The sequence below is a fragment of the Rutidosis leptorrhynchoides genome, chromosome 6 (assembly GCF_046630445.1).
Source record: "Rutidosis leptorrhynchoides isolate AG116_Rl617_1_P2 chromosome 6, CSIRO_AGI_Rlap_v1, whole genome shotgun sequence".
Taxonomy (NCBI): domain Eukaryota; kingdom Viridiplantae; phylum Streptophyta; class Magnoliopsida; order Asterales; family Asteraceae; genus Rutidosis; species Rutidosis leptorrhynchoides.
Window position 1 is genome coordinate 91,160,680 of NC_092338.1, and position 72,089 is coordinate 91,232,768.

At 32.9% G+C, this 72,089-nt stretch overlaps 4 protein-coding genes across 5 annotated transcripts; 3 read left to right on the forward strand and 1 right to left on the reverse strand.

The window, feature by feature from the left end:
* The first annotated feature begins 14,798 nt into the window (after window positions 1-14,798).
* LOC139853869 (uncharacterized) lies at window positions 14,799-17,139 on the forward strand. Its single transcript, XM_071843211.1, has 2 exons — window positions 14,799-15,033; window positions 16,589-17,139. Exons 1-2 carry the CDS (start codon window positions 14,799-14,801, stop codon window positions 17,137-17,139), a joined length of 786 nt encoding a protein of 261 aa, XP_071699312.1.
* Window positions 17,140-17,853: 714 nt separating this feature from the next.
* On the forward strand, window positions 17,854-19,532 carry LOC139853870 (uncharacterized). The gene is made up of 2 exons (XM_071843212.1): window positions 17,854-18,401; window positions 19,418-19,532. The coding sequence occupies exons 1-2, from the start codon at window positions 17,854-17,856 to the stop codon at window positions 19,530-19,532; spliced, it is 663 nt and encodes a 220-aa protein (XP_071699313.1).
* An 18,144-nt stretch (window positions 19,533-37,676) lies between these two features.
* Window positions 37,677-42,815, reverse strand: LOC139856013 (large ribosomal subunit protein cL37 alpha-like). Of its 2 annotated transcripts, none has more exons than XM_071845252.1 (2): window positions 42,422-42,815; window positions 37,677-38,327 (listed from the first exon to the last, which is right to left on the reverse strand). In XM_071845252.1, exons 1-2 carry the CDS (start codon window positions 42,534-42,536, stop codon window positions 37,975-37,977), a joined length of 468 nt encoding a protein of 155 aa, XP_071701353.1. In that variant the 5' UTR covers window positions 42,537-42,815; the 3' UTR covers window positions 37,677-37,974. The 2 variants fall into 2 exon arrangements, with proteins under 2 accessions (XP_071701353.1, XP_071701352.1); XM_071845251.1 differs by having other exon boundaries at window positions 37,689-38,336; window positions 42,422-42,803.
* Window positions 42,816-43,406: 591 nt separating this feature from the next.
* On the forward strand, window positions 43,407-45,779 carry LOC139856012 (small ribosomal subunit protein eS1-like). The gene is made up of 7 exons (XM_071845249.1): window positions 43,407-43,529; window positions 43,656-43,703; window positions 43,825-43,930; window positions 44,377-44,514; window positions 44,602-44,787; window positions 44,883-45,083; window positions 45,471-45,779. The coding sequence occupies exons 1-7, from the start codon at window positions 43,519-43,521 to the stop codon at window positions 45,561-45,563; spliced, it is 783 nt and encodes a 260-aa protein (XP_071701350.1). The 5' UTR covers window positions 43,407-43,518; the 3' UTR covers window positions 45,564-45,779.
* The last annotated feature ends 26,310 nt before the right edge of the window (window positions 45,780-72,089 follow it).

A 72,089-nucleotide genomic window follows, 5' to 3' on the forward strand; every position in this document is an offset into this window, starting at 1 on the left:
ATTATTGATAATAATATTATTAGTAATAATAATATAACAATTTATATATATATATTTATATATACATATATATATATATATTTACATATATTCATCTGTATATAAATCTATATCCATTTTCATATCTTATAAGTCATATATTTAAAATAATAATTTTAATAATACAAGTATTTAATATTGAAAGTACTAATAATATTAATATAATGACTAATTTATCTTATAATTAAATTTATTATCATTTATTATTAATTATATATTATATATTAACATGTACATATTTATATCTATTAACATTACTTAATTACTCTAACTGTTAATTTACATTTTAAATTCTAATGGTTTAAAGTATACTTTATCTAATCAAAAAATTATATATATACTTATATTTATAGTTATATAATATATACATATTTATTTACAAATAATTGTTCGTGAATCGTCGGGATTAGTCAAATGGGTATTCGATTACATGAACAAAGTTTCAAAGCTTTTGATACTCAATATTACAATCTTTGCTTATCGCGTCGGAAACATTAAAGATAAAATTTAAATTTGATCGGAAATTCTCGGGTCGTCACAAAACACCTGGTAACCGACATTAACAAATGCATCTAGAATATCCCCCGCATATAAGTGATTTGCACTTAATATGCTCATAGCATACAAACAGGCCATCCCTTTTAAAAATGACGGTTGTATACACCTTACAACAGGTCATAGCTTTTAAAGATGACGGTTGTATACTAAAAGTCGAAGTACTAAAGCAGTTCAAATTTTCTGACTGGAGATTGTCAAGGCTCGTAGATCTATCTTTAGGATTCGCGTCAATTAATGGCAATTATAATAAATACTAATTCTTAGGTTACCAGCAAAAAGGGGTGATATCCGGTGTACTCATATCTTGGTGGCAATTATAATAAACACCAAATCAATCGTAGAATGTTTTTAAGTACTTGTGTCTATTTCGTAAAACATTTATAAAAGCAGCGCATGTATTCTCAGTCCCAAAAATATTTATTGCAAAAGAATTTAAAAAGGGAGCAAATGAAACTCACAATACTGTATTTCGTAGCAATAATGCAAATGACGGCACTGAACAAGTGCAAGGTTGGTCTCGGATTCACGAACCTATATTAAGTATATATATATATATATATATATATATATATATATATATATATATATATATATATATATATATATATATATATATATATATATATATATATATGCATACATATATATATGCATACATATATATATATATATATATATATATATATGCATACATATATATATATATATATATATATATATATATATATATATATATATATATATGCATACATATATATATATATATATATATATATATGTATGTATGCATACATATATATATATATGTATGCATACATATATATATATATATATATATATATATATATATATATATATATATATATATATATATATATATATATGCATATATATATGTATATATATATATATATACGTTGGTCAACATCTGTCTAACAATTAAGGTCGAGTCATAGTGTACCACAATCCTAATGCTCGAGACCGATATGCAGAAGTCATTAAAAATCACTTTGACCCAAAATAACCTCCAAAATCTATACATGTTTAATATATAATTTAAATATCGTCATTTTATATATTTAAATATATTTATCAAATTTTATTAGAGTAAATAATACGAATCATTTATAAAAATTTATATTAAAATTTATATATGATAGAAATATACTTTTATATATCTCGAGTAATAAAATTTATATAGTTCTCTCAAAATCATAAAAATATAATGGTATGTATTATTAATATAATTATATTACGTGTGGTAAAAAGAGTATATTTGCAACACATATTTATAAAATAATATTGATAATAATAATAATAATGAATAAAAGTTGTATTATTTTGTATTTATAATATTAATTAATAAAAATATTTATATTTACTAATGATAATACTAATTTTGATAATAAATAATAATCTTTTGTAATAATACTAATATAATAATAATATCATTACTGATAATGATAAAAATATTATAGTCATGTTAATGATAATATTATTGATAATAATATGGTTGTTATCAATAATACTAATAAAAATGATAATGAAAATATAAGTTTTAAGATTTAAAATAATATTTCCTAACAAACATGATAATTTTAATAATAACAATTTTTAATATTAACGATAACAATAATAATAATATTTTAAAATAATACTTCTATGATAATTTTTAATAATAATAATACTAAAATGATAATAATAATGATATTTTATAATAAAAATGATATTTCTATTAAAAATTATAATTTTAATAAAAATGATAATTTTAATATTTATGATAATAATAATAATAATGATAAAAATAATAAAATGATAGTTTTTAATAAAAATGATAATTTTTAATAATAACGATAATAATAATAATCATACTAATAATAATAATAATAGTAGTAATAATAATAATAATAATAATAATAATAATAATAATAATAATAATAATAATAATAATAATAATAATAATAATAATAATAATAATAATAATAATTAGATAATAATAATGACGATAATAATGACGATAGTAATAATAATAATCATTTTTAATAATAATACGAATATTAATGATAATTCATTTGGTCATATCTTTTAATCCGTTCATCGAAACCACACGACTTCTAAATGAAAAGTTATTAATTTTTTGACAGCTTTCCAACGACATGCATATCATATACCTTATATCAGTAATATATGTACTAAATTCGTGATTCATCATACACTATTTAACGATGAAACTAAATATACAAGCATGCATAATCAAATATTCTCGAGTACTAATCAGGGATACACTATTAATATATAAAAGGTAAGATACGAGTGCTCACGTATCAATATTGAGATTCAATATTGCAGAAAAATACATAGATGCATCGGAGATGATAAACACTAGATTGGCCTCACGAGCTATATCCCCGATCCATACTCATAACCTCCATAGCTATAACCCATAATTCCAAAGTTTAAACCCATTTTGAAAACCCGTTTTAGACCACTCGAACATCACTCCGTCGTAGTATTTTATGTATAATAATAATAATAATAATATATAAATATAAATTTAGAGATATATATAAATATAAATATATACCAGCTACAACTGTCTTCCATGATTTCACAAGGCTGCCGACAGTTTTTAAATTAAATACTTATATATATATATATATATATATATATATATATATATATATATATATATATATATATATATATATATATATATATATATATATATATATATATATATATATATATATATAATAAATATTTATAATTATATATATATTATTATATTCTCGATTAAAGTTAACTTGTAAATCTAATTCTGATGACTCGTACATTGGCGCTCGACTTATGTCCCGAATTCGGTTTTTTGAACGACGTTTCGTAAGCTTTAAAATCTTGTACTTTACATTTCGTGACTCGTACCTTTGTCAAAATATATACTAAATTCATTGATAAGTTATATTACTCAAAATGTAACTTGATCATTCGTGTGTTTTGGTTCATTGCTTCTTTAAATCAACTTCTCGTTGTTTATTAAAATATATTTAATAATATATATAAAATTTTACATAAATCAAAACATTTTATAACTATATTAATATTACATTGTAAAATATATATATATATATATATATATATATATATATATATATATATATATATATATATATATATATATATCTTTATTTTAGAAATATAATTTATATATATAATTGAAATATTCACTTAATATAATATTTATTTTTTCAAAATCAATTATATTTCAAAGTCCTTTTTATATCAGTTAACTCGTTTAAATAATAAAAGTTATTATATCAAATAATGTTTTTAATAATATGAAAACTAATTAATTAATTAATCAATGGACACGAGGCAATCAATGTAAAGCACGCTTTTGAAAATTAAACAGGAATCTCCACTAACTTTTGACTAACTCTCGTTAATGACACATTTGTTCTTATTGAAATCAGCTTTATCAATTATTCCGAATATCGTTAAAAAGAACAGATTTCTTAAATCATAGTGGACCTTGCTACAGAGATCTGTAATCATAATACAATATATTTGATAATTCATTCATTTGATATTATCTTTTAATTTTCATCGATAAACATATATTGAAACAAATACGTTTCTGTAAAGTATTATTCATCAAATACTTTGTTAATGTTTTTAATTAATATAACTATATATTATATATACATATCTATATACACATAAATGTTCGTGAATCGTCAGGCACGGTTAAAGGGTAATTGATTACATGAATTGTAGTTTCAAAATTTTGAGATTTAACATTACAGACTTTGCTTATCGTGTTGAAAACATATAAAGATCAAGTTTAAATTTGGTCGAAAATTTCCGGGTTGTCACAGATTCGCTTTCATTTCGGTCTTCATCGGTTTGGGTGTTGACTTTATTGTGGTTGTTACTAGCAATGTACTTGGTATGGTACGCTAGGAGTTGGTATATCGGTACGAGATTGGTTGAGTTTTCCCGATGTAAGGGATTGAGCAAGTTCTTATGCTCGAATTTAGGGATTTTAATAAAACGCGGGACCCGATTTAGTTGTTAATGGTGACTCTTTGAGAAGAATTGCCTTGAGGAATTGGAAGAATACGTGGTGATTTCGCGTATTCTAGGTGATTGATATAGACTTCGGATATCGTGTGTATTGCACGTCTCGGAATGCTTGCAAGTGTGTATTTAGTGAATGGATAATCTTCGGGTTAATGAGAAATGGTTTGGAAGTCGGATTGGAACGTTTGTTTGAGAACCATACCGTGTAGGTTCGGATTGGTTAAATGATTAGGATCACGAGGACGTGATCGAATCTAAGTGGGGGAGAGTTGTAACACCCCGTTTTCCCCCCATATATATATATATATATATATATATATATATATATATATATATATATATATATATATATATATATGTATTGTGTATGTACGACTAGTGTATGAAGTGTACCAAGCGTGTACGTGTTGCTTGTTCGAATGTCGAAGAAAACTGGACGTTGTCTGAGTTACAAGGTGTGTACGTACCTTTTTGACCCCAAACAAAGTTTGAGTTGATGTTTCAAAACCTTACCATTAGAAATAAAATCTTATTACGTTTCCAACGATATTTGATTCATCGAAAATGAAGTTACGGTTAAAAAGTTATGGCCAAAACAAGTTGCTGAAGTTCGGATGAAACATGCAAACTCCGCGGCGCGACTAGAATGGCCACGGCGCGACAATTGCCTATTTTGAGGGTCAGAAAGCTTAAAAATATGAACTAAAATCACCCTTTAGGCCAAGGCGCGGAGGGTTTACTCTGCGGCGCGACAATAGGCACGATCTGATGCTTTTCAGCCTTTTAATGAGTTTAATGAAGGGTAAAGTTGTCTTTTTGCTTATGGACGGTTTGAGGGCCATATATCTGGCCAAAATCTTATCCTCATCTCATTTTCTTCATTTTCTTTCCCTCCCACTCACACACTAAAATCTAGAGAGAGAGTAAAGGGTTTAGAGAGAGAAAGCTTGAATCGGGTAAGAAGAAGGTTGATTCGGGTCAAGTCTCAAGTGTTAAACTTGTTCATCTTGTTCGTGGCTACGTTGTGGTTGTATTGGTAAGTTCTAACTCCGAATTTCATTGTTTGATTTGAGATTCAATGTTAGGGCTTGAACTTAAATTGTCAAAAAACCCATTTAAACTCTTGAAGTGAGTTTAGTGATGCTAGTAATCGGGTTTAAAATTATTGTTGGTGGGTTTTGGGTTGGTTGATGATTTAGCCATGATTAGGGCTTTAATTTGAGTGTAATCACTATGATTAGTGATTATATTGTTGAAAGAACCCAAATGGGTGTTGTTGGAAACTTGATTTTGAATTGGGTCAAAATAAGAATTGTAAGTTGATTTTGGTGAAGACAAGCGTTTAAAACTTGTGGTTTAGCTATGTTGGCGTTGTTGGAACCATTTTCACTAGTGTTAGTGATTATGGAGGTGTTGGAACCATTTTGAGTGTATTTGGTTGACTAATTTTGAATTGGGTCAAAATTAAGGTTTATGTGTCAATTTGGGCAAGATAGATGTTTAACGCTTATGATTGGGTTTGATTGGTGTATTAGGACCATTCTCACTTGTGTTAGTGATTATTAGTTAGTTTGGGCGCGGTTTGTGCTTGGAAGTGCATTTGGGTCGAAATTGCACTAAGTGTCAATTTGGGTTGATTGTAAATTCATCCTAATTGTGTTGTTTGTTATGTGATTAATGGAATAGGTACATTCCATTGGCGATTGCGGATTATTCGGTTGCATCCATCAAGATTTCAAGGTGAGTGTAAATTTACTATGCACATGTGTATGTGTAAAATGGATGCGTGTGTGTAGAGTGACCCTTGCTTAGGTTTACTCTATGTTGGTGTGGGTGAATGGACTCCTCTTGTGCTTCGGGTCCATGTGATACGCTTATGCGTTTTACCCTTGGTGTGGTGATTTGGCTAGCGTATTGGATAACCCTTTTGGCGATGGGTTGCTAGCATTTGTTGTTGAGGAAATGAATCTCGTTTAGTACGGATTCATGATGACTCGGGTAGTTCGGTCATCTTGGTGATGAGGTGGTGAATTTCGGGTTGTGCGAATTCACTAAGGCTCGGGTAGTTCGGCCAACCTCGGTTGTAGAAGTGGTGAAGGAAGTGAATCTCGGGTAGTGCAAATTCACTAAGGTTCGGGTAGTTCGGCCGACCTTCATGTGGTTTGGGTTAAGGGGTTAACCTTATTGTTGTTGTTGATTATTAGTTATTGTATATGTACATACTTATCGTTATGTTTTAGCTAATCTTGTGGCGTTAGCTTGGTGATTACGTAGCGTGTAGCTACTTCGCGTATTGTGCTCTTTTGTAGTTTGTTTACCATGCGGTGACGGTATGTGTTTATTTTGATGCTTGGTGATGCGTAGCCATTTTATGCATATGTATGTGTATAGTATCTTTACATTCACTAAGCATTAGCTTACCCTCTCGTTGTTGCTATTTTTATAAGTTCGCGTGATGGCGACTCGGGTAAGCGTGGGGATTAGAGATCTTGGCTAGGTTGCTTTAAAAGACGTGCTTTTGGATTGATTAGGATTGGGTAGCGTATCCCTAATCACCATGCTCGATTTTGTTGGAAATTAAAATGGTCGGGTCGTGTTTGCCCGTTCGGATAATTAAACTATGTATTAAATGTTTTTAAAAGTTTATTGAACTTATTATTCGTGTTAAAGATGTTTTCGGAAACATAATTGGGACCTAAATATTAATGTATTAACGAAAAAAATTACGGGCCGGTATAAATACGGGTTGGGTTTTTTCAGTGAATAGGCCTATTGAGAGTAACGTCTCTAACCATTTGACCGTTGGTCTTTGGTTACATAATAATGATTCAACGACATTGACTGTACAAGCTGTCACGAGGTAACTTTTGTTTAGTCGCGATATTACAAACTGCAGCAACACTTTTAGGTTGATATATTTAGTATCAATCAACTTTAAACTAAATCTTGTGGTCTATTACTATTACTGAAATCATTGTTTATGATAAACCTATGAACTCACCAACCTTTTGGTTGACACTTTTTAGCATGTTTATTCTCAGGTATTAAAAATGCTTTCGCTGTGTATTTACTAATTGAAAAAGACATTACATGGAGTCATTCATGGCGTATTTTTGAAAGATGTTGCATTCAAAATCATCTTCGTGTATCATATAGATGTCAATACCTCGCAATGGGACCAGAGATAACGTGCCGCGTCAATGGGGATTTTGGCGGGGTATTACAACCCTAATTTTTAACTCCTAATTTCTAAACCCTAATTTTTAAACTCAAAAAAAAAAAACTCAGAAGCAAAACATTCATTGCAATGAATATTATCATTTATTTTAGCGTTTTCACACCAAAATAATACTATAACATTCATCACGAAGTGTCTTTTTTAAATGTTCATATTTTCATGTGATCTTAATGCCTGAAAAAAATAATGTTAAAAAAGTTACTTCCTCCAAAAAAGTGATTCTTTCTCGATTATATATATATATATATATATATATATATATATATATATATATATATATATATATATATATATATATATATATATATATATATATATATATATATATATATATATATATATTGTCTAGAGTTTAAAAATGTATTTAAAAAAAAACTTTTTCATAGCAGGTTATCGTACATTTGATATATGATAATCAAATATGAGGGTCTTTTTTCTAAATTTAATCTGATTTAGAGTTTAAGGGTAAAACCGACTCTAAACGCTAATTCTAAACTTTAAATTGTTCGCGTTAAATGCTAGATTTAAAGCCTAAATCTAACCCTTGAACCCTAAAATCTAAACCTTAAATCCTAAACTCGAATTTTTAAACCCTACACATTATTCTTCATTAGATGTTAGTCATTTTCCAATTAATTTTGGTGATTATACATTATATGTACGATAATCTGCTTTGCAAAATATTTTTTTTTAGAAAAAATTCCCTTTTTAATATAAACAATAAATATTAACACAGTCATCGTGTTGACGTCAGTTATTCTTCGAGTATTTTCTAATCAAAATAATACGGAGTAACATTCATCACTAAGTGTCTTTTTAAAATATTTATATTTCCATCCGATTTTAACATTCATTATTAATCTTTAGAAGGAAAAAAAAAAATTATTTCCCCCTTGTATCCTAAAATTAATTTCTCTGTTGATTATCATATGTTTGGTCAATCCAACCACTCAGAATGTTATTTTAAAATGGTGGATTAAGACATTTATTTTAAGACTAATTATAAAAATATTTATATAGAAAATGATCGCACTCACTCAAACTTCAGTGTCAATCTGACCTGGTCTCTGGCTTGACAAATTTTTATTATTAACGAAGTCAATTGTAGGCGTAGGATAGTAATTTGGGGATAATTCTTTTGATTATTATAGAGTAATGATTAAAGGTCTCATTTTGCGTCATCACATTGTCATGCCACCATAAGCAATGAACTCATGGCTTGCGTCTTATTTTAACCTCTTTATATTTTTTATTCGTTTAAAAATTAATTTTAATTTATATTTAAATTTAAATAGTTGTAAAAGTATAGTACTCCGTATTTCATACTATATATATGCCTCAATTCTAATCAGCGTAATTGGTGTACCGATTGGGTAAAATCGAATGTGCATAAACACCGACACTTTTTTTTTATTATTATTATTTTTATTTTATTTTTGATTTTTGAGGAACTAAAAGTACTAAATAAACAATTTCAGTGTCCAAAATGTAAATATGTTAATTATATTAGGGTAACTTCTGTTAATTTGTTTCCGTCAAGGTTTGTCACGTGCTGAAACGACCCGTCCATATTACTATAAACGCAGTACGTTATTCATTGGTCTCATAGTGAGGTATTTGACCTCTATATGATACGTTTTAGAAATATTGCATTCCTTTCATAAAAAGTACACCATTATTATACATAATGCATGTTTTAAACAAATGTGCGATTATTTAAGGAATAATCCCCATAATACATCGGTTTCCAAATACTACACACGAGACATAATAGTCGAATATAATATATGACAAAAGTTTTATTGAATGCAACACTTCATTTAAACAAAGGCATGAGACTCCATGCACAGCTTGCTCAGATAATGCAACAGCGGAAGACTTTCTTAAGGATTTGAGAATAAACATGCTTAAACAGTCAACACAAAGGTTGGTGAGATATATAGGTTTAAAGCTAGCATCGATATAAATATAGACCACAAGATTTCATAGTTATAAACATTTCAATAAAGATATTCTATAAGTTGTTGAACGCATCGGTAACCATACTTAACAAATAATGTGACATATTCCCTTAATTATGAAATCTCCATACAATGTATCAAGTATGGTAAAAACGAAGTACTATGAAACCGTTTGATACTAGAGTGACTAGCCCGGTTGGGGTTGTCAAACCTGATAGATCTATCAATAGGATTCGCGCTTACATGTTCTTACAACATGTAAATATTAGTTACCAAGCTTTTAGGGAAGATATGCAAAGTTGTACAACTCAACGTAGAATATATTTTAAGTACTTGTGTCCATAGCGTAAAACATAAAATGCATGTATTCTCATCCCAAAATATTTTTAGAGTTTAAAAAAATAGGACTATATACTCATGGTAGTAAAAGTATATTAATAACAAGTTTTTAACTTATTAAAAATATGGTCGTCGTCCTTGAATTCACGAACCTCAAGTTTAGAATGTAAAGTTGCTGGAATGAAGTAGTAGAACAAAGCTTGAGAGAGTTCTTGCAAATGTGTGTAAAAATTGAAAGTAAAATTTGAAAAATGAATGTGTAAAAATGAGTTAAAAAATGGTGTTTATTTATAAGCTTGTAAATTTAGTTTTTAGTGAAAAATATCTAAGATAAGTTAAAATGTATTAAGTCATGCATGACATATTATTCCATTATTGAAAATTTCTATTGGTATATATCAATAGTAAGTACTTCTGGAAGCTGCGTATAATATACGTATAAATACGAGTAGAATTCTTGATGAAATCCAATGAAAATATGAGTATAAGTATGTTAATATATGTATTTAAGTCTTTAAAAAGTGTATTAATACTTCTTAATACAATACATATATATTTATTTTAACTTAGGAGTTATTATGTTGTTAAACGGTATATTTATATATCGTTTCGAAACCATTAAGTTAGTAGTCTCAATTTATATATATAACTCATTGTTAATATACTTAATGAGGTACTTAATAACCATATTATCAAGTTAGATATATATATACACCAATATATAATTATTACAAGTTATGACGTTCGTGAATAATTGGAATAAAAGGGTGACCAAAAGCTTGTGTAAAACTCTTTCCGGAGGTTCAAGACTTATTAAAATTCATTGATTATTAAGTCAGAATTATTAAATCATGTAAGTAGTATAATCAAATAGTCGGAAAAATCTAGATCGTCACACGTGCAGATAAGGTGAGGGCAATTTCGTTCCGTTTATTTAGATCTTCATTATTAAAACCCTCATTATGTATTCTACTCCAACGCTATTACATCAAAACACAACCATTCGTATTCTTTGTTCATCAGTAACAAAAACAACTAAATCATTCGATCCAAAACAACAAGCAACATGGTTCTTGAAAACTTTCATTCAATCAGAAGCGAATATGGCATGAAACAACTAATGAAATTATATGGTGTGTGTATGTATGTATGTATATATATATATATATATATATATATATATATATATATATATAGAGAGAGAGAGAGAGATTTAATCAAGAGAGAATCACTTTTTGGGAGGAAGTGGGGGGAAATAAATTTTTTTCATTTTTTTTTTTTTGAAATTTTTTTCTTCAAACATCAAAATCACATGAAAATATAAACATTTAAACGACACTTTGTGATGAATGTTATTATTTTGGCGGAAAAATGCTCGAAGAAATAATTGAATGTTATTATGTGTAATGCTTTAATTAGAGTTTTTTTAAGGGTTTAGAAATTAGGGTTTATAAATTAGGGTTTAGAAATTAGGGTTTAGATATTAGGGTTTAGAAATTAGAGTTTAGAGTTTTGAAATTAGGGTTTAGGGTTTAAAAATTAGGGTTTAGATTGAATTTTTAACACGAACGGTTTAGAGTTTTGGGTTTTGGGACTAAACCCAAAACACTAAACCCAAAACTCTAAATCGGGTTAAATTTTGAAGAAAAAAACTTCACATAAGAAGAAAAACAAAACGATGAATAAAAACTCTAATTAAAACATTACACATTATGCATGTTATCATTTATTTCTTCGAGTATTTTCTCGTCAAAATAATAACATTCATCACAAAGTGTCATTTCTAAATGTTCATATTTTCATGTGATATTTATGTATGAAAAAATAAACGAAAAAAATAAAAGTTTACTTCCCCTAAAAAAAGTATTTCCTCTTGATTATATATATATATATATATATATATATATATATATATATATATATATATATCCTGTACATACAAAATATTAAAGCTTACATATTGTTAACCACCAGGCCATAATTATAATTGTTTGTTTCCTATTTTATTTGTTAATATGCAGTTGATTTTCCTTTAATGTTTATTTTAAATTTACTTCATGAAGGTGTGTTTACTAAACCACCAGGCATCCAGTATGTGAATGGTATGGAACCGTTATACGATGTGTTGACATTTTTAGCTTCAATGTGAAAAGCCTCGAGGAAGAATTAGAGCACCTACGGTATGATATGGCTAAGAAAATGTACTATTATTTTTTGATTCCTGAAACAAATTTCGACAATGGGTTACATACTTTTGGCAATGATGAAGACATCAATGTATTAAGGAGTTATGTTGCTACTCACAATGAGATTAGAATGTATGTTGAACATAAAGTTGATGTAGTTGCATCAAGTCAGGTTAGTTGTGTGAATGAATTAGCAACACAAAATCAAAGTTTAGTTGATCTTGTAGATGAAGAACATATTATTAAAGGAATGGAAAAAACAAAACAAACACGTAGTATTGTTAATGGTGAAGGAGCTGATAGTGATGATGAGGACTACATAGTTGATGAAGATAATACATTTGAAGAAATTGAAACGGTGAAGGAGCTGATAGTGATGATGAGGACTACATAGTTGATGAAGATAATACATTTGAAGAAATTGAAATAGACATGTTTGACTTTCATTTTTCTGTAGATATGGATGTTGACTTCATGGGTAATGCAAGCAAAAAAGTTCCAGAAATTGTCACAACTGATAAACCAATTGTAGTTTATGGGTTGAACAATGATGATTTTGATAGTGATTAAGAGGCGGGGAAATGCTGATAAGAGAATAAGAAAGAAAAAAAAATACAGGAAGCAAGATTGTTACAAGAAAAAGGTGTTGAAGATGTGAGCAATTCTTATTTTTATGTTGGGCAAGAGTTTGGTACCAGAGATGAGGTTAAAGAGTTAGTGAGAAAGCATGCGGATAAAACTAGAAGAAAACTTGTCTCAAAAATGAGGGAAACAAATTACAAGTGGGATGTGCAGGAGAATGTGATGAAGATGAGGTTGTAGAAAAAGGAGAATGTCCCCAACAAGTGTTTGTAACGAACAACAAAAGCAAGGGTAAATAGGTTGTTGAAAATGATGATAAAAAAAAAGTCATGGAGAAAAAGGAATTTGAAACTTGAGTGTGAATGGAGGCTATATGTTTCAAAGTCTGTTAACAAATAGACTTGGAAGGTTAAAACCTTTAAACCACTACATAAGTGCTATACTTCAAGAATATCAAACAATGTATCTATGAATTCCTTGCAACACGGTTGGTTCACTAGATTCCAACCAACCCAAAAATTCCAACAGCTGCAATCAAAGCACGGTATGAGCAACAGTTTCGGATGGATATATCAAAAACTAAGGCTTACAGGGCTCTAAAAGCTACTAAGAAAGTTGTACAAGGTGATTATGCAAAATAGTGTGTTGAGTTAAGGGATTACTTAGAAGAACATAAAAGAAGTAATCATGGTACTACTGTGAAGGTGTTAAATGAACCATGTGATGAAGATGCACCTATAAGGATTTTCAAAAGATGTTATGTGTGTTTAGGGCCGTTAAAAGAAGTATTCAGAACATTATCTAGAGATTTACTCCGTATTAGGTTTAAATGGGGCATTGATGAAAGAACCAACAACTGGACAAATTTTAATTGATGTTGGAGTGGACTAAAACAATGGTACATACCCTTTGGCATAGTCTATGGTAGAAGGTGAAAACTATAATTCTTGGTGTTGGTTTTTAGAATGTTTGGGTGATAATTTGAATCTAACAAGAATGTCAACTTCAATTTCATAAGTGATAGACAAAAGGTATCAAATTTTATTTTTATTTTGTTATTATTTAGCTATAAGATATTTAAGTAATTAATTGTGTTTCATGTACTTTGCTAGGGACTTATACATGCTGTGAAAAGGATGTTCCCGTGTGTAAAACATAGGTTTTGTTTAAAACATCTTTATGAAAACATGAAATCTAAGTGGATGGGACTTGCATACAAGCAACACTTTTGGAAGTGTGCAACTTCTACAACAGTACCACATGTGAAAAGTATATGCTGGATCTTAAAGGTTTTGATGAAACTGCTTGGAAGTATTTAGCTGATATTCTCCCACATCAATGGTCTAGAAGTCATTTTACCGGTATAACTAACACTCATACTATTTTGTGATCAAGTAATTAAATAGTTGGAAAAACTTAAAAAAAATAAACTATGTTACAGGTAGAGCAGTTTTTGATGTACCGTTAAGCAGCATGCGTGAAGTTTTTAATAGGTGGATAGTTGATGAGAGAGATAAGAGTATTATAACATGTTTTGAGTTCATTAGGGAGTACTTAATGAACAGAATTGATACAGTTAGGAAGAAGATAATGAACTCAGAAGGACTATTAACTCCTAAAGCAACAAAAGTGTTTGAAAGGATAAAAAAATGAAGCAAGCAAGTATGATGTGATATATAATGGTAGTAGGATGTTCAGGTTAATGGACCACATAATGATCAAATGGTGGTTAACATGGGTCAACAGACATGTGCTTGTAGAAAATGAGAACTAACTGGTATGCCTTGTAAACATGCTATTGCTTGTATTTTAAATATGAGGGCAAATGATCCTAAACTTCCAAGACAAGAGGGTAAGTATAGCGTGACAATACCAATACTTCCACCTTTAAAAATAGCTACTGCTGGAAGACCTAAGAAGAATATAAGGAAGGGAATTCATGAGAATGATGACATAGTTTCTGGTGGTAAGTTGTCACAGAAATGTCAGGTGATTCAGTGTGGTATTTGTAAAGGTTTTGGACATAACAGGAGGAGTTGCAGTATGAGAGGTGTGCAATCTGATGAAGCTAGTGGATCAAAGAGGAAATTAATAGAAAAGTAATTTGAAGAATATGTTAGTACCCCATTATGGTGAATTTTTTTCGGCTTCTGTGTTTTGACTTTTGATTTAGGTGGAAAATGTAATTTGATTAGGGTCTACTATAATGAACCTATGAATTTCGGTGATTTTGTTTACTAAACTATTTGCCATTTGGTCATTACCCTAATCAAGGTAATTTGAAAGGGAGTGAGGTTTTACTTGACCGTACCCTTGGATCGGTTTCAAGGTATCCTTCCGGGCAGCGATGTGGGCGAGGTTATTATCGCTGCAACGGCATAGTCGAAACAGGAGACGATCGCAATGGATGGTTTAGTCCCCTCGGGTGATCTCAATCGCTGTCAAAAAAAATAATAATAATAGTTTATCGAACAATTTTAAGTCAATTATCAATATTTTAAAAAGTGGCTCAATTAAAATATATCAACACTTCAAACATCATATATACATAGTAAGTTTAATTAGCGATTTTAGGCATTCACAAAGAAAACTAATCAGAAAAAATACTATTATAGTAAGATTTTTTTTTTATTTATCAAAGAAGTATAGTATCAATAACACAAGTTAATTACAGCTACCAATATTCACGCTTATCTACTTGTAGAGGCGAAGGCACATGTATGGTAGGGTGGGCCTGTGGCCCCACTCAAAAATCCATAACTTCCACTTAGTATAGCTCAATTTATATGTATTGTATGAGTTTTTTATTTAAGTGACCCCATTAAAAATTTAAGTTACCCCAATGACCCAACAAGATAAATGAAAATGCCCATAATATTTTATATTTTATTAAGTTTATAAGTTAAACATTAAAAGAGGCTCATGTGCCCCAATTGTGTAGATTTTTATACTACGTATTTGATATTCTTTCAAGTTGCAGACACCCATTTTTATACTTTTAACTTCAAGAATCTAGAATCACATGAGTTACTAGTATCCAATATCTTTTTACTCAACAATTACTCACGATTTTAAGATTGTATTTTTCAGTTACCTCACTTTCTGGTAGTTTTCTTTTCTATATTCCATTTATTTATTTATTTTTAACTATTTAATTAGTTAGGGTTTATTAGTTTTTAGAGTCTATGCTTAATTTAATTCAAATGCCTAAATTTATATCATGTGTAGTTTTTATTATTTATGCTTTATAGTTAACATCGATTAATAATAATATATAGATTCAAGGAACACTTGAAGGATTTGTACTAAAAAGAAAAGTATTATTTGATGGAGAAGGAGCTTCAAATGCAAATACTTCTAATAAAGTTCCAAATTCTAGCTCTACCCCTTCAATGCCAAAGAAAATTGATATAAACAATCTTTCTTGGGATCCTGCAGATAGAAAAACATTTTAGACTACGACCCTAATCAAAGAGAAGAAATAAGGAGGATTTATTTGCAAAGAGGGCCTACTCAACCACGTGGTCATTCGTTTCCGGTGAGAAAAATAGCCTCCAAAGATAGATGTTTTGTCATTACTTGGTTTGATGAATATCGTTGGTTAGAGTATAGTGTAAAGGCGGACAAAGCATATTGTTTGTGGTGTTACTTATTTAGAGATCAAGTTGGAAAACAACGTGAGAGTCATGCATTTGTGACAGATGGATTTTGTAATTGGAACAAAAAAGAAAGATTTGTTGTTCATGGGGGTGATATTAATAGCTTCCACAATAGAGCACATAAAAAATGTGAAGCTCTCATGAAGACAACGCAATTAATAGATGTTGCTTTTCAGAGGCAGTCGGATATTGAGAATAAAGAGTATCGAATTCGATTACAAGGCTCAATTGATGCTATCAGATATATATTGCATAACGCATTACCATTTCGTGGTCATAACGAGAGTGAAGACTCTATATATAGAGGTATTTTCTTAGAAACATTGAAGTTAATTTCATGTCAAAATGAGAATGCAAGAAAGGCAATGTTAAAAGCTCCGAAGAATTGTAAACCAACTTCACCTGATATTCAGAAAGATATTGTTGATTGTTTCGCCAAAGAAATACTCAAATCTGTATTTGAAGAGATTGGTAACGACGTGTTTAGCTTGAATTAACTTCTATTATGAGGTTGAAACAGGTAAGACGTTGAAGTGATTTGATTTTTCTATTATTAAAATTTATATTTATATCATTGTCTCTCATAAATTTATAACTAAATAGGTAAGAGGTCAAGGCTACGATGGAGCAAGCAATATGCGTGGAGAGTTTAATGGTTTGAAAGCATTGATCTTACGAGATAATAGCTCGGCTTATTATACACATTGTTTTGCTCATCAACTCCAGTTAGTAGTTGTGGGGGTAGCGAAACATCATGATGGGGTTGGAGATTTCTTTGATAAATTAGCATTGGTGGTAACTGTGGTTTTTGGTTCGTGTAAAAGAAAAGATATGATTCGAGAGTTTCAGAAAGAAAGGCTAGAGGAAGAAATTGCTAATGGTGAGGTTGAAACAGGAACGTGAAAAAATCAAGAACTTTCTCTTGTAAGAGAAGGAGACACAAGATGGGGTTCTCATCACAATACAATGTAAGTTTGAAATCTTTATTTCCAGAAGTTGTCAAAGTTCTTCAATTTGTTAAAAATGAAGGTGACAATGCTTTAAGTCGGCGACAAGCGTCCGGTATTCTTACATATTTTGACACCTTTGATTTTGTCTTCTATTTGCATTTGATGTTACACATTTTGGGGCTCACAAATGTATTGTCACGAGCTCTTCAGAGAAAGGATTAAAATATCCTAGAAGCAGTTTCGTTGGTGCAAGGAACGAAAATGTCATTGCAAAGATTTAGAGAGAACGGGTTTGATGAATTATTGGAGGATGTAAATTCATTTTGTCAAAAGTACGATCTTGAAAGGTTGAACATGGATGAATTATACGTGGTTTCAAGAAATAGAAAGAAAGATTTTACCAATCAACATTATTTCAAGGTTGACATTTTTATCGCGGTTTTGGATATGATAATTCGAGAGCTTAATGATCGATTTAGTGACGTAAGTACTGAATTGCTTAATAATATGACGGCTTTAAGCCCGCGTAATTCATATTGTATGTTTGATGCATTTAAGTTAATGAAGTTGAGTGAGATGTATCCTATGGATTTTAATGAAAGGGACAGAGATCTTCTTAAGTGTGAAGTTAACATCTATTACGAGGTTGTACGTCAAGATGACAAGTTTTCTAACTTAAAAGGGATTGCCAACCTTGCTAAATTAATGGTTGAAACTGAAAAGCATTTTTCGTATCGTTATGTCTATCGGTTACTAAAACTTGCATTGGTTTTACCTGTTGCAAACGCAACGGCCAACGCTCGAGAGATGTTTTTCGACAATGAAACTTGTAAAATCATATTTGCGTAGTCGAATGAACGATGAATTTCTGAACGGTTGTCTTCTTGGTGTCATAGAAAGAGAAACTCTTGCTAGAATTACCGATGAAGCAATTTTGGATCGTTTCCAACGAATGAAATATCGTAGGGAAATTTTGTATTAGGAGGTAACTTGGTTATTCTTATGTTTACTTAAATCATAGTTTGTAAATTTATATGCTACACGCGATATATTATAGTATTTTTTTGGTGACCTCATCGATTCAAAATTCTGGCTTCGCCTCTGTCTACTTGTTTCTACTTTACGGTGAACAGCCTGCACAGTAGTTAGACACTTCTATTACACTTCCATATGTATAATCTTATAGCCTGCTTGCTGTTGGTGTGTACATTTTTATTTTAGTTACTTAATGGTAACGAACACTCTATCCTTTATAAAAAAGGATGATGTGTGCATATGATTACCGAATCTGATGTAACATTGTATTCATATTCTTTAAGTTGTTCATTTATATTAATTACCCATTAATAAGTTAATTTATAGAAGAGATTATTAGTTTCTTAATTCGTTTTACTTTAAATTTCTGTTAAATTGCATTAAACTAACATCGAACCAACATGACACAGATGACAAAGGCATCCCAACTCCATTTGGCATAACAAATTTTGTATCACATTTTGCAGGTTTAAAGCAACCGGAAGCAACTACTCACACATGATAACAACTTTCGGAATGTCATGTAATAGCTGATAACTTTAATGGTTATCAATTCCTTAGGAGGCAACATCTTAGAATATGTAAACATTATTGGTACGTAACACGGAATCATGTCAACTGCAATCCCAATATATATTAGGTTGGCCGCCGCAACGCGCGGATGGCCTCATGCTTGTTTTTCATAATCTTAGAGGCCCTGCACCGCTGCATTCAATTGCTCTGTCATAAAGAAAGGGAAGGAAATCTTTTTTTGATCAATCGCCTGAACCTGCCTTTCTTTCTTTGCCAGGAGGGGTGGGCCAATCACGGGCGGTCTGGTGTCCGAGCCGATTGGTCAGACGACGACTACTTCACTTATTAGATTAGTATTAGCCGTCTGCCCGGAATGGAATGGGATGGAATAGAAAAAACGGGAAGCGCTATCGGGTCGGTTTGTTTGGGAGGGATAAGCTTGTGAAGAAGGAAGCTTATCGGCGCATACGTGGGAAGGGGGCCTTACTACTTCATCATTCGGGGGGGGGGGGGGGGGGGGACTAGCCTCATTACTTCCCACTGGGCGAGAGGTACACCTAACCCACCTACCCACTCATCAATCACGGTGTTCAGCTGACTTGCACTGATAGACCCCTATTGTATTGGAATTAGGCGCCCATCTTTTGACTATTGTCAACTAATCTCTTCAATGTTAGATTCTACTCTATGTTAGAACATTTCTGTGATTGCTATTCTGATCTAAGTGGTCTTATTCTGTGTTCCGTGCTAGGAAGCATTACTCCTCTTTTCATTTCAAATTCAAGAATACGACCGATACGATTGATTGGTCTGTGCGCCTCTCTTATTACTTTTTTGTATTCCCCTGTTCTTCGGATGTGCGTCTTATCTGAAGGGAACACGCTTTTTTGACAGCGGGGTGGTACGATTGTCGGGCCCTCTCCTCGTTCCGCCCGCTGGCCTATTGGGATAGCAGCCTTCGGGCTTTGCCTGCCCTTTCTAATAAAGAATTATGGCTCGGCCCGGGAAAGCGCTGGCAACAACAGAAAGGAAGGGGTCCATGTAGCTGCTGTGCCCGCCCCCCTCTTAGTCAATGGGGCAGCAGGTTCGGCATCTACTACAAAATAGAGAATCCACTTCAGATAACCACGCCTCTTGTAACGACCCGTCAAAATCGCTATTGACGCGGCATGTTAATCATTGATTCCACAGTGAGGTTTTGACCTCTATATGATACGTTTTGATAAAATATTGCATTCATTAAAATAAGTGACTTTCTAAACATAGAAAGTTATAAACATGTGGGTGAGTGCTTAGGTATAAGCAAATCCCCAAAATACATAAGTTTTTATCATACAGTTTGACATCACAGTCAAATTATTTATTACACAACGCAGTTTTATTTTGAATGCAATAAATTTTATACAAAACATGAGAGACTCCATGCAGGCAACAAGCACATCACAGCGGAAGCAGTCTAAGGACCTGAGAATAAAACATGCTAAAAAAAGTCAACACGAATGTTGGTGAGTTATAGGTTTAATTGCTCGAGTCATAAATATATAAAGATAGACCACAAGATTTCATCAAAAGTTTATCAATAGATTCTACGTAACAGAGCACCCTGGTAACTAAACTTAACGCTATAAAGATAATTACCCCATTCGTTTTAATACACGCAAACCAATGTGTCATAAACTCAAATAACATACGTCCGTTAAAAGGCTAGCGCTCTAGCTCGGACGGGGATGTCAAGCCCTATGGATTCATATACAATTATTCGCACCCACCAGTCCATAAGTTACCAAAGCTAAGGGATTTTCGGTTTAACTCAGTGTAGAATTTAGTATGTACTTGTGTCTTATTGTGTTTAAAATAAATTGCATATATTCTCAGCCCAAAAATATTTAAAGTATTTAAAAAGGGATCTATAACTCAGTTCAATATTGAGACTCAATATTGTAGGCAAATTGCGTAGACGTAATGATGGTAGACGACTGTATGGTTGGCCTTGGATTCAAGAACAATACCCCGAACAATACTCAATATTTCCTTAGCTTAAAGCGGTTTGAAACCCGAATTAAAAACACTCACGTATATACCTTATTATTATTAAACTTAAATTATAAATTATAATTTATAAATATAATTGATCGATTACAGAGAAGAATGATTATGAATATGTTCGTCGAGCAAACTGGTGTATTTATAATACTTTTCCATTTACTGTAGCAAATAGTGTTTTACTGTAGCAAGGTCATTTTTACTGTAGTAAATAGTGTTTTACTATAGGAAATTCGTTTTTACTTGTACATATATATATATATATATATATATATATATATACATACATATAATTGTTCATGAATCGTCGAGACTAGTCAAAGGTAATTGAATATATGAAACAGTTCTAAAATTTTGTGACTCAATCTAACAGACTTTGTTTAACGTGTCAAAATAATAAATCGTATAGAGAATTGGTTTAAATAAGTCAAAAATTTTCGGGTCATCACAGTACCTCCCCGTTAAAGAAAATTTCGTCCCGAAATTTTGAGTAGTACCTGTTTCATGAGCGATATCAGTGAACAAATGTGGATACTTTTGCTTCATTTGATCTTCACGTTCCCAACTAAACTCGGGTCCTCGTCTTGCGTTCCAATGAACTCTAACTATCGGTATTTTGCTTTGTTTTAATTATTTGACCTCACGGTCCATGATTTCAACAGGTTCTTCGACAAAATGGAGTTTATCATTGATTCGTATTTCGTCAAGAGGAATTACGACATCCTCTTCAGCAAAACATTTCTTCAAATTTGACACGTGAAATGTGTCGTGAACACTACTAAATTCTTGCGGTAGCTTTAATCGATAAGCAACTGCTCCAATTCTTTCAGTGATTTCAAAGGGTCCTACGTACCTAGGACTTAGCTTTCCTCGTTTACCGAATCGTACAATGCCTTTCCAGGGTGACACTTTCAACATGACTTTGTCGCCCACTTGAAATTCTAGCGGTTTTCTTCTTACATCAGTATAACTCTTTTGGCGACTCATGGCCGTTTTCAATCGATGTTGTATTTGAATGATCTTTTCGGTGGTTTCATGAATAATTTCTGGTCCAGTAAGTTGTCTTTCTCCTACTTCACTCCAACAGATAGGAGATCTGCACTTTCTACCATAAAGTGCTTCAAATGGCGCTGCGTTGATGCTCGTATGATAGCTGTTATTGTATGAAAATTCTGCCAACGGTAAGTGTCGATCCCAATTGGTTCCAAAGTCAATCACGCATGCCCGTAACATGTCTTCCAATGTTTATATTGTTCTTTCACTTTGACCATCTGTCTGTGGGTGATAAGCGGTGCTCATATCTAATCGAGTTCCCAATGGTTTTTGTAATGACTGCCAAAAACGTGATGTGAATCGGGTGTCGCGATCAGATATGATAGAGATGGGGACACCATGCCTGGAAACTACTTCCTTCAAATATATGCGTGCTAATTTCTCCATACTGTCTGTCTCCTTTATTGATAGAAAGTGAGCTGATTTAGTTAGACGATCAACTATCACCCAAATAGTATCATGACTACTTGCAGTCCTTGGCAGTTTCGTAATGAAATCCATAGTTATTCTTTCCCATTTCCACTGAGGAATTTCCGGTTGCTGCAGTAACCCTGAAGGCTTTTGGTGTTCAGCTTTGACCTTGGCACATGTCAAACATTTGCTTACATAAGCAGCAATTTCTGTCTTCATATTAGGCCACCAATAGAACTTCTTAAGATCGTGGTACATTTTTCCGTTTCCTGGGTGAATTGAGTACCTCGTTTTGTGTGCTTCATCCAGTACTAGTTGCCTTAGATTACCATGTTTTGGTACCCATATCCTACCAGCAAAATACAGGGTTCCATTGGCTTTTACTTCAAGCTGTTTTTCTAATCATTTGCTCATTTCGCCTTTTTCATTTTCTTCTTTTAAAGCTTCTAACTGTGCTGCTTGAATTTGCTTTGTGAGATCGGTACGAATTGTAATGTTCAAAGCTCGGACCCTAAGAGGTTTTACTCTTTCTTTCTGACTTAGGGTATCAGCTACAACATTAGCCTTTCTGGGGTGGTAACGGATTTCACAATCGTAATCGTTTAACAACTCTACCCAATGACGTTGTCTCATATTGAGTTGTTTTTGATCAAAAATATGCTGAAGACTCTTATGGTCGGTGTACACTGTACACTTGGTGCCATATATATAGTGTCTCCATATTTTGAGTGCAAAAACTACTGCTCCAAGTTCCAAATCGTGCGTCGTATAGTTCCTTTCGTGAATTTTTAGTTGTCGTGAGGCGTATACGATAACTTTTGTGCGTTGCATTAATACACATCCTAAACCTTGGCGCGAAGCGTCACAATAGATCACGAAATCATCATTTCCTTCCGGTAATGACAAAATGGGTGCAGACGTTAACTTCTTCATTAATAACTGGAATGAGGATTCCTGTTCCGTGGACCAATCATACTTCTTTCCCTTTTGAGTCAATGCAGTTAAGGGTTTGGCGATTTTAGAAAAATCTTGAATGAATCTTCGGTAGTAACCAGCAAGACCTATGAATTGGCGGATTTGTGTTGGAGTCTTCGGTGTTTCCCATTTACTAATGGCTTCGATCTTAGCAGGGTCAACTTTAATTCCATGTTTACTGACAACATGGCCCAAAAACTGTACTTCTTGTAACCAGAAATCACACTTCAAAAATTTTGTGTACAGTTCTTCTTTCTTGAGTACCTCCAGTACCAGTCTTAAGTGTCGCTCATGTTCTTCCTTGTTCTTCGAGTAAATCAATATGTCATCGATAAAAACAATGACAAATTTGTCTAAATACGATCTGCAGATACGATTCATTAGATCCATGAATACTGCTGGAGCATTAGTCAATCCAAAAGGCATGACTAAAAACTCATAGTGACCGTAATGGGTTCTGAACGCGGTTTTAGGAACATCTTCTTCCTTCACTCTCAGCTGATGATATCCGGAGCGTAAATCAATCTTGGAATAAACACTGAATCCTTGCAATTGATCAAACAAATCATCAATCCTCGGTAATGGGTACCGATTCTTGATCGTTAATTTGTTTAATTCTCGGTAATCTATGTACATTCTCATAGATCCATCCTTCTTCTTGACGAACAGAATAGGAGCACCCCAAGGTGAAAAACTGGGATGAATAAATCCACGGTTCGATAATTCTTGCAACTGGTTTTGTAGTTCTTGCATTTCTGAAGGTGCAAGTCTATATGGAGATCAAGCTACAGGTGCAGCTCCTGGTACGAGATCAATCTGGAATTCTACACATCTGTGTGGAGGTAGCCCCGGTAATTCTTCTGGAAATACTCCGGAATATTCTCTTACAACCGGCATGTCATCAATGCTTCTTTCTTCAATATCGATCTTCTTTACGTGTGCCAGAATAGCATAACAACCTTTTCTTATAAGTTTCTGAGCCTTCATACAGCTGATACGGTTCAGCTTCGAGTTGCTCTTCTCCCCATAAATCATTAATGACGTTTCATCCTTTCCAGGGATGCGGATTGATTTCTCAGCGCAAACAACTTCCGCTCTTGTTTTGGACATCCAGTCCATGCCAACGATTACGTCAAAACTTCCTAATTCTACGGGTATCAAATCGATTTTGAAGGTTTCACCAGCGAGATTTATTTCGCAACCATGGCAAATTTTATCGGCTTTTATCAGTTTACCATTAGCTAATTCAATAGTATATTTATCGTTTAGAGGCAATGATGCACATTTTAGTTTAGAACTAAAGTCTTTACACATATAACTTCTATCAGCACCCGTATCAAACATAATAGAAGCTAGTTAATTATTAACGATAAACGTACCCGTGACAAGATTAGGATTCTCACGTGCTTCACTGGCACCAACATTAAATGCCCTCCCACGTGCGGGTTCTTTGTTCTTCTCCTTATCAGGGCATTGATTTATAAAGTGACCAGACTTCCCGCATCCAAAACATTTCTTGACATCGGTCGGTTTTGTCTTTACTTCAGAAACGGTGGCATAACAATCTTTCGACACATGTCCTTTCTTGTTGCACTTATCACAGACCACTTGGCAATAACCTGCATGATGTGTGTAACATCTTTTGCAAAACAGATGGGGTCCCTTATAGTTTGGACTAGCAGTTGCCCCATCTTGTTTACCTTTAAAAGTTTCTTGTTTCTTCAGTTGAGTACTTTTGCCCTTATAGTCTTCCCATTTCCTCTTTCCTTCAGTTGTCTTGACTTCGGTAATTGGTGCCTTAATCGAACTCTCTGTGATCTGGTCCATGAGTTGGTGTGCTATTGTCATGGCTTCCTGCATCGTATTCGGTTTGGATGATGTAACATTTCCTTTGATATTGATCGATAAACCGTCAATATACATTTCTATCTTTCGTTTCTCGTTTGGTACCAATTCGGGACACAACAAGGCTAGTTCCATGAAACGCTTTTCATAGTTATTGAGATTCGTGCCGAAAACCTTCAGATTACGTAACTCAAATTCCATTTTTCTGATCTCGTTTCGAGGACAGTACTCCTCGATTAGCATCTTTTTCAGTTCTTCCCAAGAGATATCATATGCCGTATCTACTCCTTCTGCTTTAGCATAATTGTTCCACCAAGTAAGTGCACCATCTTGCAACGTGCACGAAGCATACTTTGACTTGTCTCCGTTCGCACAATTACTGATTTTGAAAACGGACTCCATCTTTTCAAACCATCGGGTTAGACCAACTGGTCCCTCGGTTCCACTAAAAGTCTGTGGTTTGCATCCTTGAAAAGTTTTGTATGAGCATCCGTTTCGTGAGTTTGTGTTCACAGCTGCTGCTTTGGCTGCTGCTTCGGCTGCTGTTTTTGCTACCTCGGCTGCAGCAATTCTTTCATTCACACGTTTCTCGACTAGTTCCTCAAACTCAGCATCCGACATTTGAGACATGTTTCTTCAATAAACACAACAGAGATAATTTAATCATATAGAATATTATAGGTAAAATGAGTTGTCAATAGTTAATCGTAGCATATTAATAATATGAACCAATTATTATAAAAGTATTTTCTTCTTATTAGCATTTTATAATTATTTATATGGTATTAACTACCCGTTAAAGTTCATACTTAATAGCTTAGTACAACAATTAACTACTACAATATAAATAATATTCTATTATGAAAAATTATAGCGAGTTACTACGTTATTATTTAGTAATAATAATATTAAGTATTAATAATACAAATAATCATTCCATGCTTCTATTATTAATAAACCAAAATAATACAATACCATACAATACTGATATTTTACATAAGCTTATTTTACATAACAAGATAGAGTAGCACACATAAGCAATAGAATAGCGCATGGAAGATTTATGGTTGCGAGGTCGTTTATTCAGAACTATCAGAAACTTCTTCCCATTTGGTTCTCTCTGCCAATTGTTTGTGTGCACATGGTCCGACAGACATTCTGGCAGTGTATTTAAGTTTTGGTTGGGGTTTTGAGGTACCTGTTGCCTCAGTGGGTTTAATACAATAAGGGTGGTTACGGATCGAATGGTCCTGTTCCTTTTTAATAATTAAGGACTTTTTATTATTGTGGTTGTTTTTATTATCTATAGCAAGTTGGAATTTCTCCTTAGTGACTTCTTTTATTTCATTAGCGAAATCCTCTTCCTCACTGATCTCGTCTGATGACGAACTGTCTGAGTCATGTGTAGGAGAATATGATGACGAATTGTCTGAATCATGTGTACGAGAATACGTACCGGTGGTCATGAACCGAAATCTGCCAGGCGTAATCTGCACAACCCGCCTGTCGGCGGTGTATCTGGCCCAATGTCCATGTTCGTTTAGAAATGGACGATCCTCGTTTACTCCAGGGATCATGGGTCCATGCCAACGATACTGTGGCTCCGAAAAACTAAAGCTCGTGGAGCTGGGACCTTCTCTAGGTTAACCTGAAATTGAGATTCCCCAGCTAACACAATTTCTTCTTTAATAGGTATTGGAACGCTCTTTTCAGTTGTGGATAGAATAGATTCAGTGTCTGATTCCGAGTCGTACAAAATGATAGGATTAGAAGAAGTCATCTATCACATAATTGAAGCAACAATTACGTTAGTATATAAATATATCACATATAATGTTTTTGACAAAATGATAAGCAAAAATCGGTAAAAACAGATATGATCATAGTCCAGACTCACTAATGCATACTAACAATTACCAGTTAAATACATTAATGCAAATTCTGGTTCCCTATAACCTCAAGCTCGGATACCAACTGTAACGACCCGTCAAAATCGCTATTGACGAGGCACGTTAATCATTGATTCCACAGTGAGGTTTTGACCTCTACATGATACGTTTTGATAAAATATTGCATTCATTAAAATAAGTGACTTTCTAAACATAGAAAGTTATAAACATGTGGGTGAGTGCTTAGGTATAAGCAAATCCCCAAAATACATAAGTTTTTATCATACAGTTTGACATCACAGTTAAATTATTTATTACACAACGCAGTTTTATTTTGAATGCAATAAACTTTATACAAAGCATGAGAGACTCCATGCAGGCAACAAGCACATCACAGCGGAAGCAGTCTAAGGACCTGAGAATAAAACATGATAAAAAAAGTCAACACGAATGTTGGTGAGTTATAGGTTTAATTGCTCGAGTCATAAATATATAAAGATAGACCACAAGATTTCATCAAAAGTTTATCAATAGATTCTACGTAACAGAGCACCCTGGTAACTAAACTTAACGCTATAAAGATAATTACCCCATTCGTTTTAATACACGCAAACCAACGTGTCATAAACTCAAATAACATACGTCCGTTAAAAGGCTAGCGCTCTAGCTCGGACGGGGATGTCAAGCCCTATGGATCCATATACAATTATTCGCGCCCACCAGTCCATATCCTATGTACTGGCAGCTACTAGTTACCAAAGCTAAGGGATTTTCGGTTTAACTCAGTGTAGAATTTAGTATGTACTTGTGTCTTATTGCGTTTAAAATAAATTGCATGTATTCTCAGCCCAAAAATATTTAAAGTATTTAAAAAGGGATATATAACTCACAGTTCAATATTGAGACTCAATATTGTAGGCAAATTTCTTAGACGTAATGATGGTAGACGACTGTATGGTTGGCCTTGGATTCAAGAACAATACCCCGAACAATACCCAATATTTCCTTAGCTTAAAGCGGTTTGAAACCCGAATTAAAAACACCCGCGTATATACCTTATTATTATTAAACTTAAATTATAAATTATAATTTATAAATATAATTGATCGATTACAGAGAAGAATGATTATGAATATGTTCGTCTAGCAAACTGGTGTATTTATAATACTTTTACATTTACTGTAGCAAATAGTGTTTACTGTAGCAAGTCATTTTTACTGTAGCAAATAGTGTTTTACTGTAGGAAAGTCGTTTTTACTTGTACATATATATATATATATATATATATATATATATATATATATATATATATATATATACATACATATAATTATTCATGAATCGTCGAGACTAGTCAAAGGTAATTGAATATATGAAACAGTTCTAAAATTTTGTGACTCAATCTAACAGACTTTGTTTAACGTGTCAAAATAATAAATCGTATAGAGAATTGGTTTAAATAAGTCGAAATTTTTCGGGTCATCACACCTCTGCTAGGCAGCTTCTGGAATGGCCGAGAGCGGACCTTATTGGATATATAATCCAAGTCGAGAGTAGAGTTACGGGAACAGCCGTCTGATGGAAAATGACTTTCACGTTCGGTTCAGAGAGCACTTTTTTCATTGAGAATTCCTCGTTCCCTCTCGATAGACCAGTGGCGTATTCAAAACTTGTGGGGCCCTATCTCTCGAGCCCCGAAGAAAACCCCCCTCCCCTTCGGATTCCATATCTCTTTTGAAAGGGACTCACCCTTTACTTGGGAATAGAGAGGGAAAACATTGCATGTCACAAGAGCGAGGCGAGGTTTGGAACTCTACTGCGAGAGGGACGCCTCGTGAGCCGGGCTTTTAGAGATGAGGCCTTTTGGCGAAGCCAAGTCAATTTCGGGCCACCAAACCCTGCAACTGATGAAAAGGCCCTATGGTATGGAGTAAAGGGAAGCGTGTACGTTGTCACACTCTCTGCCTTCCAAAGGTGCCTAGAGGACGGGCCAGACACGGCAGAGTGACGACCCAGGAGCGGATTCCCCACCGGCGGGGGGGGGGGGGGGGGGGAGGAGGAGGCAGGAGACGGACATCTCAAGGCACATCACGACCTACAGGTAACACTGGCGAGACCTGGGAAGGCAACCCGATTGGGAGTCAGAGGATCCATAGTACATGCAGCCTCCCGGACTTCATATTCATCATTTTTGAAAGCGGGGGGAAGGGATCTTTTTTCTGCAACGGAAAAAAAGGAGCAGATTTGACTCAGCACAACCTAACGATACATCCAATACCAATGATCTGTGCTTAGAATGCCTTGCTAGATCTCTACTCTAGAAAGCTATACAGGCAACAACGAGCGCGGGTTGACCCGGGGCTTACCTTTAATTACTACATATATATAAATGATAAATAATAATGTAACAAGTAAAACATATTAAACAAAGTCCAGATGACAGAGACACTTTGGGTCAATTTCTAATAGTAACACTCAGCGTAGCATTATGTAGATATACATTTAGTTTAATTTTAATATATTATAATATTATAATTATGTTATATAATTATATTCCATGAGTAATTTTAGGTAGTACACAGTATTGAAATGGAAGTTATTATACAGAGTATAAAGTAATAATATGTCTTTTGAATATAGTGAATATACTCTAACAAATGTTTTCCATCCAAATCACCCCAAAATTGGGAGGAGTGTAATCTAAATAAAAATGGCATGTAGACTCCCCTCAAACCCATTCCTTTCTTCCCCATTCATTTCTAAAAAAAAAACTCAAGAATGCATTATTGATCTTCTCTCCCTCCAACTCCTTTCCTTTCCTTCTCAAAAAAAACTCAAGAATAGCTAATAATTTTCAAATACCATTATCTATTAAATAAGTCAACTATTTATGCTTTGGTGTACCATTTGTGTAAGATTAATAACATAACTTATAGCAACATAGATAAAAGATAAGACTTAGTATATAACAACAAAACCCAATAATATAAATTGCACAAAAACAAAACCTATATCTCTAAATGAACTCTTAACAAATATCAAAGAAGATAAATAATTATATATACATCGATAACATTGTAATTGGGTGATATCATAACATATACTCAACGTTCATGAGATGGATGAATGTAAAAAAAACAAGTTATTTTATTTACAGGACGATGATGATGATGACGTATCTATAATCTCTTTTGCAAAATACATGTAATGTGGAAGTGAAGATGGGTATTTATAGGCAACTAGTGAAATGACCCGTGGAAATACGGGTTTGTTTAAACGAAACAGTTTAATGATATGTTTTAGGTATCAAGTGAATGTAAATGTTAAAGTCATTTAGTTTATTGCCCCGTGGAACCACGGATTCTGACTAAGAAACTTGTCATTGATTTTACAAACATAAAGTTCGCTCAAAATTAAATATTTATATTTATATTTTTAATAATAATAATAATTATTATTATTATTATTAATAAGTACCTTTTAAATTTTTTTAGAAAAATAAAATTATAATTTAGTAGAGATTAATATTTCCTTTTATAAAATATTTCGTATTGTTTTTTTAATTAAATTAATATATAATTATGACATTATCATTATGAAAAGTAAAGGATAATTTAACTTAATAATGATGTCATCAATTTAGAGGTTTATTAGATTATATAGATAACATATGAGATTAATTAGCTATTTAATATCAGAAAAATAAAAAGATTATACTACTTAACTACTTTGAAAAAAAGATAAGCCTTAAATTATCATCAGGTTTACCATAATTTTTCTTATAAATTTTTATATAGATATATAAATAGATTTTTACATATATAGATATTTATTTTTTTTAATATTTCTATTTCCTATCATTATTTATTAGCCATATTTACTACCTTGTAACTCAACTTATAGATAGATATACATCAGGAGCGTCTTCGAACATGTGCAAAGTGTGCGGTCGAACAGGGCCCAGAAATTTTAGCGGACCCAAAATTTTGTAATTTTATATAGTTATATACAATTAATACTCGTAATATTTACTGTAAAAAAAATTCGCGAACTGAAAACAAAGGTTTACAGAAGTTTTATCGATAGTTTTTTTAAATATTATTGTATTTTTATATGTATTAAAAATTTTGCTTTGATGATTTCAGAAACCTGTGAAGCAAGTGGTCACCTAGAATTAGTGGGTCGTAAAGCTGATCGAATACCTAGGTTAATCCAAAAAATATATAATGTTTAAGGGCCCTTTTTTATATCTCATATAGGGCCTTCAAAATCAATCAGACGACCCTGATATAGGTAGATAGATATAGATACGTTATATATAGTATATTCAAGTAATATAACACTCTAACCATTAGACCACGTTTTAGTTCTTCGTATTGATGGGTGTCCTCAGGATAGTCATTGGCATGGGTTCACCTAGCTTCCATCCTGACCCCTTTATATTGTACAGCATGGTCGATCTTGTGTTTGTGTATGGCCGTGTGGGTCATCTTTTGGGACCCTTTGAAAGTTTTTTCTAGACTCTAGTGTCAAGTCCTTGATTAGTATCCAAAAGTTTAGAATCCATGGATAGCGATTAGTCTAATGGGAACATAAGTTTTCGAAGACACAAATAAGACAACAATGAAATTTATCATAAGTGAAATTAAAAGATGTTGGGTTTTATATGGGTTTCCAAATATGAGGAATGCTAGCCCAAGCCCAAAGCCCAACAAATTAGGCCCATATGCTTGTTGACTTGGTCAAGCATTTTAGGGCATTAAAACCTCCAAGTGTGCAGCCATTTTTGATCTATCAAGAGAGTTGAGAGATTAAGAAAAAGAGAGAAACCCCAATTCTCGTTTTTGAAGACTGCAGCTCACAAATCGGACGATCCCCGGAGATCCGACCGTTGAATATTCACCATTTTTGGACAGCGTGTTCCTTACATCTAGGCCAAGGTTTTCAACCGTTGAATTCGTCTCAAGTGGTCTCTAACTTGAGTTACAGCCGGTCAAACAGTAGCAGTTTTTTGGGTGACGAATTTCCTCTTTTGTCTTTAGATTTTCATATACTTGTTGATTGTTGTAGTTCAAGAGTATGATGATGTTGTATGCCTCTAGTTGATCTAGAGAAGACCTATTGTATTGCTCTCTTGTTGATGATAGTGGAATTTAAGTGGCTTACGAGTCCTGTGGTTTTTACTCTCGATTTTGAGAGGTTTTCCACGTAAAAAGTCTCGTGTGTATTGTGTGTGCTTATTTATTTCGTATTTGCTGATTTGGGACAGAATTGGGGCTGATTTATGGTGATTGTGGTATACCTTATTTGTTAGTTTCCTCACGAGTTCACACGGGTCGGGAAATGTTTGTCAAACGGATGTTTGTTTCCGTTTTGTAGATTGCCCGTTGTGACTATTTTCCCATCAAATTGGTATCAAGAGCTAGGTTATTTGATTTGACTTGTGTGAAAGATAGAAGCTAATACAAGTAAAATGATTAGTTTAAATGGTTCAAATTATCATGTTTGAAAAGGTAAAATAGAGGATCTTCTTTATGTGAAAGATTATTATTTACCTGTTTTTACTGAGGGTATGCCTGATGGTAAGTCTGAAGCTCAATGGAAAAATTTTCATAGACAGGTATGTGGGTATATTCGGCAGTGGGTTGATGATAATGTTGTGAACCATATTAGCTGGGAGAATGATGCTAAAGCCTTATGGAAAAAGCTTGAGCAGTTATATGAACGAAAGACTGGGAATAACAAGTTGTTCTTAATTAAGCAGATGATGGCTTTAAGTATCATGATGGGACTCCTATTACAGATCACCTAAATGCATATCAGGGTATTATAAATCAGCTTGCAGGTATGGGTATCAAGTTTGAGGATGAGATTCAGGGTCTCTGGTTACTTGGTACATTACCGGACTCTTGGAAGACTTTTAGGACATCTTTGTCCAACTCTGCACCGAATAGTACTATCACCATGGAATTGGCTAAGGGTAGTATTTTGAATGAAGAGGTGAGAAGAAAGTCACAAGGTTCCTCTTCACAGTCAGATATCTTGGTCACAGAAACGCGGGGGAGAAGTCATAGTAGAGGTCGGGGTAAAAGAGGCAATCATTGTAGCAGCTCACGCAAAGGCAAATTTGCTAATGTTGAGTGTTATAATTGTCATGAAAAGGGGCACACAAAGTGGTATTGTCCAAAGTTGAAGAATGAGAAGAAAAAGGCATATGAAAAGAATAAACAAAAGAAAAGTGATGGTGGTGATGATGATAAGGTTGAAGTTAACACTATCACAGATGAGTTCTTTGTTTGTATTGATTATGATATGATCAATCTTACTCATGATGACACGAGTTGAATTGTTGATAGTGGTGCTACATGTCATGTTGCAATTTGTAGAGATCACTTCTCATCTTACACTCCAGGTGACTATGGATTTGCTAGGATGGGTAATGCCGGGTTATCAAAGATCGTTGGTATTGGAGATGTTTGTTTGAAATTTAACACGGGAATGGAGTTAGTTTTGCATAATGTAAAACATGTTCTGGATATGAGACTTAATGTTATTTCAACAGGCATTCTTGATGATGATGGTTATTATAACGGTTTTGGTAATGGTATTTGGAAACTAACTCTTGGTTCTATGATAGTGAGAAGAGGCAAGAAAGACTCAAGATTATACATCACGCGTCCGAAGATCATCCAGAACATTGTTAACGCAGTGGACAATGTTGATTCTACTGAGTTGTGGCATAAAAGACTTGGCCACATGAGTGAAAAGGGGATGTCTATCTTGTTCAAGAAGAATGTGTTGTCGGGTGTTAGTGGTATTGATTTGAGTAAGTGTTCTCACTGTTTGGCAGGGAAACAGACTAGAGTTGCGTTTAAGAGTCATTCTCATTTTCGAATGGAGAACATACTTGATCTAGTTCATTCGGATGTTTGTGGACCTATGAAGACTAGGACACTTGGTGGATGCTCCTACTTTGTTACATTCATCGATGATCATTCCAGGAAGGTGTGGGTTTATACCTTAAAGTCAAAGGATCAAGTATTTGAAAAGTTTAAGGAATTTCATACACTAGTTGAAAGACAAATAGGGAAGAAACTCGAGTGTATTCGGACTGATAATGGCGGTGAATACATTGGCAGATTTGATGCTTATTGTAAGGAGAATGGTATTCGGCATCAAAAGACTCCACCAAAGACACCTCAGTTGAATGGCTTAGCAGAGAGGATGAACAGAACTTTGGTTGAGAGAGTTAGATGTTTGCTTTCACACGCAGGGTTGTCCGATTCCTTTTGGGGTGAGGCTTTAAATACGGCAGTTCATATTATTAATCTAACCCCTTGTGTTCCTTTGCATTTTGATGTTCCTAACAGGGTTTGGAGCGGCAAAGATGTTTCTTACCGTCATTTACGAGTTTTTGGATGTAAAGCTTTTGTTCATGTTCCCAAAGATGAGAGGTCAAAGCTTGATATGAAGACTAAGCCATGTGTATTCCTCGGCTATGGTGAAGATGATTTTGGGTACAGGTTATATGATCCAGTTCAGAAGAAACTTGTACGAAGCCGAGATGTTGTTTTTACAGAAGATCAGATGTTAAAAGATGTTGAGAAGACAGATTCAGTTCCTCAACCTAGTACTGATCTTGTTTATTTGGATCCAGTTACTCCACAACATGTTGGAGATGATGTTCAGAATGATGAACATGGTACTGATGTTGGTGATGCTCCGGAGCAGGTAGAGATTCCAGTACCAGATGTGCCCCCATTTGTCCCACTTAGGCGGTCTACCCGAGACCGTCATCCTTCTGTTAGATATTCTGCTGATGAGTATGTATTAGTTACTGATGGGGGAGAGCCAGAATTTTATTCAGAAGCAATGAAAGATGAGCATAAGAAAGAGTGGGGTGAAGCTATGCAAGATGAGATGAATTCTTTGTATGAGAACAATACTTATGACCTGGTAAGTTACCTAAAGGCAAAAGAGCTTTGAGAAACAAATGGGTATTCAAAGTGAAGACATATGAGCTTACTTCACAATCAAGGTACAAAGCTAGGTTAGTCGTTAAAGGATTCAGCCAGAAAAAGGGTATTGATTTTGATGAGATTTTCTCTCCGGTCATGAAGATGAGATCTATTCGAGTGGTTCTTGGGTTAGCTGCTAGTCTTGATCTTGAGGTTGAACAGATGGATGTCAAGACTGCTTTTCTTCACGGTGATTTGGATAAGGAAATCTACATGATGCAACCTGAAGGTTTTCGGGTTAAGGGTAAAGAAAATTATGTTTGTAGATTTCATAAAAGTCTATATGGGTTGAAGCAAGCACCGAGATAGTGGTATAAGAAGTTTGAGTCGGTTATAGGAAAGCAAGGCTACCGAAAGACAACTTCAGATCATTGTGTTTTCTTTCAGAGGTTTGGTGATGATGATTTCATCATATTGTTGTTATACGTTGATGATATGTTGATTGTTGGTAAAAATATTAAAAGAATTGCGCAGTTGAAGCGAGACTTGAGCAAGTCTTTTGCTATGAAAGACTTGGGACCAGCAAAACAGATTCTTGGCATTCGGATTTCTAGAGATAGAGGTGCTAAGACGTTACATATATCACAAGAGCAATACATTGAAAAGGTGCTTAGTAGGTTCAACATGAAGAATGCTAAAGTGGTTAGTTCCCCTCTTACTACCAACTTTAAGCTAACAGATAGAGATTGCCCTACTTCAAAGGAGGATGTTGAGGAGATGGACAAAGTTCCATATGCTTCAGCGGTTGGTAGCTTGATGTATGCTATGGTGTGTACTAGGACTGATATATCTCATGCGGTAGGTGTTGTTAGTCGGTTTATGTCAAATCCGGGTAAGAAGCATTGGGAAGCTGTTAAAAGGATTATGAGATACATAAGAGGTACTTCTAAGTTGGGTATCACGTTTGGAAAAGGAGAGCCGATGCTCGTTGGTTATACAGACTCAGATATGGCAGGAAACAAAGATAACATGATGTCCACTTCTGGATATTTGATGACCTTTGCAGGGGGAGCGGTTTCATGGCAATCAAGGTTGCAAAAGTGTGTTGCATTATCTACAACCGAGACTGAGTATATGGCAGCAACAGAAGCGTGCAAAGAAATTTTGTGGATGAAAAGATTTCTACAAGACCTTGGGTTTAAGCAATCAAAATATGTGGTTCTTTGTGATAATGAGAGTGCGATTCATTTGGCTAGAAATTCTATGTATCATAAGCGGACAAAACATATTGATGTGCGGTATCATTGGATTAGAGAACGTCTTGAAGATGGTTTGTTTGAACTTGATAAAGTTCATACCGATGATAATGGTTCCGACATGTTTACGAAGGCTTTAGCAAGTGAGAAGCTCAAGGTATGTTGCTCGATCGCCGGGATGGCGATCCCTTCCTCATAATTGGAAAGGGGGAGATTTGTTGGGTTTTATATGGGTTTCCAAATATGAGGAATGCTAGCCCAAGCTCAAAGCCCAACAAATTAGGCTCATATGCTTGTTGACTTGGTCAAGCATTTTAGGGCATTAAAACCTCCAAGTGTGCAGCCATTTTTGATCTCTCAAGAGAGTTGAGAGATTAAGAAAAAGAGAGAAACCCCAATTCCCGTTTTTGAAGACTGCAGCTCACAAATCGGACGATCCCCGGAGATCCGACCGTTGAATATTCACCATTTTTGGACAGCGTGTTCCTTACATCTGGGCCAAGGTTTTCAACCGTTGAATTCGTCTCAAGTGGTCTCTAACTCGAGTTACAGCCGGTCAAACAGTAGCAGTTTTTTGGGTGACGAATTTCCTCTTTTGTCTTTAGATTTTCATATACTTGTTGATTGTTGTAGTTCAAGAGTATGATGATGTTGTATGCCTCTAGTTGATCTAGAGAAGACCTATTGTATTGCTCTCTTGTTGATGATAGTGGAATTTAAGTGGCTTACGAGTCCCGTGGTTTTTACTCTCGATTTTGAGAGGTTTTCCACGTAAAAAGTCTCGTGTGTATTGTGTGCTTATTTATTTCGTATTTGCTGATTTGGGACAGAATTGGGGCTGATTTGTGGTGATTGTGGTATACCTTATTTGTTAGTTTCCTCACGAGTTCACACGGGTCGGGAAATGTTTGTCAAACGGATGTTTGTTTTCGTTTTGTAGATTGCCCGTTGTGACTATTTTCCCATCAAAAGCAACGACACAACGAAAATGATAATTAACTTGAAAGTCAAGAAGATTGATGATTAACCTTTATATGTTTCATAAATAACCTTGGCAAACTCAAATCTAATGATTAAGTTGATTAACATATATTTAGCTTTTAAAAATAGAGATCGAAATGCTCGTTATGACCTGAGCCACAACTACAACCGATAAATGGCTACCTTTGCACACATCTCATCACAACTACAAGAAGAAGCACCCAACAATCTTGCTGCGTGTTTAGTGACCCGAATGATTCACAAATACTAAGATACCCACAGGTTTCCGATTTTTAGGTAATCAGTAATAACAGATACTAGTAGATGATAATAAGATTCTATTCAGAAAAATTAGGAAACAAAAACCGAATGACAATCTAAATTTGCCATCAACAACATAGAATACAACAAAGGCATGAAAGTTCATACATTCTTGTTCTTTTTCATCTTCGAAGGTGGCCATCGACCTTTCTTCCGTAACTGGCGTTTCCTAACAAGCCTCTTTCGTCTGAGTCGGAGCTTTTTAGCCAGCTTCATCTTAATTTTCTGGTCCAGTTTCAGTTGAAGTTTAGACTCTAATGGAAGCTCTTCAACAGACAAGGATTCATCCTTGGTTTCTGAAGGAGGTGTGGTGCTTTCTGGCTGTCCACCATCTATCTCTGCAGATGCCTTCACGACCATTGGACCTCTTTGTTTGAGCACGTTGGCTCCTTGAATCTTTAAGCCATTAAAAAGTTCAGTTTGTGCGTGAAATGATGTCCTTGGCACCCTGGTAACTGTATCAGCTACACAACAAAATTATGTCTAGAAAGCATCTCTAATTTCATCCATCGTTTTGTTCTCAGGTACTAATGATATTGCGAGATCAGGAAAATTCGACCATTTACTTTAGGCAGTTTATATTTGATCTCAAATGGTTATACTGGTAAGAAAGTGTCAAATAGCGAGCAACCCAAAGTGTATTTTAACACAAGAAACCTCCTAATTCAGTTAGTTAAATCATGATTAACACACTAACTGCTCATTTTTAAAATTTTAAAAGTTTTATACAATTTTTGTTTGAGGTTGGTTAACCCAACTCGTTTTGACTGATATCTAAACTGCCCAATTTACCTACTCTAACACCAGGGTAGGCCCGTAGGAACAAACGATAAAAGGTCAGAAGATGGTCTAAGGTCAATCTAGGAAAGAGGCTTCACTAGGTGAAATGATTAAGATGCTAAAAACCGATGTAGAGTAGCTTTATGTCGCGGTATGGAATTGACATTCAATGAAACATTATTGTTTAATATGTATCCTAATTAACTATTTTGAATGAAATACACATAAATACCATGTTAACGCTTAGATTATTTTGCACATGATGCTTACTTATATAGTTATATTTGATGACACTAGATAACTAGAGAATACAGTAAACAACAGTTACACAGCATCACTTGGTAGTAACTCAAAGCACAGCAAATAGGTCTGAGAGAATTTACAACTCAAACATGAATAATACTAGCAAATAAGAAAAGCAAAACATCATTATGCCAGCATCCTACAATCATACTCCAGATATCTTTCTTTAATATGACAATCATCTCATTCAACACCATCCATAATCACACAGGGATAGTTTTAAGCTTTAGATTTTATTATATTATTATACTACCTATAATAATAAAATAATGAAACAATATTACTAAGACAAAATTTCATTCCTCGTCCCTGAACTTTACATCGACTTTGACTCCCGGTCCTTTTTCTTTTTTTTGTGCATTCCGAGTCCCTAAACTATGAAAAGAGTACATCCCTCGTCCCCCCGTCTAGTTTCTGTCAATTTCAGCCGTTTGTTCAGTCATGTGCAAATCATGTGAGGGTAAAAAGGTCATTTTGTCTTAAATGTATTTAATTATTAAAGGTTCACCCATTTTGACTTATTTTGGCTTGTATGGAAAAGGAGGGACAAGGAGAATAAATTGTGGGACCCACCTGCCAAACTTCACAAATATTACACTCAATCCACCCGTAACTACTGGTGTTGCTGTTTCTTCTTCATACATACACACACACACACACACACACACACACACACACACACACACACATATATATATATATATATATATATATATATATATATATATATATATATATATATGTGTGTATATTTTTTTTTTATGTTTTTGAACAGCAACATCATAAGTTTTCGAACACCAAGAACAGAGTGTGGCCGAAGATGGGTGGTTAGCGGCGGTTGGTGGTGGTGTTAATGGAAAACACCTCAAAACTCCATGAAACTTCATGAAAAGTTGCAAATAGCTGCAGTATCAACCATAAAACACATCTCCATTCTTAGATTTTGCAGAAACACAACCAAAATCGATGAACAATTCAATTTTAGTTTCAATTTTTTTTCAAAATAAAATATACAGATCTCAGTGATGACAACGAATTAGCTTCTGGTATTTTGAACACACCTTCACGAAAGGATTACCAAGCTTTCCATTCAAACACAATTTCCAATTTTGTTCTCGATTTTCAAAACCCAAAAGTCAACTAAAAAGTCAAACTTTCAAAAAACAAAAATTGGTTTTTCAGCAGTTGAGATGTTGTTTTTGGATTATATATATATATGAACCTTCACGTTTGACTCGAGTGAATCCGGATTTTGGTGGTGGTGATTGTAAATGTGATGAGATTGAAGAAGATGAATAATTGAAGTGGGTCCATTTGGGATTATAATTTTTTTTTTTTTCTAAAGAATGAGTGGGTGATAAATGGGATTTAATAAAAGATGATAACTTTGTTATGTGAAGAAGAAGACATAATTACGCTCCTCATCCTTGTAGTTTAATGACTTTTTTACCCTCACATGCTCTGCACGTGATAGGAGGGTAACGGAAAAATAGACAGAAAATAGACGGGAGGATGAGGGATGTAGATTTATGATACATTAGGGACTCGGAATGCACAAAAAAAAGAAAAAGGACCGGGAGTCAAAGTCGATGTAAAATTCAGGGACGAGGAATGAAATTTTGTCCATTACTAATTTGTGGCTTCCTTTTCAATGTATTTAGTTCTTTACATTTCATATGCTAATTACTTACAAGGCAGGATCCTTGAGCAGGGAGTATGTTAAACAAGATATCAGAATTCAGTCAAAGCTACTTATCTCAAAATTTCTGTAGAATTTTGAAATAGTGAATGGCTCTATTACTCGAGTCAACAACAAGCGTCGATTTATTGGCGACTTGACTGTCGCTTAGAGCCTATATTGAACTTCAGACAAGTTTAAAACCCATGAAAATTTGATTCTACCATTTTCATGGCGTCTCACACTTTTTTTTTCTTTTTTTTTAACCTACTTATTGGCCGGAGGTCCATTCGGAAGCAATCTCTCTATCCATAGAGCATTGAGAGGGAGGACTTTCTCTACTCTTGGGGTATTTTACTCTGGGTGGAGAAATGACTTTTCTTTATTCGGGAAAGATTGTCTACATCTTACCTCCCTCATACCCTACTTATGTGGGATTGAGTTTTGTTGTTGTTGTTGTTTGAAATAGTGAATACAATATTAAAGATCAGTTATTTGGTCGTCGACTTTTCAGTTAAAGAATTATCCATGTGTTTTCAGTCAAATCCGTTGATGTTTGTCTAACAATTACATAAAATTATTACAGAAACAGTAAATCCCATGACTTGATCAATCGATACCGCTTATGAGCTTAAATACATGATCATCGTGTAAAACAAATTCATATAAATGCACTCTAAAAAGTAAAACTTATAAATTTTGAAAAAAAAGTAGGTTATGTTGAATTTCGAGGTGATATATTCTGGAAAGGTGAAACAATTTATTGAGCCGACTCTCTTTTTTACTGAACCATTCAAGTTGTTTCTAGCCACATGAATCAAACTTGCAGGTTAAGCTTTAAAGGAGGGACCTCCTTCCTTAAAACTTGCTTAATGTCAAATGCAGACAAGTTTTCCCAAATTTCAAGCAAGTAATAATACGCAACGATGAAAGAACCACAACGATATAAGTGTAAAATGATGAAAATTAGTAAAAGAGTATCGATGGTAACACATACATCAAGCAATCAATAAAACAAACATACAGGCAGCTACTTAACCATAAAACTATGAGTCACATGAATGTATATGTATGTCAGTATGTGTACCAAGGTTGAAAAAGACGCGAGACGGGGCCGAAATGGTAGCGGCCTCAAAATGTCGCAACGGAAAAAACGGGACCGAGACGGGGTCGAAACGGATGTTGACTAATGTTGACTTATATATATATAAATATATATTTACACATATTTTAGAGTTAAAAAACCTTCGTTGACAAGTTTGTACCTATAATTGCTATTAGCGTTAATATAATAAAAAATGGAATACTAAACTAGGTCAATTTTGATTGATTTGACCGACTTATGACCGATTTTAACAGAATTTGTGACTTTTGACCGATTTTAACAGAATTTCTGACTTTTGACCGGCGTTGACCCAATTTTCCTGCATTTAACCTGACTTTTGACCGTTGATCGTCTTATAAGAAAACGGGACGGGGTCGAAACGATTTAGTCACCAAAACGCCGCAACGAGCGTCGCAACGGACGCCGTTTACAACAGTGATGTGTACACATTAATCAATCAATTAACTGTGGAAGTATTAATGTATGTGTTGCTCCTTGTGTGCTTATTGGAGAATTTTATCAAACATTTGGTGTTCATAAAGACACGGAACAGTTTTCTCAACATCAATTCATATACATAGTTATATAGTTATAGTCTATACGCAATTAATATGGAGGATTTCACTTGAGCTAATTGACTTGAAATAAATGGTGGTAAAAAGGGGAAATTGAAGTGTACTTACAAGCATTGGGAGTAATGCCGGAGGTTAAAAGGCGGGACGATGATGATGATGATGATGATGATGATGACTGAAGGAAAGTAGGTTGAGGAATTGGAGTGAAATGAAGAACAACCATTGTTGTTTGTGTCTCCTGACCTGAAAAGCTCTTTGGATAGGCCTTTTGATGATAATAAAAGGAACAAAATTAAAGCTTCTTAATCAAGAACAAGGAGATAAGAGAGGTAAGAAGCACGAGGTCACTGTCCATTCTCCGGTGTTCATTTTTAAAAGCTGAAATTGACTGACTTCCACAGTGTCCATTTTCATATTTTATATTTTTTTTATTTTATTTTTATAATACCTTTTATTATTATTTTTTATTTTTTGTAAAAAGAAAAAAACTTTTATTATTAAATATTTAAAAACTTTTCATTAATAATTAATTATGTAAAGGATTTTTAGTAAAAACATTAAATTAAAATCTGTGTAGCCCAAATAATTTGGTTAGCCCAAATGAATAACAAATTAGGCCCATTTTTGAAGAACCCTAGCCATTGCCTTCTTCTTTCTCAAAAACGTACCTGCAACAAAAAAATGAAAATAAATTAAGATTAATAAAATTAACAAAAATAAAAATGAAAGAATTGAAAAATGAAACAAAAATTCAAATTAAAAAAGGTCCACCGGTCGAAAAAAGCACCGTCGATGGCGCAACGCTGTAAATCGATGGTGGTGGCGACGGTGACGCAGTGTCAGACGACGGTGGTTTTGGCGTCGATTTTTGAGGGACGGCGAGGGGACGATGACGGGCACCGTGTGCTCTAAAACAAATACGGGTTTGGATATCTGTATCGGGCTCTTTTTTAACTATAGGGTGTAAAACTGTAAATGATTCGGATTTTTGGATAACTCACCAAACTTTAAAAACTATTGTCGAGGGACTAAAAATAGAATTATTTTTAGAGTTGAGGGTCAAATTCGTATATATATCACTAAAAGTCATCCATGTGCAGATTAGGGTTTCATGAGCAAATTGAATTTATTTTATTTATAAGTAATTCATAAGGCCGAACTCCCGTTCGCCGCCGTAGAAGACCCTCCAAACTCACAACCCAACCATGGCCGTCGGGTACTCTTTTAATCTCACTCCGTTCTGCATATATATATATATATATATATATATATATATATACATACAATGCACATATAATGCTATAAGCTGAGTGAAGTGACGTGTTTATTTATTAATTTGCAGAAAGAACAAGCGAATTTCCAAGGGAAAGAAGGGTGGGAAGAAGAAATTGTGAGTCCATTTTATTTGAGCAGCAATTTGATTATTTTATCTTATATATAAGTAATAAGTAATATATAAATATAAATATTACAATTATTAATTTATATTTTGGTTGTTGCAAATGAAACAGAGCTGATCCTTTTTCAAAGAAGGATTGGTATGATATTAAAGCTCCATCTCTATTCAGTACTAGAAATGTTGGCAAAACCCTTGTCTCCCGTACCCAGGGTACTAAGGTAATTTGCAATTTCCCTTGCTTAATACTGTATTTTTTTTATCCATTTATTTGTTGTGTTAATTGTTCTGCAAGTGAGTTTTAGTGTAATATAAAATAGTTTAGATTCTGCCATAATTTTTGCATATATTGTTAAGCATGTATTGTACATAGTATTTGATTTGTAAGTGTATAGTAGAGTGTTTAATCTTTTAATCAATGAATTTGGCACAATTTCATATATATTATTTTAGTTATGTTGTTATATGTTACATGTTTTATCTTTAATTTTTTTTTATGTTAAATTAAGTATTTGGGAGTATAATGTATGTTTGCAACTCTAGTTGTTTCCTTTCTAACTTGTAAACACACGAGCTTTAATGGTGTTTTGTTTGTCGATGCTTCTTTGTTTTGTTTGTCGATGCTTATTTTTTACGTTAAAGCTCGAAACTTGACTTGTTATATCAGATTGCCTCAGAGGGACTCAAACATCGTGTGTTTGAGGTTTCATTGGCTGACCTTCAAAATGATGAGGATCAGGCATACAAAAAGATTCGTTTGAGGGCTGAAGATGTTCAAGGAAAGAATGTTTTGACCCAATTTTGGGTATGTTTCTAGTATATTTTATTTTGACAAATATGTTTAATGATGAACCATTGTTATTGAATTTTTGACGATGTGAATATTTTCCAGGGGATGGATTTCACTACAGACAAGCTGAGGTCACTTGTAAAGAAGTGGCAGTCTTTGATTGAGGCTCATGTTGATGTAAAGACTACTGATAGCTACACTTTGAGGATGTTCTGTATTGGCTTTACCAAGAAGCGTGCTAACCAGGTCAAGAGGACTTGCTATGCACAATCAAGCCAGATCCGCCAGGTAGTATTTTAATGATGGTTTTTTGATTCATTAAGCTAAGAAACAAGAGACAAAAATCATTGTTGATTAATATGAAATTGTTTTTGATTTTGTAGATCCGTAGGAAGATGAGGGAGATAATGGTGAACCAGGCACAATCTTGTGATCTTAAGGAGCTGGTTCAGAAGTTCATACCTGAATCAATTGGCAGGGAAATCGAGAAGGCAACATCTAGCATCTACCCTCTGCAGAACGTCTTCATTCGCAAAGTTAAGATCTTGAAGGCGCCAAAGTTTGACATTGGCAAGTTGATGGAGGTAATTGTTGTATTGTACTCTACTATAATGTTATTTTTTTCTATATCATTTTCAGTTATTATGTTCAAAATTAATCATTCTATGCTTTTTTTTTTCTTTCTATTTTTCTAGTTGCTTTTTAGTCTGTGATTAAATTGACAACTTACTCAATTCATGGCATCATTACATTAGTCTTTCCCATTTTGTGATCTTTTATTATCGTGGAGTATTAGGTGTTTAAGAAGACTTCTGAAACATAGTCATCATTACATTGAAATATTACCACTTTCTAGGAATGTCTTTATTTGGTTAACGTGCGTGCTATGTTGCATGTGTTTTCTGTTGCTCTATTATATTTGGTCATGTTTAATCAAATAATGTTATTATATCTTGTCAATGTATCAACAGGTGCATGGTGATTATTCGGAAGATGTTGGTGTTAAAATGGAACGACCTGCAGAGGAGCCAATTCCTGAAGAAACTGAAGTCATTGGGGCTTAGAAGATTAGAGTTTTTGAAGTTCTTTTCTTTCCCATTTGATTGGTTTTGTTTTATGGAAGACTAATGGTGATATTTCAATGTACAATTTTTAAGTTTCAACAATCTGATGATCTTTATACAACTTAAGACATATGTATCACCTTATTAATGCAGAAGTCAATCTTGTGAACCTGGTTGGGTTGTGTACTTGTAAAACTTGTAATTGATAAAAGTTAAAAGTTGTTTTTATTGATTTTGGTTATAATTGATGGTGGATAAAACTGTCCCTAGTTGTTAATCCGTGTAGAACTTGCCATTTACTAGGATAAAGTTTACTTTGCATTTTTGGAATGATTGTTGGCTTGTTGCTATGGAGTTTAGTGTTTACATTACTTATGAACAGAACCCATAGATTTGTCTCGCTGATGGCAATCTTTTAATTATTAGGTCATTGCACTAGTCTTGCACCGGTTGACCATTTTAACTTGAATGTATAGTGCTAGACTGCTAGTATTCAGGTGCTTGATTGTAAGTTTGAACAAATTGGTGTTTGTTGTTACAAGTGTGCAGGTGTGTTAATTTTTGCAAAGAGTGTTGTGTGTAATGTGTTCTTAGGCAAGATGCCGCGACAAAAGTGTTGAATATGCGGAGACTAGAGGATTAGATATTTTTGTAGAGAGAGTTACACCTAGCTAGTATAACAAGTTATTATACATTATCATACTTAAATACTTAATCATGTCGCATTTCACATGTGCTGCATAAGCGTATAACTGCATGCATTGAGATGCGCCTATATCAGCTTGTGTATATAACATGTCAACCAAGGATAAGATCAGTCCCGATTTTGTTTTTAAATTAACGTTAGTTATGGAAATGCTTGCATGTATCTAGGGTTTAGGGTTTGTATCATAATACAACTCTAATTGCTAGCCTATAAATTCAAGCCCTTAAAACCCCATAAACGATACGTTCTCATATAATAGCATACGAATCCTACGAATAAGCATTTTTACAATAATTACGTTATATAAGGTGACAGGTATGTTCCCACTTGATCCTCTATGTTGTAAGTTGGATCATTGATGGACTTAACATTCAGCTACCCTTTCCGGTATGGGTTACCCACGACGTTAGAGGTTCGAATTCTATTTTGTCCTTAAACCCTAGTTATTACAGTGAAATGTATCTTTACTTATGAAAATATGATTGCTCAATACTCAATCTTTTACAAATGGCACTGTGTATAAACTCAAGCAATGAGATAGTTATGAAAATATGTTTGATCAATACTCAATCTTTTATAAATGGCATTGTATATAAACTCAAGCAATGAGATAGGATCAAATGAGAAACATTAGTGACCAAAGAGCCAATAGCCTGACGGTATCGAGGTCACCCTTACAACCTTGAGGTTGAGGGTTCGAGTCCTACTTAGGACATTTCGTGGTGTATATATTCGTGTTGGTATTAGAGGGTGTGTGAGTTTGCCTTTCAAAAAAAAAAAAAAAAAAAAGGATGAGTGGCTTAACATTGGGCAACTAAGATATTTAACCCATTTATCACTTAACTAGTGAAATGACCCGTGGAAACACGGGTTTGTTTAAACGTAACAGTTTAATGATATGTTTTAAGTATTAAGTGAATGTAAATGTTAAAGTCATTTAGTTTATTGCCCTGTGGAACCACGGATTCCGACTAAGAAACTTGTCATTGATTTTACAAACATAAAGTTCGCTCAAAGTTGAGTATTTATATTTATATTTTTAATAATAATAATTATAATTATTATTAATAATAATAAATGCTTTTTAATTTTTCTAGAAAAATAAAATTATAATTTAGGATAGATTAATATTTCCTTTTATAAAAGATTTTGTATTATTTTTTTAATTAAATTAATATATAATTATGACATCATAATTATAAAAAGCAAATGGTAATTTAGCTTAATGGTGATGTCATCATTTTAAAGGTTTATTAGACTATATAGATAGATATAGATATAGATTTTAATCATTGTATCATTGTTATTATTTTCTAATATAATATAATATAATATAATATATTAAATATTATATATATATTAATTAATATCAATTTTGTCTAATATAGAATGCCATTGAGAAATGTGATATCAAAAAAACAAATGATATCACACCATAACAACGAAAGACGTTTTCGACATTATATAATCATTGACATCGGAAGGTTTAAACTAAAAATTATCAAAACCCAAAGTAACGGGGTGTTAATATTTGGTTTAAAATCATTTAATTTGAATGATCAAATTCAAACCGGTTAAACTAAACCAAATTTAAAAAAACGAATTTCGGATAAATTAAAATCGGAACCAAATTCAAACTTTAGATATCAGTTCAATTTTTGGTTTTGAATTTTGCAAATTCGGTTAAACCGAAAATCGAATTCAAAACTTAAGATTACTTAATAATAATAATAATATTTTTATAAAAATATTAACATTTTTGTGTAATTTTTTTTTAATTCGTTTGAATAAAATTTATTAGTTTGGCGTTTTGAGACTTCAAAATATTAGCTACGATGTGATTTAATAGAGATTATTTTTAAACTTTAGAATTCACATAAATTAATATTTTTTGCTGTGTACGGTTGAGTTAACATGTATTAAGTGTTATATTCAAGTAGTGTGTATCATATAATCATGCATATCTGTAACTCATTATGTTAAAGAATGTTTTTAATGAAATTCAAATTCTATTATTTTCGGTTTTAATTGGGACTGAACTATAAAACGAATTTAAACGTCAAAACTAAACCGTATTCAAATTTAATTTTTAGTTCGGTTTTGGTTTTGGTTCGGTTTGGTTTTTGATTTTGGTTTGAGTTTTATTTTGCTCTTAAAATTTCAAAAACGACAAAATCGACTTATTGGGAAAGGGGAGGAACGAACAAACCGAAAATCAAACCAACGAACGTTTTTACAAAGTGATAATTGGTTAGGCGTTTTATATAAATGATGATGATGATGATGATGATGATATAATAATTTAATAAAAATATACAAGTTAATAATTTAATAAACGAGTTATACATTTCTAATGTTGACATGAGTGGTCAGGCACCTTTGCACTACGACGCAATAAATTTTTTCTTTTTTTATAGCAAAGGCTCGTGCATTGACTTTTTTATATCCGTAGTATAACACCGAGAAATAGATGTATTATTATACTCCGTATAAGTTTAGATCAGATTCGAAATTATATACGGAGTATTAATTTTTAGTTAACTTCTAGTGAATTGACATCGACCAACCACCAACTATATGAGGTAGTTTTGTTGAGTTAACGGTCAGTTAATTGAACATTAAAAAAACAAACAGTTAACGATCGATTAATCGAACGCTAAAAAAAGGTTAACGGTCGGACAATTAAGCGTTTAAAAAAAAAGCAATGAAAAAGGAAAGGAACATGGGAAGCATTGTACACAAGGTTGCCCTTAACCGTTGGATTTCATCCAAAGGTGTCTTCCGCACATCGCGTTGCAGGGGTAGTGGAGGAGGGGGTTTTACCGCTCATGCCCTTGGATTGGGCGGAGTTTCCTTCTGAACAGCAGTTGGGAGCAGGTTATACAACCGCGAGAGATGAACGCGTTGGTGGTTTAGTCCTTCTGGATAATCCCGAACTGATGTTTAAAAAAAATAAGGAAAGTAAAAAAAAAGTAATAAAAAAATAATGAGAAAAATCTAATGTGGCATTATCACGTGCGATAAGTGTCTTTGCCTCATCCCTAGCCGATTCGAATGTTCTCAACTCTGCCACGCCATCCTCATTTTTCTAAAACCTAATTTAGCAAAATACCCCCTAAATTTGGGATATATTACTGTTTTGCCACTGTAAATAGGGATGACAATGACCATCCGATCTAATGGCTGTTCATTCGATCCGATCCACTTAAAGCGGATATGGGTGATTTAAAATGGATATAGATACGAATATGAATGAACCTTAATGGATATAGATACGGATGAAAATTTTTATCCATAGATATATCCATTTACACCCGAAATGCATATACAAAGACATAAATAAATATAGATATATGCATATACAATAACTATTATAAATGTATTTATCATTACGTATACATTTTGCTTGCAACCTGTGACAACCCGGAAATTTTCGACCAAATTTAAACTTTAATCTTTATATGTTTCCGACACGATAAGCAAAGTCTATAATGTTGAATCTCAAAAATTTTAAACTATGTTCATACATTCGTTTAACCTTGACCAAACCCTGACGATTCACGAACCATTATAATTGGATTGGAATATATACGTATATATATATATATGTATATATATATATATATATGTATATACGTATATATATATATATGTATATATGTATATATGTATATATATATATATATGTATATATGTATATATATATATATATATATATATATATATATATATATATATATATATATATATATATATATATATATATATATATATATATATATATATATTATAACTTGAAAACGTTAACAAAGTATTAGGTATAATACTTTACATGATCGTATTTGACGACGAAATTATAAGATAATATCAAATGATTGAATTATCAAGATACATTATGATATGATTACGGGTCTCTGTTGTGAGGTCCACGTTGATTTGAGAAATCTTTCCATTTTAACAATATTCGAAAAATGGTAAAGTGATTTACAAGTAAAAACAAATATGTCAATTAACGATAACTGGACAAATGTTAGTAGAGATTCCTGCTTAACTTTCAATGCAATGATTGCCTAGTGTCTTTGATAAGATAATTATTTAGTTTTCATATTATTGAAAACGTTTATGATATAGACGAAACCTTTTAAAGAATGAATTTGAATATATACAATAAGTCGGAATGTTAATTGTTAGAACTATATATATAAATAACTTGCATCGTGTATTTAAAACGTGTTTATGTATATTAAATATATATGATTTCAAATTAGTTAAGTAAACGATAGTAACACTCGCTTAAGTGATTCGGTTGATATGTAGATATGATAACTAGTACGTTTAAGAAGTTAAAATAAACGCTAGTACATAAATGAACTATACTTAGTTAAGTTTTAAAATGAAAACGTTATATGATATAATAATTTCTATTATGTAAACGTTATGTGACATAACCATTGTTAAATATTTAAATGGTTTTAAATTATATAATGGTCTTTGAAATATAAATTAGTTTTGGCAAAACTAAATATTATATTATTAGATAAATATTTCAAACATATATAATATGTAAAAATTTACGTTTCTAAATGAAAGTATATATATTTTACAAAGTGCTAAAATATAAAATTTACTTAATCATAAAACGTTTTGACAATATTATTAAATATACTTTGATAAATGACGAAGAGTTGATTTAAAGAAGCAAATGACCAAAACACTCAAATGAATAAATTACATTTCAATTAGTATAATTATTGGTGAAATAAGTCTAATTATTGATAAAGGTACATGTCGCGAAACGTAAAGTACAAGTTTTCTAAGCGTACGAAAGGGCGTTCGAAAAACTGGAACCGGTACGTAAGTCGAGCGACAGCGTTCAATCCATCGGTGCTAAAATTACAAATCAACTACGCACGAGAATATAATATAATATTTAATTAATTCTAAAGATTAAATATATTATATATTAAATAATATATATTAAGTGTCGGTAACAAAGAGTTAAACAAGAATGAGCTGTATAATGAAATCATGCGATCGCATGAAAAACCTATATAAACCTCATGCGATCGCATGATGTCAGGACTGAAAAGTTCTATAAATTGCGATCGAATTCAGTTTTAATCATTCACTTATCCTTTCACCTACAAATCACTCTCCGTATGAATATATAATATATTATTATTATTATTATTATTATTATTATTATTATTATTATTATTATTATTATTATTAATAAGATTAATATTATTAATCTTATTTTTATTATTATTAGTATTAATATTATTATTATTATTATTATTATTATTATTATTATTATTATTATTATTATTATTAAGTAGTATACATAAAATACTATGACGAGGTTATGAGCGAGAGATTTCAAAACTGGTTTTTGAGCGGGATAAAGTTAAGGAAATTATGGGTTATAGATAAGGAGGTGATGAGTATTGTTCAGGGGCATTGTTCGTGAGATCAAACTAGTGTTTATCATCTCCATTGCGTCTACGTACTTTCCTGCAATATTGAATCACAATATTGATACGTGAGCATTCATATCTTATCTTTTATATATTAATAGTGTATCCCTGACTAGTACTCGAATATATAGGATTATGCATGCTTGCACACTTAATATTGTCGTTAGATAGTTTATGATGAATCATGAATTTAAAACAAATACTACTGGGAGAAGGTATATGATATGCATGTCGTTGGAAAGGTAGCGAAAAATTAATAACTTTTCATTTAGAAAGCGTATGGTTTCGATGAACGCATTAAAAGATATAGCCAATTGAATTAATATTAATTTTAGTATTATTATTATTAAAATAATTATTATTATTATCGTCGTTATTATCGTCATTATTATTATTATTATTATTATTATTATTATTATTATTATTACAAAATAATACAACTTTTATTTATTATTATTATTATCAATATTATTTTATCAAATGAATATGTGATATAAATATATTTTACCACATGTAATATAATTACATTAATAATACATACCACTATATTTTTATGATATTAAGTGAACTTTATAAATTTTATTACTTAAGATATATATAAAAATATATTTTTATCATATATAAATTTTAATATAAATTTTTGTTTATTAATAAAGGACTTGTAGTATTTACTCGAATAAAATCTGATAAACATATTTAAATATATAAGATGACTATATTTAAGTCATAGAATAAACATGTATATATTTTTGAAGTCATTTTGAGTCAAATTGATTTTGTTAACTTCTGCATGATAATCTCGAGCATTAGGATTGTGATACACTATGACCTGACCTAGCTTGTTAAACATCTATTGACCAACATATATTCTCTAGGTTGAGATCTATGGTTACTTTGCATTCCGAGTTTCGATCACATTTCGATGAATGAATTTATGTGCTGCTAAGGTGAGTTTCATTTGCTCCCTTTTTAATTGCTTTTGCAATCTATATATTTGGGCTGAGAATACATGCACTTTATTTTAAACGCAATGGATACAAGTTCATACTAAATTCTACACCGGGTTTGAACCAAAAATCCCTTAGCTTTGGTAACTAGTAACTGAAATGTCCCGTTCTTATTGATTAAAAACGTTCCATATTAATTGATTTCGTTGCGAGGTTTTGACCTCTATATGAGACGTTTTTCAAAGACTGCATTCATTTTAAAACAAACCATAACCTTTATTTCATCAATAAAGGTTTAAAAAGCTTTACGTAGATTATCAAATAATGATAATCTAAAATATCCTGTTTACACACGACCATTACATATTGGTTTACAATACAAATATGTTACAACAAAATAAGTTTCTTGAATGCAGTTTTTACACAATATCATACAAGCATGGACTCCAAATCTCGTCCTTATTTAAGTATGCGACAGCGGAAGCTCTTAATAATCACCTGAGAATAAACATGCTTAAAACGTCAACAAAAATGTTGGTGAGTTATAGGTTTAACCTATATATATCAAATCATAATAATAGACCACAAGATTTCATATTTCAATACACATCCCATACATAGAGATAAAAATCATTCATATGGTGAACACCTGGTAACCGACATTAACAAGATGCATATATAAGAATATCCCCATCATTCCGGGACACCCTTCGGATATGATATAAATTTCGAAGTACTAAAGCATCCGGTACTTTGGATGGGGTTTGTTAGGCCCAATAGATCTATCTTTAGGATTCGCGTCAATTAGGGTGTCTGTTCCCTAATTCATAGATTACCAGACTTAATAAAAAGGGGCATATTCGATTTCGATAATTCAACCATAGAATGTAGTTTCACGTACTTGTGTCTATTTTGTAAATCATTTATAAAACCTGCATGTATTCTCATCCCAAAAATATTAGATTTTAAAAGTGGGACTATAACTCACTTTCACAGATTTTTACTTCGTCGGGAAGTAAGACTTGGCCACTGGTTGATTCACGAACCTATAACAATATATACATATATATCAAAGTATGTTCAAAATATATTTACAACACTTTTAATATATTTTGATGTTTTAAGTTTATTAAGTCAGCTGTCCTCGTTAGTAACCTACAACTAGTTGTCCACAGTTAGATATACAGAAATAAATCGATAAATATTATCTTGAATCAATCCACGACCCAGTGTATACGTATCTCAGTATTGATCACAACTCAAACTATACATATTTTGGAATCAACCTCAACCCTGTATAGCTAACTCCAACATTCACATATAGAGTGTCTATGGTTGTTCCGAAACATATATAGATGTGTCGACATGATAGGTCGAAACATTGTATACGTGTCTATGGTATCTCAAGATTACATAATATACAATACAAGTTGATTAAGTTATGGTTGGAATATATTTGTTACCAATTTTCACGTAGCTAAAATGAGAAAAATTATCCAATCTTGTTTTACCCATAACTTCTTCATTTTAAATCCGTTTTGAGTGAATCAAATTGCTATGGTTTCATATTGAACTCTATTTTATGAATCTAAACAGAAAAAGTATAGGTTTATAGTCGGAAAAATAAGTTACAAGTCGTTTTTGTAAAGGTAGTCATTTCAGTCGAAAGAACGACGTCTAGATGACCATTTTAGAAAACATACTTCCACTTTGAGTTTAACTATAATTTTTGGATATAGTTTCATGTTCATAATAAAAATCATTTTCTCAGAATAACAACTTTTAAATCAAAGTTTATCATAGTTTTTAATTAACTAACCCAAAACAGCCCGCGGTGTTACTACGACGGCGTAAATCCGGTTTTACGATGTTTTTCGTGTTTCCAGGTTTTAAATCATTAAGTTAGCATATCATATAGATATAGAACATGTGTTTAGTTGATTTTAAAAGTCAAGTTAGAAGGATTAACTTTTGTTTGCGAACAAGTTTAGAAGTAACTAAACTATGTTCTAGTGATTACAAGTTTAAACCTTCGAATAAGATAGCTTTATATGTATGAATCGAATGATGTTATGAACATCATTACTACCTTAAGTTCCTTGGATAAACCTACTGGAAAATAGAAAAATGGATCTAGCTTCAACGGATCCTTGGATGGCTCGAAGTTCTTGAAGCAGAATCATGACACGAAAACAAGTTCAAGTAAGATCATCACTTGAAATAAGATTGTTATAGTTATAGAAATTGAACCAAAGTTTGAATATGATTATTACCTTGTATTAGAATGATAACCTACTGTAAGAAACAAAGATTTCTTGAGGTTGGATGATCACCTTACAAGATTGGAAGTGAGCTAGCAAACTTGAAAGTATTCTTGATTTTATGTAACTAGAACTTTTGGAATTTATGAAGAACACTTAGAACTTGAAGATAGAACTTGAGAGAGATCAATTAGATGAAGAAAATTGAAGAATGAAAGTGTTTGTAGGTGTTTTTGGTCGTTGGTGTATGGATTAGATATAAAGGATATGTAATTTTGTTTTCATGTAAATAAGTCATGAATGATTACTCATATTTTTGTAATTTTATGAGATATTTCATGCTAGTTGCCAAATGATGGTTCCCACATGTGTTAGGTGACTCACATGGGCTGCTAAGAGCTGATCATTGGAGTGTATATACCAATAGTACATACATCTAAAAGCTGTGTATTGTACGAGTACGAATACGGGTGCATACGAGTAGAATTGTTGATGAAACTGAACGAGGATGTAATTGTAAGCATTTTTGTTAAGTAGAAGTATTTTGATAAGTGTCTTGAAGTCTTTCAAAAGTGTATGAATACATATTAAAACACTACATGTATATACATTTTAACTGAGTCGTTAAGTAATCGTTAGTCGTTACATGTAAATGTTGTTTTGAAACCTTTAGGTTAACGATCTTGTTAAATGTTGTTAACCCAATGTTTATAATATCAAAAGAGATTTTAAATTATTATATTATCATGATATTATGATGTACAAATATCTCTTAATATGATATATATATATACATTAAATGTCGTTACAACGATAATCGTTACATATATGTCTCGTTTCAAAATCATTAAGTTAGTAGTCTTGTTTTTACATATGTAGTTCATTGTTAATATACTTAATGATATGTTTACTTATCATAATATCATGTTAACTATATATATAACCATATATATGTCATCATATAGTTTTTACAAGTTTTAACGTTCGTGAATCACCGGTCAACTTGGGTGGTCAATTGTCTATATGAAACCTATTTCAATTAATCAAGTCTTAAAAAGTTTGATTACTTAACATGTTGGAAACATTTAATCATGTAAATATCAATCTCAATTAATATATATAAACATGGAAAAGTTCGGGTCACTACAGTACCTACCCGTTAAATAAATTTCGTCCCGAAATTTTAAGCTGTTGAAGGTGTTGACGAATCTTCTGGAAATAGATGCGGGTATTTCTTCTTCATCTGATCTTCACGCTCCCAGGTGAACTCGGGTCCTCTACGAGCATTCCATCGAACCTTAACAATTGGTATCTTGTTTTGCTTAAGTCTTTTAACCTCACGATCCATTATTTCGACGGGTTCTTCGATGAATTGAAGTTTTTCGTTGATTTGGATTTCATCTAACGGAATAGTGAGATCTTCTTTAGCAAAACATTTCTTCAAATTCGAGACGTGGAAAGTGTTATGTACAGCCGCGAGTTGTTGAGGTAACTCTAGTCGGTAAGCTACTGGTCCGACACGATCAATAATCTTGAATGGTCCAATATACCTTGGATTTAATTTTCCTCGTTTACCAAATCGAACAACGCCTTTCCAAGGTGCAACTTTAAGCATGACCATCTCTCCAATTTCAAATTCTATATCTTTTCTTTTAATGTCAGCGTAGCTCTTTTGTCGACTTTGGGCGGTTTTCAACCGTTGTTGAATTTGGATGATCTTCTCGGTAGTTTCTTGTATAATCTCCGGACCCGTAATCCGTCTATCCCCCACTTCACTCCAACAAATCGGAGACCTGCACTTTCTACCATAAAGTGCTTCAAACGGCGCCATCTCAATGCTTGAATGGTAGCTGTTGTTGTAGGAAAATTCTGCTAACGGTAGATGTCGATCCCAACTGTTTCCGAAATCAATAACACATGCTCGTAGCATGTCTTCAAGCGTTTGTATCGTCCTTTCGCTCTGCCCATCAGTTTGTGGATGATAGGCAGTACTCATGTCTAGACGAGTTCCTAATGCTTGCTGTAATGTCTGCCAGAATCTTGAAATAAATCTGCCATCCCTATCAGAGATAATAGAGATTGGTATTCCATGTCTGGAGACAACTTCCTTCAAATACAGTCGTGCTAACTTCTCCATCTTGTCATCTTCTCTTATTGGTAGGAAGTGTGCGGATTTGGTGAGACGATCAACTATTACCCAAATAGTATCAAAACCACTTGCAGTCCTTGGCAATTTAGTGATGAAATCCATGGTAATGTTTTCCCATTTCCATTCCGGGATTTCGGGTTGTTGAAGTAGACCTGATGGTTTCTGATGCTCAGCTTTGACCTTAGAACACGTCAAATATTCTCCTACGTATTTAGCAACATCGGCTTTCATACCCGGCCACCAAAAATGTTTCTTGAGATCCTTGTACATCTTCCCCGTTCCAGGATGTATTGAGTATCTGGTTTTATGAGCTTCTCTAAGTACCATTTCTCTCATATCTCCAAATTTTGGTACCCAAATCCTTTCAGCCCTATACCGGGTTCCGTCTTCCCGAATATCAAGATGCTTCTCCGATCCTTTGGGTATTTCATCCTTTAAATTTCCCTCTTTTAAAACTCCTTGTTGTGCCTCCTTTATTTGAGTAATAAGGTTATTATGAATCATTATATTCATAGATTTTACTCGAATGGATTCTCTGTCCTTCCTGCTCAAGGCATCGGCTACCACATTTGCCTTCCCCGGGTGGTAACGAATCTCAAAGTCGTAATCATTCAATAATTCAATCCACCTACGCTGCCTCATATTCAGTTGTTTCTGATTAAATATGTGTTGAAGACTTTTGTGGTCGGTATATATAATACTTTTGACCCCATATAAGTAGTGCCTCCAAGTCTTTAATGCAAAAACAACCGCGCCTAATTCCAAATCATGCGTCATATAATTTTGTTCGTGAATCTTCAATTGTCTAGACGCATAAGCAATCACCTTCGTTCGTTGCATTAATACACAACCGAGACCTTGCTTTGATGCATCACAATAAATCACAAAATCATCATTCCCTTCAGGCAATGACAATATAGGTGCCGTAGTTAGCTTTTTCTTCAATAACTGAAACGCTTTCTCTTGTTCATCATTCCATTCAAATTTCTTCCCTTTATGCGTTAATGCAGTCAAGGGTTTTGCTATTCTGGAAAAGTCTTGGATGAACCTTCTGTAGTAACCAGCTAGTCCTAAAAACTGGCGTATGTGTTTCGGAGTTTTCGGGGTTTCCCACTTTTCAACAGTTTCTATCTTTGCCGGATCCACCTTAATACCTTCTTTGTTCACTATGTGACCGAGGAATTGAACTTCTTCCAACCAAAATGCACACTTTGAAAACTTAGCGTACAATTCTTCCTTCCTCAATACTTCTAACACCTTTCTCAAATGTTCACCGTGTTCTTGGTCATTCTTTGAGTAAATAAGTATGTCATCAATGAAAACAATGACAAACTTGTCAAGGTATGGTCCACACACTCGGTTCATAAGGTCCATAAACACAGCTGGTGCATTAGTTAAACCAAACGGCATGACCATAAACTCGTAATGACCGTAACGTGTTCTGAAAGCAGTCTTTGGAATATCATCTTCTTTCACCCGCATTTGATGATACCCGGAACGTAAGTCAATCTTTGAATAAACAGACGAGCCTTGTAGTTGATCAAATAAGTCGTCGATTCTCGGTAGTGGGTAGCGGTTCTTAATGGTAAGTTTGTTCAACTCTCGGTAGTCGATACACAACCTGAATGTACCATCTTTCTTCTTGACAAACAAAACAGGAGCTCCCCACGGTGATGTGCTTGGTCGAATGAAACCACGCTCTAAAAGTTCTTGTAATTGGCTTTGCAGTTCTTTCATCTCGCTGGGTGCGAGTCTGTAAGGAGCACGAGCTATTGGTGCAGCTCCTGGTACAAGATCTATTTGAAATTCAACAGATCGATGTGGGGGTAATCCCGGTAATTCTTTCGGAAATACATCGGGAAATTCTTTTGCAATGGGAACATCATTGATGCTCTTTTCTTCAGTTTGTACTTTCTCGACGTGTGCTAGAACAGCATAGCAACCTTTTCTTATTAGTTTTTGTACCTTCAAATTACTAATAAGATGTAGCTTCGTGTTGCCCTTTTCTCCGTACACCATTAAGGGTTTTCCTTTTTCTCGTATAATGCGAATTGCATTTTTGTAACAAACGATCTCTGCTTTCACTTCTTTCAACCAGTCCATACCAATTATCACATCAAAACTCCCTAACTCTACTGGTATCAAATCAATCTTAAATGTTTCGCTAACCAATTTAATTTCTCGATTCCGACATATATTATCTGCTGAAATTAATTTACCATTTGCTAATTCGAGTAAAAATTTACTATCCAAAGGCGTCAATGGACAACTTAATTTAGCACAAAAATCTCTACTCATATAGCTTCTATCCGCACCCGAATCAAATAAAACGTAAGCAGATTTATTGTCAATAAGAAACGTACCCGTAACAAGCTCCGGGTCTTCCTGTGCCTCTACCGCATTAATATTGAAAACTCTTCCGCGGCCTTGTCCATTCGTGTTCTCCTGGTTCGGGCAATTTCTAATAATGTGGCCCGGTTTTCCACATTTATAACAAACTACATTGGCATAACTTGCTCCGACACTATTTGCTCCGCCATTACTCGTTCCGACACCATTTGTTCCTTTCGTTCTATTAACCCATGGTCCATAGACCTCACACTTCGCCGCGCTATGACCATTTCTTTTACACTTGTTGCAAAATTTGGTGCAGAACCCCGAGTGATTCTTTTCACACCTTTGGCATAGCTGCTTCTGATTGTTGTTGTTGTTGCGGTTATTATTGTTGTTGGGATGATTGTTGTAGTTGCTGTTGTTGTTGTTGTTGTTGGGCCGTTTGTTGTAGTTGCGATTGATGTTGCGATTGTTGGGATAATTGTTGCGATTATTGTTGTAATTCCTGTTGTTGTTGTATTGGTGATTCTTATCACCGTTTTTCTCCCACTTTCTTTTGACTTGCTTCACATTGGCCTCTTCAGCAGTCTGTTCTTTAATTCTTACTTCAATCTGGTTCACTAGTTTGTGAGCCATTCTACATGCCTGTTGTATGGAGGCGGGCTCGTGTGAACTTATATCTTCTTGGATTCTTTCCGGTAATCCTTTCACAAACGCATCAATCTTCTCTTCCTCATCTTCGAATGCTCCCGGACACAATAGGCACAATTCTGTGAATCGTCTTTCGTACGTGGTAATATCAAATCCTTGGGTTAGTAACCCTCTAAGTTCTGTCTTGAGCTTATTGACCTCGGTTCTGGGACGGTACTTCTCGTTCATCAAGTGCTTGAATGCTGACCACGGTAGTGCGTACGCATCGTCTTGTCCCACTTGCTCTAGATAGGTATTCCACCATGTTAACGCAGAACCTGTGAAGGTATGCGTAGCGTACTTCACTTTGTCCTCTTCAGTACACTTACTTATGGCAAACACCGATTCGACCTTCTCGGTCCACCGTTTCAATCCGATCGGTCCTTCAGTTCCATCAAATTCCAAAGGTTTGCAGGCAGTGAATTCTTTGTAGGTGCATCCTACACGATTTCCTGTACTGCTAGATCCAAGGTTATTGTTGGTATGTAGCGCAGCCTGTACTGCGGCTATGTTTGAAGCTAGAAAAGTACGGAATTCCTCTTCATTCATATTCACGGTGTGTCGAGTAGTCGGTGCCATTTCCTTCAAAATAGTCAAATGGAACAAGTTAATCATACAGAATATTAAGAGTAGTTAATAGTATTTCGTAGCATAATATGAACTCATTTATAAAAGCTTTTTCTTCATATTAGCGTTTTATAAGTTTAAATTCGGGTAGTACCTACCCGTTAAGTTCATACTTAGTAGCTAATATACAATTCAACTACTACAATTCTATATGAAAAACTGATTATAATAATATTTCGCGTTCAAACTTTTATACAATATTTTACAAACTTACAATACCGCTTATTTTACATAAAGCATGAAATATAGCACACAATAAATTTGATACAAGATGGTTGTGAAGATAATTCTAGCTAGTACACAAGTCGTTCAGCAAAGGCAATAAAGACACGTAATTCATACGTCCAGAAACAAGTCATGCATTCTGGTTTTACTAGGACTACTTCCCATCCTTGGTCTTGTGGAACATAACCGTTATGGCTGTTGATAAGACAGTGTGTTGTAACGTCGTCAAAGGGACGAGGGTTACGTAATGTCCAACAGTCCCGTAACAATCTAAAAACCTCATTTCTTACCCCAATTACCGACTCCGTCACTTGTGGGAATGTTTTGTTTAATAGTTGTAGGCCGATGTTCTTGTTCTCACTTTGATGAGAAGCGAACATTACTAATCCGTAAGCATAACATGCTTCTTTATGTTGCATGTTAGCCGCTTTTTCTAAATCACGAAGTCCAATATTCGGATATATTGAGTCAAAATAATTTCTTAACCCATTGCGTAAAATAGCATTTGGGTTCCCTGCAATATATGCGTCAAAGTAAACACATCGTAACTTATGGATTTCCCAATGTGATATCCCCCATCTTTCGAACGAAAGCCTTTTATAAACCAAGGCATTCTTGGAACGTTCTTCGAATGTCTTACAAACTGATCTCGCCTTAAATAGTTGTGCCGAAGAATTCTGACCGACTCTAGACAAGATTTCATCAATCATGTCTCCGGGTAGGTCTCTTAAAATATTGGGTTGTCTATCCATTTTGTGTTTTTATACTGTAAAATAGACAAGAGTTAGATTCATAAAAAAATACTTATTAATACAAGCAATTTTTACATATATCATAAAGCATAAGCACACTATATTACATATATTACACCACACGAATACAACTATCTTATTCCGACTCGCTTGTTTCTTCTTCTTCGGTTTTGGTTCGTTTTGCCAAGTTTCTAGGGATATATGATGTTCCCCTAATACGAGCCATCGTTATCCACATTGGTTTAGAAAAACCTGGTGGTTTAGAGGTTCCCGGGTCATTGTTACAACTTAAGGACTTCGGGGGTTGACGATACATATAAAGTTCATCGGGGTTGGAATTAGATTTCTCTATTTTTATGCCCTTTCCCTTATTATTTTCTTTTGCCTTTTTAAATTCAGTTGGGGTAATTTCTATAACATCATCGGAATTCTCGTCGGAATCCGATTCATCAGAGAATTGGTAATCCTCCCAATATTTTGCTTCCTTGGCGGAAACACCATTGACCATAATTAACCTTGGTCGGTTGGTTGGGGATTTTCTTTTACTTAACCATTTTTTTATTTCCCCCACCGGTTCTATTTCTTCATCAGGTTCCGATTCTTCTTCCGGTTCTGATTCTTCTTCCGGTTCCGACTCTTCTTCCGGTTCCTCTTCGGGAACTTGTGAATCAGTCCACGAATCATTTCAATTTACATTTGACTCTTCATTATTATTAGGTGAGTCAATGAGACTTGTCTAGAGGTAGACATCTATCACATAATATCAAACACGTTAAGAGATTAATATATCACATAATATTCACATGTTAAAAATATATAGTTTTCAACAAAATTTGTTAAGCAATCATTTTTCAAGTAAACACGGTCGAAGTCCAGACTCACTAATGCATCCTAACAAACTCGATAAGACACACTAATGCAAAATTCTGGTTCTCTAAGACCAACGCTCGGATACCAACTGAAATGTCCCGTTCTTATTGATTAAAAACGTTCCATATTAATTGATTTCGTTGCGAGGTTTTGACCTCTATATGAGACGTTTTTCAAAGACTGCATTCATTTTAAAACAAACCATAACCTTTATTTCATCAATAAAGGTTTAAAAAGCTTTACGTAGATTATCAAATAATGATAATCTAAAATATCCTGTTTACACACGACCATTACATATTGGTTTACAATACAAATATGTTACAACAAAATAAGTTTCTTGAATGCAGTTTTTACACAATATCATACAAGCATGGACTCCAAATCTCGTCCTTATTTAAGTATGCGACAGCGGAAGCTCTTAATAATCACCTGAGAATAAACATGCTTAAAACGTCAACAAAAATGTTGGTGAGTTATAGGTTTAACCTATATATATCAAATCATAATAATAGACCACAAGATTTCATATTTCAATACACATCCCATACATAGAGATAAAAATCATTCATATGGTGAACACCTGGTAACCGACATTAACAAGATGCATATATAAGAATATCCCCATCATTCCGGGACACCCTTCGGATATGATATAAATTTCGAAGTACTAAAGCATCCGGTACTTTGGATGGGGTTTGTTAGGCCCAATAGATCTATCTTTAGGATTCGCGTCAATTAGGGTGTCTGTTCCCTAATTCATAGATTACCAGACTTAATAAAAAGGGGCATATTCGATTTCGATAATTCAACCATAGAATGTAGTTTCACGTACTTGTGTCTATTTTGTAAATCATTTATAAAACCTGCATGTATTCTCATCCCAAAAATATTAGATTTTAAAAGTGGGACTATAACTCACTTTCACAGATTTTTACTTCGTCGGGAAGTAAGACTTGGCCACTGGTTGATTCATGAACCTATAACAATATATACATATATATCAAAGTATGTTCAAAATATATTTACAACACTTTTAATATATTTTGATGTTTTAAGTTTATTAAGTCAGCTGTCCTCGTTAGTAACCTACAACTAGTTGTCCACAGTTAGATATATAGAAATAAATCGATAAATATTATCTTGAATCAATCCACGACCCAGTGTATACGTATCTCAGTATTGATCACAACTCAAACTATACATATTTTGGAATCAACCTCAACCCTGTATAGCTAACTCCAACATTCACATATAGAGTGTCTATGGTTGTTCCGAAACATATATAGATGTGTCGACATGATAGGTCGAAACATTGTATACGTGTCTATGGTATCTCAAGATTACATAATATACAATACAAGTTGATTAAGTTATGGTTGGAATATATTTGTTACCAATTTTCACGTAGCTAAAATGAGAAAAATTATCCAATCTTGTTTTACCCATAACTTCTTCATTTTAAATCCGTTTTGAGTGAATCAAATTGCTATGGTTTCATATTGAACTCTATTTTATGAATCTAAACAGAAAAAGTATAGGTTTATAGTCGGAAAAATAAGTTACAAGTCGTTTTTGTAAAGGTAGTCATTTCAGTCGAAAGAACGACGTCTAGATGACCATTTTAGAAAACATACTTCCACTTTGAGTTTAACTATAATTTTTGGATATAGTTTCATGTTCATAATAAAAATCATTTTCTCAGAATAACAACTTTTAAATCAAAGTTTATCATAGTTTTTAATTAACTAACCCAAAACAGCCCGCGGTGTTACTACGACGGCGTAAATCCGGTTTTACGGTGTTTTTCGTGTTTCCAGGTTTTAAATCATTAAGTTAGCATATCATATAGATATAGAACATGTGTTTAGTTGATTTTAAAAGTCAAGTTAGAAGGATTAACTTTTGTTTGCGAACAAGTTTAGAAGTAACTAAACTATGTTCTAGTGATTACAAGTTTAAACCTTCGAATAAGATAGCTTTATATGTATGAATCGAATGATGTTATGAACATCATTACTACCTTAAGTTCCTTGGATAAACCTACTGGAAAATAGAAAAATGGATCTAGCTTCAACGGATCCTTGGATGGCTCGAAGTTCTTGAAGCAGAATCATGACACGAAAACAAGTTCAAGTAAGATCATCACTTGAAATAAGATTGTTATAGTTATAGAAATTGAACCAAAGTTTGAATATGATTATTACCTTGTATTAGAATGATAACCTACTGTAAGAAACAAAGATTTCTTGAGGTTGGATGATCACCTTACAAGATTGGAAGTGAGCTAGCAAACTTGAAAGTATTCTTGATTTTATGTAACTAGAACTTTTGGAATTTATGAAGAACACTTAGAACTTGAAGATAGAACTTGAGAGAGATCAATTAGATGAAGAAAATTGAAGAATTAAAGTGTTTGTAGGTGTTTTTGGTCGTTGGTGTATGGATTAGATATAAAGGATATGTAATTTTGTTTTCATGTAAATAAGTCATGAATGATTACTCATATTTTTGTAATTTTATGAGATATTTCATGCTAGTTGCCAAATGATGGTTCCCACATGTGTTAGGTGACTCACATGGGCTGCTAAGAGCTGATCATTGGAGTGTATATACCAATAGTACATACATCTAAAAGCTGTGTATTGTACGAGTACGAATACGGGTGCATACGAGTAGAATTGTTGATGAAACTGAACGAGGATGTAATTGTAAGCATTTTTGTTAAGTAAAAGTATTTTGATAAGTTTCTTGAAGTCTTTCAAAAGTGTATGAATACATATTAAAACACTACATGTATATACATTTTAACTGAGTCGTTAAGTAATCGTTAGTCGTTACATGTAAATGTTGTTTTGAAACCTTTAGGTTAACGATCTTGTTAAATGTTGTTAACCCAATGTTTATAATATCAAAAGAGATTTTAAATTATTATATTATCATGATATTATGATGTACAAATATCTCTTAATATGATATATATATACATTAAATGTCGTTACAACGATAATCGTTACATATATGTCTCGTTTCAAAATCATTAAGTTAGTAGTCTTGTTTTTACATATGTAGTTCATTGTTAATATACTTAATGATATGTTTACTTATCATAATATCATGTTAACTATATATATAACCATATATATGTCATCATATAGTTTTTACAAGTTTTAACGTTCGTGAATCACCGGTCAACTTGGGTGGTCAATTGTCTATATGAAACCTATTTCAATTAATCAAGTCTTAAAAAGTTTGATTGCTTAACATGTTGGAAACATTTAATCATGTAAATATCAATCTCAATTAATATATATAAACATGGAAAAGTTCGGGTCACTACAGTAACTGCCAGTTATAAGAACTGGTGGGCGTGAATAGTGGTATATGGATCCATAGGGCTTGACATCCCCGTCTGTTCCAGGTATAGAAACCCTAGCCTGAACTATAAAACAGACGTATGCTATTTAAGTTTAGTACACGTTGGATTGCGTGTATTGTACTTGTTGGTTGCATGTATGTTAAAACAGGGGTACTTATTATAACATTAAAGTTTAGTTATCAGGGTGTTCAATCTTGTAGAATATTTTGATAAACGTTTCTGGATGAAACAACTGAAATCTTGTGATCCACCTTTATATACAGATTATGCGCAACATTAAAACTATGAACTCACTGAGACGGCCCGTCCTAATCCATAAGGACGAATACAATAACATATGATTACATCGCGAGGTACTTGACCTCTATATGATACATTTTACAAACATTGCATTCGTTTTTAAAAGATAAACTTTCATTACATCGAAAGTTGACGGCATGCATACCATTTCATAATATATCCAACTATAATTGACTTAATAATAATCTTGATGAACTCAACGATTCGAATGCAACGTCTTTTGAAATATGTCATGAATGACTCCAAGTAATATCTCTAAAATGAGCAAGTGCACAGTAGAAGATTTCTTTCATACCAGAGAATAAACATGCTTTCAAGTGTCAACCAAAAGGTTGGTGAGTTCATAGGTTTATCATAAGCAATAAAATTCATCATTTTGATAGACCACAAGATTTAAATACATTACACCTATCTCGTGTACAAAACCATTTTTCATAATGCTTAGCAGAGTAGGTTCGTATCCTTTTCTCCCCCGTAGGTTGCCTCGCAATTTTTAATAATCGTACACATATCTCATGCACAAAAATAATACACATAACCTGTGTATAAAAATCATTCTCTCGATACATAACATTCATTTTGATTTCATTGCTCACATGGTAACCGACCTTAACATATAATGCGCATCAATAATATCCCCAAAACAGACCATCTCGTCTGTATAATATATAAACTTCGAAGTACTAAACACCACGCCCACTAGCTCTTCCGTCTAGTGAACATTCTAGGTGGGGGTGTTAAACCCGGTAGCTACTTTTAGGATTCGCGTAAATTAGGGCCATACCCGATTCTAATTCTTAGGTTACCAAGCAATAATAATCAGGGAAAAATATTCACATCAATTGGTGGCAATTATCATGTCCACATAATTCAATAATAATCCGCAGAACTTCTGTCTGCATAATAATTCATTCAAGGAATGTTTTGCTTGCGTCTATCTCGTCAAACATTTATAAAAGCATCTCATGTATTCCAAAAATATAGATTTTAAAAGCATTAAATAAAACAGTTATAAATCAGGTATAAAGCAGCGCATGTATTCTCAGTCCCAAAAATGTAAAGAGTAAAAGGAAATCAAATGAACTCACGATACGATATTTTGTAGTAAAAATATGCATACGACTGAACTGAACAATGCAGGGTTGGCCTCGGATTCACGAACCTATATCAAGTATATATATTAACACATTGTAACATTAATTAACTAAGTTTATATATATTTTATAATATATATGGATGATTGTTCGCATATATAATTATATTAATTTTATAATTTGTTATAATAATTATATGATATATATACTTTACTAAATGTTATATTAGTATAAATAATATTATATCAGTTAATATATTAAAAATTTAATATTAGTATACTTATGATATAAACATATATATCTTATATAAATATCTTTTGTTTATAATAATTATAATAATAATACAATAATAATAATCATAATAATAAGTAAATATATTACTACCTTTAAAGAGGTTGTAAAGCTTCCAAAAAAAGAATATAGCCACTGCTCGGGCTCGAACCCGTGACCTCCCGCTAACCAACACAACACCTTAACCATTACTCTACACTTTCATTTCCGATTTAATTCATTCGTTAAATTGTTTTAACCTTTTTTCTGTTTCATTTCTTAATCATCATTCCATGGTTTCATCGTCATCGTGTCTATCATCATCGAAGCCTTCATCTTTATTATTCTCGATCTTTAACTTCATCATGATCATCGTCGAACAACACCATTATCAACTATCATCATCATTAACATCGAGTTTCTCATCATCATTATACTAATATCCTATCGTCACCATCATCAATATCAACATAAAATCACAACACTCAATATCTAATCATCATCTTTTGTTGTTTCACGTCATCCTCACAGAAAAAAAAAATACAACAACTCTCACAATTGGTTCTTGGGCTGATCTGGAATTTATTTATTTAGAGTAAGTGGCCCGATAACTAAATCAAGCTTGGCCCAACATATATATGAGCCCAACCTAGACACTTGAAATCCTCCGGCCCAATATAAAACTGAACATGAAAGCCCAATAACATGTTTTAACAAAATTTGGTTCGATGGCTTTGTGATATGGATTTACGTCTGGAACAAAACAACAACCACAAATTCCTAATATTAAATCACTTAGTAGAAATTTCTGTCGGCCACCTTATGCAACTAGTCCCACCAATTTGTTTCAATTTAAACCATGGATGGTGGAGTTGATTGCTGGCCATAAAAGAGCAAACGACAAGAAGAAAAAAAAATATACGCAAAATTCATCCAACAAAACTACCAAGTGTTCGGCTAAAATCAAAAAGTATCAGTAGTCCAAATAAACAAAAAAAATCGGTTTCTGATTCCCTTAGTAATTAAGTGGGGTTATCCACTTTGAATTTGTCGATCAATTAAGAAAAATCCCAGCTGGTTCGGTTTAAAAAGAAAAAGTACAGGAGTCCACAATTTTGGTAGCAATAGTTTGTGGTTGTGATAGTTCGAAGGATACGGAAAATATAGGGCTTGATAATGGTAATTTATGAAGAACGAAGTAATAAAACATGGTGGATTAATGGTGATGGTTTAGTCATCCAGCAGAAGCAGTAAAAATAATAAACAGTGGTATGTGGCTTGGTTGTTTTCGAAGAAACAGAAACACGAGTGTGGTGATGGCTGTGGTGGTTAAAAGGATGGTTTAAGGTGGTTTGTAGTTTTTTAAATATAAACAGAGAATGAAAGGGGAAGTAGTTGTTGATTGACGATGGTGTTGGTGGTTATCTATGGTGAATTAATCGGGTTAAAGAAAAGAAAACATCGAAGTTGATCTAAGGTGGGTTATGGTTACCTCCAGGGGTGGTGGCGATGAAGTGGAGAAGAAGAGTGGACTGGTTGCAGGAGATGGTTTCCATTTGTGGGTGTTGGAGCTTGACAAAAGAAAGAAAAAAAATAATTCAACGTAGCAGCAAAAATCTTTGGAGTTTATAATTAGATTTCGACTTGATGTGCTCCACCTTTACAGCTCACTCTCTATATTTGTCAACCAAATATCACGGATCAAATTAGGGAGGCATGAAAATCAAACAGATAGTGATGTAATACAGATTAGATACGCGTAATTATCTATTTTTATATATTTTATTCAATATTCATAATTATTAAATATATCAATAATAATAATAATATTGTTAATATTAATAATAATAATTATCATAATAATAATAAATATTAATAACAATGATAATAATAATAATGAAAATGATAATAATAATAATAATAATAATAATTATTATTATTATTAATTATAATAATAATAATTATTATTATTATTAATTATAATAATAATAATACTAATCATAATAATATTAATATTAATAATGACAATAATAATAATATTAAGAATAATATTAGTATAACAATTTATATATCAACTTTCATATCTATATGTTTGATAATGCTAAAAACGAACATATATTTCATAACATTATTCCTCAAGAAAGAAAAGTTTTTAGTTGCAATTGTCCTATTTACAAGTGATATTCGGTTAAATAAAAACAAGTGAAGACAAAAGACAGATTCGACGAATTGAAGACGCAAACGACCAAAAAGCTCAAAAGTACAAAATACAATCAAAGAGGTTCCAATTATTGATGAGAAACGTCTCAAAATTACAAGAGTACAAGATTCAAAACGCAAAGTACAAGATATTAAATTGTACGCAAGGACGTTCGAAAATCCGGAACTGGGACCAGAGTCAACTCTCAACGCTCGACGCAACGGACTAAAAATTACAAGTCAACTATGCACATAAATATAATATAATATTTAAATAATTACTAAAATTATTTATATATTATATTTATTTATATAATCCGTCGGTAAACAAGAAAACAAAGACCCATGAGCTGAAAAAAGGGGCCATGCGATCGCATGGCCTGGAAGGCAAAAAGCCATGCGATCGCATGGTGGTAGGTGACATGCCACATCCCTATAAAAATCGAGCTTTGGTGCACCATATATCCATCCATATAATCCATCCTCTCTATCTATATACGTAAATATATATATAATTTATATTTTAATTTTAATTTTAATTTTAATTTCTAATAATAAGGGTATGTTAGCGAATGTTGTAAGGGTGTAAGTCGAAATTCTGCCCGTATAACGCTACGCTATTTTTAATCATTGTAAGTTATGTTCAACCTTTTTAATTTAATGTCTCGTAGCTAAGTTATTATTATTCTTATTTAAAACAAAGTAATCATGATGTTGGGCTAATTACTAAAATTGGGTAATTGGGCTTTGTACCATAATTGGGGTTTGGACAAAAGAACGACACTTGTGGAAATTAGACTATGGGCTATTAATGGGCTTTATATTTGTTTAACTAAATGATAGTTTGTTAATTTTAATATAAAGATTTACAATTGGACGTCCCTATAAATAACCATATACACTCGATCGGACACGATGAGTAGGGTATTTATATGTACGAATAATCGTTCATTTAACCGGACACGGGAATGGATTAATAGTCTATAGAATTATTAAAACAGGGGTGAAATTATGTACAAGGACACTTGGCATAATTTATAACAAAGTATTAAAACCTTGGGTTACACTCAGTCGATATCCTGGTGTAATTATTAAACAAAGTAATAAAACCTTGTTACAGTTTAAGTCCCCAATTAGTTGGAATATTTAACTTCGGGTATAAGGATAATTTGACGAGGACACTCGCACTTTATATTTATGACTGATGGACTGTTATGGACAAAAACCAGACGGACATATTAAATAATCCAGGACAAAGGACAATTAACCCATGGGCATAAAACTAAAATCAACACGTCAAACATCATGATTACGGAAGTTTAAATAAGCATAATTATTTTATTTCATATTTAATTTCCTTTATTTTATATTTAATTGCACTTCTAATTATCGCACTTTTATTTATTGTTATTGTATTTAATTGCACTTTTAATTATCGTACTTTTTAATTATCGCAAGTTTATTTTATCGCACTTTTATTTATCGCAATTTCATTATCGTTATTTACTTTACGCTTTAAATTTAGTCTTTTATTTATTTTTAATATTTTACATTAGGTTTTAACTGCGACTAAAGTTTTAAAAATCGACAAACCGGTCATTAAACGGTAAAAAACCCCCTTTATAATAATAATATTACTTATATATATTTGTATTTTTATAAAATAAAACTAATATAGCGTTAAACTTTGTTTAAAGATTTTTCCCTGTGGAACGAACCGGACTTACTAAAAACTACACTACTGTACGATTAGGTACACTGTCTATAAGTGTTATAGCAAGGTTTAAGTATATCCATTCTATAAATAAATAAATATCTTGTGTAAAATTGTATCGTATTTAATAGTATTTCCTTGTAAAATTTAATAGTATTTTATACTCCTTAGCTTTAACCATCAAGTATTTTTGGAACCGCTGCCGGGGAATACAAATTTCCGCTTAAACGCCGGAAGCGCAACGCTAATATAAAAAAAAAAGATTTTTATTTTTAAGTTTACTTTTATAAAAAAAATACGCTTTTGTAAAAATACGTTTTAAATATTCGAAAATATAAAAAGAAAAACAAAAATATAAATATTTTTAAGAGTTTGTAAGTTCTATAAAAGTTTCTTTATCTTTATTTTATAAAAATCTAAGTTTTATTTAAATTATAAAAATATATTATATATATTTATTTCAGCAAATACAAAAGAAATATATATATATATATATATATATATATATATATATATATATATATATATATAT

Bases quoted from the DNA above. Each gene is read 5' to 3' on its own strand.
- LOC139853869 (XM_071843211.1), top strand. From the start codon at position 14,799: ATGAGGGCAAATGATCCTAAACTTCCAAGACAAGAGGGTAAGTATAGC. The intron at 15,034-16,588 runs GTGTGCAATCTG...ATCGTTGGTTAG, and splicing joins GAGGAGTTGCAGTATGAGAG to AGTATAGTGTAAAGGCGGAC.
- LOC139853870 (XM_071843212.1), top strand. From the start codon at position 17,854: ATGTCATTGCAAAGATTTAGAGAGAACGGGTTTGATGAATTATTGGAG. The intron at 18,402-19,417 runs GTTTTTCGACAA...TTTCTTTGCCAG, and splicing joins ACGGCCAACGCTCGAGAGAT to GAGGGGTGGGCCAATCACGG.
- LOC139856013 (XM_071845251.1), bottom strand. From the start codon at position 42,536: ATGGTTGTTCTTCATTTCACTCCAATTCCTCAACCTACTTTCCTTCAG. The intron at 38,337-42,421 runs GTAAGTACACTT...TTTGTTGTGTAG, and splicing joins CGGCATTACTCCCAATGCTT to CTGATACAGTTACCAGGGTG.
- LOC139856012 (XM_071845249.1), top strand. The intron at 43,931-44,376 runs GTAATTTGCAAT...TTGTTATATCAG, and splicing joins CCCGTACCCAGGGTACTAAG to ATTGCCTCAGAGGGACTCAA. The intron at 44,515-44,601 runs GTATGTTTCTAG...AATATTTTCCAG, and splicing joins ATGTTTTGACCCAATTTTGG to GGGATGGATTTCACTACAGA.